Source organism: Euphorbia lathyris, chromosome 4 (genome assembly GCF_963576675.1).
Source record: "Euphorbia lathyris chromosome 4, ddEupLath1.1, whole genome shotgun sequence".
NCBI classification, from domain to species: Eukaryota; Viridiplantae; Streptophyta; class Magnoliopsida; order Malpighiales; family Euphorbiaceae; genus Euphorbia; species Euphorbia lathyris.
This window is the reverse complement of record NC_088913.1, coordinates 93344732-93416820: the sequence shown is the minus strand read 5'-3', so window position 1 is coordinate 93416820 and position 72089 is coordinate 93344732. Positions and strand designations below refer to the sequence as shown.

Here is a 72089-nt window from a genome sequence, read left to right as displayed (position 1 = left end):
TAGTCACAAACAGAGTGGACTTTTTTTAGTGATGAGGGGCTCTTTGTATTTGTTTCGATTATCCGATTAGCCTCCTGAATTTTGGAGTTATCTAAACATGTTTGAAATGTCTCATTAGGTTCTTAAGTTCAGGTGGCAGAAACATGAGGTTTGCATAAGTTAAAATGTATATCATTTTAAGCAACTGAAAAGCCTAATAAAAGTCTTTTGAACAAATTCTTAAGGTTTTTTAGCACACATAACAATAACAAACTCAATCATGTAACCAATGCACATATATTGTAAGAAGCAAAAAAATTAGAATAAATTAAGAACAACTAATACAAAAAGAAGATGCTTCAAGCAAAGAAAGCAAAGGGAGGTAGCAGAGACACCAGCAGTTTGTTGGAACTCTCTTAAACCCCCAGCAAGTAGATCACACACTCTTTACCGTCTTAGTTTTGAATGAATTTAGTTTGTTGGAACTCTGTTTGACGATGTAGAGGAATAGAGGCAGAGTCGAACAGAGGGCTGTTAGAAATATGGGATCACAAACATAAAATAGGGACGTGATTAATCACTGTCCTTAAGGAAATATTAGCCCCCACTATCAATTGCTATTGGGTTTCTGACTAAGTTTCCTCTAGGATTTCCCTAACATAAAATTAATGATAGCAATTTCACTAATTTCCCTATGAACGTATTTGAATAATTAAAACAGTTAGTGAAAAGGTATGAAGGATTGAAGATATTTATAGCCAAAAAACTGGTTGTCAAAATACAGATGTCTCCAGACAATACAGATGTCTCCAGACATACAGATGTCTCTAGACATACAGATGTCTCTAGACAATACAGATGTCTCTTAGACAAAATAAAATACAGATTTCCTTCTTATTCTTTCCATGTGGAATTTCCACAACACCAATATTAAAGACTAATATCTAACAATCCCCCGCTTAGGCTTTATGTATTGGTGTTTAAATAAATCTCATTAGAGTTATGCATAAATGTCGGTATCTTGCGATTTGGACCTCCACTTAGTGTAACACTTCAAGGAAAAACGAAATTAATGGCGGCTTGCCGCTTTTGAGCCATAATCCCTTTTGTTATACCGAAAGTATCACACACATAACTTCTATATAAACGTACGTTCATAGAAATGGTAGCACTATTATGGCCATGCGCTCATTCTAGACTTCATGGACAATTATAAAAGTAGACCACACTTTCATTAGGAGCGGCACCACTCCTTCTGTCCATATAGGTGAAGTTCAAATACAACATATGAAGCTTCATTAAGAGTCTAAGACTCACCCTAATAATCATATACTATATAATTTATTATTATAGTTAGTATATCAATCAGTTATCAACAACTTGTTTTTACCACATTGAACCTTTACATAGTGATAATACTATACATAGGTTGGGTTTCTGTTGTTGCTGATGTAATCATATAGGTCTTAAACCAATCTCTTTGGACATTTTATATACTATGTCCCTTGGAAGTCCTTTTGTGAAAGGATCTGCCAAATTATTACAAGACTTAACATATACAACAGTTATAATCCCGTCTGATATTAACTGTCGTACATATGAATGTCTTAAGCTAATATGTCTATACTTTCCATTATATATCTTGTTATAAGCTTTAGAGAAAGTAGCTTCACTATCGCAGTTCAAAGAAATGGCTGACATCGGTTGTGGCCACAACTTAATATCTAATAACATATTCCTCAGCCATTCAGCTTCTTTTCCTGCTGCTGCTAAGGCCAAAAATTCAGCCTCCATTGTGGAATGAGTAATACAAGTTTGTTTCTTTGAAGCCCAAGAAACAGCTCCTCCACCAAGCATAAAAATCCAACCACTTGTGGACTTACTATCACCGATAGTATTTATCCAACTAGAATCTGAATAACCCTTAAGAACTGCTGGAAATTTATTATAATATAATCCAAGGTTTTTGGTTCTTTTTAAGTAACCTAAAACCCTACCAATCGCTTTCCAATGTTCACGACTCAGATTACTCGTAAATCTAGAAAGTTTACAGACTGCAAATGCAATATCTGGTCTAGTACTATGTGATGCATACATCATACTTCCTATTGCACTAGCATACTCAAGTTGAGCAACACCTCTTCCCTCATTTTTACTAAGTTTACAAGATGAATCATAAGGGGAATTAGCCTCTTTAAACTTTAAGTGCTCAAATTTATTAAGCACTTTTTCAATATAATGAGATTGACTCAACGCAAAACCCCCACTATGTTTTATAGCCTTGATACCTAAGATAGTATCAACTTCATTTAAATCTTTTATTTTAAAACATGAACTCAAATAGTTCTTTGTCTCATCAATTCCTTTCATATTGGTTCCAAAGATTAACATGTCATCAACATATAAACATATGATGACACCATAATCTTTTGTAAACTTAGAGTAAATGCACCTATCTGCTGAGTTATAAGTAAAACCATTTGATAAAATAACAGAATCAAATTTTTCGTGCCATTGTTTAGGCGCTTGTTTTAATCCATACAAGGATTTAACCAATTTGCAAACTTTATTTTCATTTCCAGGGAGAACAAAACCCTCAGGTTGTTTCATGTACACTTCTTCTTCTAAATCCCCATTTAGAAAAGTCGTCTTCACATCCATTTGATGTACACATAGTCCAAAAATAGAAGCTAAAGCCATAAGTACTCTAATGGATGAAATTCTAGCCACAGGTGCATAAGTGTCAAAATAATCTACCCCTTCTTTTTGAGTAAAGCCTTGTGCAACCAATCTAGCTTTGAAAGAATTTATAGATCCATCTGTATTATACTTAATCCTGAATACCCATTTGCATCCAACTGTTTTGGACCCTGAAGGCAAGTCCGTAATATACCAAGTATTGTTTGATATCAATGAATCCATTTCATCATTGATTGCCTCTTTCCAAAAAGCTGAATTTCTAGAAGCCATTGCTTCTTGAAAAGTTTTGGGATCATCTTCTACAGTAAGTATAATTGGTATTTTATTAGTAACCCCATTTCTATTTCCTTCCACCAGAAAGAGAATAGCTTGAGAATTAATAAAATCTGGACCTAAATTCTTCTCTTTTCTAGTTCTTTCACTTCTTCTTGGTTCATTAGAAGAATCAGGCACAACTCTTTTCCCATTTGAGTTTGAAGAAATTTGTGGTGCTATTGAGGTTTCTGTTCCTGTGGAATCGCCGCGAAATTTATTTTTAAAGAATTCAGCATCTCGTGATTCCACTATAACATTAGAATCCAAATCCAAAAACCTATATGCTTTTGAATTTTCAGCATAGCCCACAAAAACACTTTTCAAAGCCCTTGGTCCTAATTTAGTTTTCTTAGGATCTGGGACCTTGTAATATGCAACACAACCCCACACCTTAAAGTAACTTATATTAGGTTTCCTTCCTTTCCAAATTTCATAAGGTGAGACCTTAAATTTCTTAGAAGGTACTCTGTTGTGTATATGACATGCGGTTAGCAAAGCTTCTCCCCATAAATTAAGTGGCAAATTTGCATTAACAAGCATTGCATTTAGCATATCCCCTAAAACATCATTTTTTCTTTCAGCAACTCCATTTTGTTGAGGTCTATAAGGAGCGCTAACCTGATGTATAATTCCACTAGATTCACAAAAAGAAGAAAATTCTGTAGGAAAATACTCCCCACCTCTATCACTGCGTAGAATTTTAATTTTCTTAATTCTTTTGTGTCTCTACCATGGCTTTATAACATTTAAACATTTCAAATGCTTGGTCTTTTGTTTTTAACAAATAAACATAGGTAAAACGAGAACTATCATCAATGAAAGTTATGAAATACCTATTACCTCCTCTAGTTAAATTTCCATTAAATTCACAAATATCAGAATGAATAAGTTCTAACATTTCTGTACTTCTTTCAATTTTAGGAAATGGTTTCCTTTTCATTTTTGCTTGAACACATACCTCGCATTTATCTTCATGATCATTACCATAAGATATCATTCCATTTTTAGACATATATTTCATGGTTCTATAATTGGTATGTGCTAAACGATTATGCCACAAATGAAAAGAAGTACATTCAATTGCATGCACAAGAAAATAAGCAGAATTCTCAACTTTATTAATAGACAATTTGAACATTCCATCACAGACATAACATTTCCCAACAAATGCTCCAGCCTTAGACAAAATTATTTTATCAGATTCTATTACAGCCTTTAACCCTTTTTTACATAACATAAAACCAGAAACTAAATTCTTCCTAATTTGAAGAACATGAAGAACATTTGTGAGAATAACTTTCTTTCCAGAAGTAAACTGAATTTCAACAGTCCCGGTTCCTTGAACCTTGGAAGAGTGATGATCACCCAACAAAACTTCATGGTCTGGAGAAGAATCAATATAAGTCTTGAAGAGTCCTTTGTTCTTGCAAACATGAGTAGTTGCACCAGAATCATACCACCAATCATTGCTTATGGTAAGAGATGCCATATGCAATTCTTGGATCATACCAATTTGCAACTCAGAAACCATGGCAATAATTTCATTATTGTCAACATGTTCAACAACATTTGCTTTGTCCCCACTCTCCTTCTTATTCTGATTTTTGCTATCCTTCTTTTTGGGGTTCTTACAGAATCTTTTGATGTGTCCTTTTTCACCACAATTATAGCAAACAACATCAGACAAATTCTTCTTAAACTTTTTGTTGTTGTTGGGATTATTCTGATAATTTCCTTTCCTCTTTTTGCCCCCCTTCTGATTATTACTGACATAATTAACTTTAGAACTAGAAGCAACATCATGTTTCTTATCACGAATTCGATTTTCCTCTTCAATTCGTAAATGCTTCTGAATTTGTTCCAAATTAAAATCCTCAGAAGTGTGCAACAGTTTCTTTCTATAGTTATTCCAACTTGGAGGTAATTTGGCTATGATTGCCCCCACAAGTAATTTCTCTGGAATGTAGATCCTTAAATTTAGAGGCCAAGATAAGAAATTCATGGACTTGGTCAAGTACAGATGCAGAATCATTCATAGTAAATTTAAAAAATTTCATAGTGATAAACTTATCTGCCCCTTGCTTTTCTGAATTATACTTTGTCTCCAGTGATATCCATATATCCTTTGCCTTTTGTACAGGAATGTACAAATCATAAAGACGATCAGAGAGATGGTTCAGAATATATCCTCTACATAGCGCCTCGTCTTCTTCTCGCTTCTTACATTCAGCCACAATTCCATCAGTATCTTTGTCACTCGGTTCTGGAATAGATTGCAAATCAATGTCCAGAATGTAAAAAAATTTCAGAGTGATCAGAAAAAATTTCATAGTCTCCTTCCAACGAGTGAAATTCGTCCCATCAAACCGATCAAGTTTACCAGCATCACCAACATTCTTCAGCACGTTCTCCAAAATATTTCCTTAAGATTGTTAGAAATATGGGATCACAAACATAAAATAGGGACGTGATTAATCACTGTCCTTAAGGAAATATTAGCCCCCACTATCAATTGCTATTGGGTTTCTGACTAAGTTTCCTCTAGGATTTCCCTAACATAAAATTAATGATAGCAATTTCACTAATTTCTCTATGAACGTATTTGAATAATTAAAACAGTTAGTGAAAAGGTATGAAGGATTGAAGATATTTATAGCCAAAAAACTGGTTGTCAAAATACAGATGTCTCCAGACAATACAGATGTCTCCACACATACAGATGTCTCTAGACATACAGATGTCTCTAGACAATACAGATGTCTCTTAGACAAAATAAAATACAGATTTCCTTCTTATTCTTTCCATGTGGAATTTCCACAACACCAATATTAAAGGCTAATATCTAACAGGGGCTAGCCAGACTAGGTCACCATTCTAAGAAGGGAGGTAGCAGAGACACCAACAGTGACTAATTGAGATTTTTAACAGTTTTATGAAGCTAACACTGGCCAGTGGTTTTAGCATCTTGCTTTTCTCTTGAAAACCCAAACATCACCAACTTTCAAATGATTATCTTCTACAAATTTCTTCAAACCACGACATAGCCTAACTACTTTAATTCCACTTATTTTCATCTCCACATAAGCAACCGACCACGTTTTTTCGTCCACAGACTTCAGAGTTATATTTGCACGCTCTTTGTTGATATATTTCTTGGCAAAGCTAGCTGGTATAACGTGCACAAAACATAAAGGAAAGCAATGATAATTTTTTCATTTTTGTTTGTTGTCTAAAAATCCAACATGTTTTTCATTTTGTATTTCAATTTAAAATAATTTTACAGTTAGTGTATTTTTTGTTTCTTGTAAAAGTCTTATTTCCCCTTTCTATCTCTCGGTCAGCAAACATCGAAAATCACTAATTGAATAAGTAGCTAGAAACATGATGTACTCTTCTTATTATAAGAATGAAAATAGCATACCTTCAACTTGATCCTTCTGCAGGTTTTGGAATTTCTCATCAAGATCAGCTTTTGAGGGCAAGATTTCAGCAGAAACATCACTATCTGATTCAACAATTACAATATTCTATCTCTGTGGCGGTGTTGTCTAAAATGGTGATGTTGAATTCAGAAGCAATCTTATCATATTCAAATACTACAAGATATCCATGACCAAGTGAGTATAATTCAGCGAATTCTCTCCATCCATTTTGCAGCCAAACCTCGCCGTCATTTTTCACAATATCAACTTTCCATTTTTTACCCCAAGGTGCCTTCAAGATTACTGCACTTGAAAGAAGGCCTCCATAATGTTTCACAAATTTTCTTGGAATTTCCTATTTATTTTATATGATTAATATACGAGTAAAGTGAAAAGAAGAAGAATAAGATAATTAAATACTAACCAGCTTGTGTCGAGGTAGGGAATCAACAACAATGAACTTGAAAAATTAAGGTCTCTGATCTGCTTTAAACAGTAAAAATCTCACTAATAGAATTAAATGAATTTAATGTGAATTGACTAATTAATTGTCTCTAAATTTTCCACCTATATCACAATACTACTCAACGCTTTTTGAAGAAACAATTTTTTTTATTTCTTTAACTAAAATCAGATGAATTAGGCCGTCAAAATCAATGGGATAACTCTATTAATTAATTCTTAAATATATGTGTTGGATCAAATAAATAACTTTATATAAATACAGATGACTGTTTGTTCATGGAACCGTTTTAGCTAAAAGCTCGAGCTGATAGTTAAAGGTCCACTTCATATTAATAGCTGACACACCTCCACACGCGAAAGCACACTTGGACTTGAAGCGTGACAACACAGGCTCATATTACCATGTCCTGCAAATAACTCAACAAATGGGGCTCATATTAGACAATATTTAAAAATAGTCACATATAATTTTTTAGTAAAGTACAAACTAAGAATGCACTGATGGAGATCTCTCAGTTTACACGGGTTATATATAATACTTGTTCACACAAAAATGTATAAATAATAAGTTTGCTTAGTTTCTAAAACATTGGTTTAGACGTGACTAACTAGGTGAAAATTACATTAGATGATTTTAATCTCCACTGTAAGATTTTAGTGAGCCTAAATTGACCAAATTCACTTCGTTAGTAATTGACCATATAAAAATTACTATAGACCAGTGGTTAGACATAATTGATATTTGAAATTTCTGATGTGAGAGTTCAAATAGCAGTCAAACTAAGATTTTCAAATTTTCAGTAATGTATGACTAAAATTTATCTTGCTTGGAAATATTAAGATTACATTTATACCATTTTATATGTTAAGGTCAAATTTGGCCCTTATATATTTTTTTATGAAACAACATGGTCGAATATGGATCATGGATCCTTTGAATTTAGAGCTGAAAAACTTATTGACTAGTTTAAGAAAGTTTAGGAACCAATAGATCATTTTAAAAATATTCAAATGGCTTATTTGTGTCTTTCAAAAATTTAATTTAACACTTTAAACAATTTTTAGAGTTAATAAAACCTTTTCAAAATACATGAAGCAGTTGAATTTTTTAAACAAATACATGAGAATAAAAATGTATTAAGCAAAAAAAAAAAAAATGCAATGAACTAACTATAATTTGAAAAGTGCAGGTATTTATTATTGAATGTTTTTCCTTATCGTATACCTTAAATAGTCTTTTTTGTGTTTTTTCCAAAAAATCAAGATTAATTTTTTATTGGGGATAAAACATTCTAAAACATATCAAAACTAATGCAATATTAATTAGGTTATTAAAATGACAAATATAGTCTTATTATTTCTTTTCTAAATTTCTACTTTCATTGCAAAGCTCTCACTTCTTAAGTTTTTTTTTGGCTTAATTAGAATTATTTGTATTAAAAAAAATTAATAGCAGTAATTCTAAAAAGTGTAAAGTTTAGTAAATTATATCATACATTTTGAAGTTCAATGACCAAATTGTGAAAACTGGTAAAGTTTAAGGGTCATGGATTTAATTTACCTAATAATAATATGCAAAAAGTATCTTCCGACCCCGATTTTTCATGTTTGTTTGTTGGCTTAAACCCTTTATCTTTTATATTTCATTTTTTTTTGTTGGCTTAAACCTTTATCTTTAACTATGTCATTGCTTGTCAAATTGATTTGTTGTCAATATATAATTGAATTAAAAAATCATTGTTTATTTAATTTGTGTTGGGAAGTATGTTTTTTTACAGCTAGAAATAAGATTTTTAGTCTCCATATAGCCACATCACACATTAAAAACTATCTGGGACTGTTAAACATAAACATTACTAATACAAGTCAAATGAATAATATTATATTGAAAGCTAACTTCTATGGTCATTAGGGGTTGTGGCAAATATAGGATTGTATCGTGGGGCCAATTTCACACTTTATTGGTAAGGGCTGGAATCATCCATGGTAGGGGCAATTTCAACGGACGAGATGTCAGAACCATCCATGGTAGGGGCGGTTTCAACGGACGAGATGTCAGAACCATCCATGGTAGGGGTGGTTTGAGCAGACAAGAGATCCCAAACCATCTATGATAGGGGTGGTCACGACCTACCCATACTATGGCTTTGGCCCCCCAATCGGTCGAAAACTACATTTCAGTTTGGTGGCTGAAGGATTTCGGCCCTTGTCAAAATTATCATGTGGATCCCTAGCCAACAACCTCCTTTAAAATTTTGGCCTCATATCATTATCATGAGTACTTTCCTAGCGGTTGTTCAAGCAGTTGAGGGAGCGTGGCTCCCTCTAGGCACACCTTGTCTATGCCCCTGATCAGGGGCTTTACATGACATAAAATTAAAAATAAGAGGCTTAATGTATCTGTTGGCTCTCAAGATAAAATTTTATTTTTTTGAAGTTTATGTAAATAAAAATATTATAATCAATTTAGTCTAAAGTTTAAAAAATAGAACTCACACGCTGGGTGACTAAGTACCACGGCATGTTAGTTCAATTTAAGATCTCTGCTCCCAAATGGATCGAACTACATGACGTGTGAGGTATGCCAAACGTCGGGCGGGTTTGAGAATTATCCTTTATTTAGCCATGAATCAACCCATATGTTATGTGAGATTCAAAATCAGCAATAATTCATACCCAATGTCAAATGTTCGGGACGATTGGGACACCATAATGAGCCAGCAACCGGACCAAAGTGTGACCAAATGGCACAAACATGAAGCAAAATTAGGCATTGAAGGATGAATGCAAATGATAGGAACAAGATGAGAGAAATTTAAAGGAAGTGGGCCACATATTCAGCCGACACATACTCCTAAGAGCTATAAATAGACCAATCAAGAATCCAAAAACACCTATGCCAAATTATTATAGACTTTGTTGTTCATTTTCATAATTTCATGCTTTAATCTCACTTTTCAAGTTGATTTTTAGCCTCAATTTAATCTTTTCACAACCTTTTGAATTCCTTTTCATTCAAATTACCAATTCCTTGTCCAAAAATTACTAATCACTTAATTAGAAGTTCACTAAAATCATTGACTCTCAAGTTTTATATTTTCTGTCTAACATTTTTCCATTCCCGTTTCAAACTATTTACAGTCTATTTTTGTTCTCAATTTATGATAAACAATTGTTCTTGATATCCTATATTTAAATTTAGTCTTTTCTTTTGCCTGATTCTGTATCCGCAAAACACATTTTACAAGCCAATCTTTGCAACTCAAATTATGTTACACATTCTTTCCATGTTTTACACATTTTTCCCACTCATTTTGTTTTCATGTTTCCGAGCCTTTAAAATCCATTGTTGTCCCCGATTTTTATATAACCTCATTTTATCCTTTTTGATTTACTCAATTCCGTGTCCAAAAGCTCTCATACCATATTAGTCATCCAAAGTTCAGTCTAAATATTCCCCTAACTTTAATTACGACCATTTTCAATCCGTTCAAATATTGCTCGAATAAAAAATCCACAAACTAATTCAGCCTCATCCTTCGCTAACAGCTAGTAGTATTTGTGAATCCAAAGCCGACATAGTCAACTGTGGCTCTGAGTTTGTGGTTTGAATTTTAATTTTAATTTTTATTATTGTATTTAATGCAATTTTATTCCTGCACATGTTATTGAATTGGTTAGGTTTTATTTTGCAATTATTCAGTTATATGTTGATATATATTTTTTAATTGTAATTATTTTGCATGCCATGGCTGAACTTCACACTTGTACAAGCGATGGCTGAACTTCAGACTTCCCAAAAGAAATCCCTGAATCATTCCCCAAAATTTCTAAAAACCATTTTGCCAATCATCATCCATGTCCGCCCTTCCAAAGGTCGACCCAAGTTTTGTTTTCTTTCTTTGTTAATTGTTAATGTTTGTGATTGTTGATTTTTTATTCTTTTCAGTTGTGTAAGTGTTAACCGAAATTCTTGATTGTTGTTGTGCTATTTGAAATCTCTAATTCTGGATGGTTGATTCTTAATTATTAAGAGAGATGAGGAGAGAGTTTAATTGGGGGAGATGATGATGCGGACATCCTAACTAGGATCACTGATCACGCGCGCTTTGGCGGATCCTCAAAAATCAGACCCACGGAGGTTGTACCTAGGAGGGCGGATCCCCAAGACATACAAGCGGGACGGATCTAGGAGTACGCCAGAAGGCGTATCAACATCTACCCTGGGCGGATCTCTAAGGTTTACTTCCTCCCGAAGTAATTCACCAACAACCCTGACAATCCGTACCTGTACCATTGTACTGATTGTCGGGGCGTATCACCCATTTTACCATTTTATGGATAGCCTTATCGGAACACTAGTAGGGGTAGTCCTTGTCTTTTATTATCATTAGTATGAGGTATTTAAACCCTTATTTTGTAAGGATGTAATAACTTTTATCAATCAAACATTATTCTCTTTGAGAACCGAAGGTTTATACCTTCTATTGGGATTCACTCCTTCTAGTTTAGCTAGAGAAGAAACTCTTTGTTGGTTTACGATTAAAACCTTCATTTATCGCTTTCAATCTGTATCAGTTGGTATCAGAGCCGATCGTTTCCTGACCCGAAACTTCTTTTGGCAATGGTTCAACCCCGACAACCGTAAGATTCCATGGAAACCAGTGACCGGAGGTATGAGGAGCTGAGGGAGCACCTCGCGGAGCAGATCCAGGCCAGCCATGAGCGGCAGAGGCAAACCGACCAACGGTTCCTGGAGCTGGCCACCTCCCTAGAAAACTTCAAACTGGAGGTTCGGGCACTAATCCGACCAAACGCGGGAGGATCAACCCAGAGGAAGGAAGGAATCCCTGAACAACAGCTTCCACAAATGGATCATAGGGATCCTGAGGTAAGAAGACCCAACTTTGTCCTTGTGCATAACGCTGATAGTGATAGTGATGACTTTGAGGGTATCGGAAATGATGATACCGTTAGAACTATGAGGGATGTTGGGCCTGTTGACAACCGACGTGCGGAGGTTGCTAGAGTATACCCAGGTCTAGGAAACTTTGATATAGATGATGCCTTTAAGCTAAAAATAGACTTACCATCTTTTGGAGGCGAACTGGACATAGAGGGATTCTTAGACTGGTTATCGGAAGTGGAACATTTCTTTGAGTATGCTGGGATTCCTGATGAGAGGAAGGTGAGGCTGGTGGCGTATCGCCTGAAGGGTGGCGCATCAGTTTGGTGGGATCAGATGAGGGAAGAAAGAAGAAGAGGGGGCAGAGATCCGATTAGATCTTGGCTACGGATGAAGGCGATGTTGAGGGAGCGGTTCCTACCGCCGGATTATGAGCAGTATATCTACAGCTCCTACAGGGGATGCTCTCAAGGGATCCGAAGTGTTCATGAGTATACCTCCGAGTTCTTGAGGCTTTCGGCAAGGGCCAACTTGTCAGAAACTGAAAGCCAAAAGACCTCTAGGTATCTAGAAGGGTTGAGATACAACATCCAGGATCGTATTGGCACACAGATGGTGGTTCGGGTACAAGATGCCAGAAATTTAGCCCTCAATGCTGAATCTCAACTAACCAGGAGATCCAGGAGATCCGCCACTACTGAGTATACGCTTGGAGAAGAGATCACGTGAGGTCTTATGAAAAAGGTAAGCAGGTGGCGAGTGCCAGTGGGGCCAAGGTTAACAGTGTGGGAAGGGGATCTGTCGGAGATACTAGGCCATACAAAGAAGCACCTATACCACCTAAGAGCAACAATCCGTATGCGAGGCCAGCGCCTTTCAAATGTTTTCGGTGCAATGAGCCCGGCCATAAATCCAACGAATGTTCTAGGAGGAAGAGCGCCAATATGGTGGAGAGGTATGAAGATGACTATGACGAAGGGGATGATAGATAGTGGGAGCCAAGAGAACATTGTGAGCAGCAGCGCCGTTCAGAAATTCGGGTTGTTGGCGGAGGCGCATCCCGACCCCTATAGGGTGGGATGGATCAAGAACGTGGGTGAGCTTAGGGTGACCCAGAGATGCAGGGTACCTATGGTGATTGGTGATTACAGTGATGAAGTCTGTTGTGATATGGTTGATATGGATGCCTGCCACTTATTGTTGGGCCGACCTTGGCAGTTTGATAACGACGCCATCCACGCAGGAAGAGAGAACACTTAAAGATTTGTGAAGAATGGGGTGAAGTTCGTCCTTACGCCAATGATGAGAGAGCCAAAGGCCGACGAGAAGTCTACCTTGGTAGTCTGCCCTACACACAAATCATTTGTCAGTGAATGTGAAGAGAGCCAAATAGTGTATGTGGTAATGGTTAAGGCGAATCACGAATCCGCCCAAAGGGACGAAAGCGAGATGCCGACTGAGGTGACCCGCCTACTTGGCGAATATCAAGAACTGTTCCCTGAAGGGCTGCCGAGTGGGTTACCACCTTTGAGGGACATCCAGCATCATATCGATCTTGTGCCCGGGGCTAGTTTACCAAGCCTTCCCCACTATCGGATGAGTCCAAAGGAAAATGACATCATGAGACAGAAAGTGGAAGAGCTCATTGAGATGGGATACGTTAGAGAAAGTATGAGTCCATGCGCCGTCCCAGTCCTACTTACGCCCAAGAAGGATGGATCTTGGCGGATGTGTGTGGACAGCAGGGCTATCAACAAGATCACTATCAAGTATAAGTTCCCTATTCCAAGGCTGGATGATATGCTAGACTAGCTTGGCGGATCCTGAGTTTTCTCCAAGATTGATCTCAGGAGCGGTTATCATCAGATACGAATTCGATCTGGGGATGAGTGGAAAACCGCCTTCAAAACTAGGGATGGATTGTATGAGTGGTTATTTATGCCATTTGGGATGACTAACGCCCCTAGTACTTTCATGAGGCTGATGAATCAGGTACTTCGCCCGGTGATTGGAAAATTCATAGTTGTGTACTTTGATGACATCCTGATTCATAGCGAGACATTGGTGGATCATGTGGAGCACTTACGGATAGTGTTTGACCTATAAAGGAAACACCAGTTATACGCCAACACTAAGAAGTGTGACTTCATCATGGAAAGTCTGGTTTTTCTTGGGTTCGTGGTTAGTGGCGATGGGGTCCAAGTTGATGGGGAGAAGGTAAGAACCATCCGAGAATGGTCTGCTCCGAGGAATGTGGGGGATATCAGGAGTTTTCATGGGTTAGCAACATTTTATCGCCGATTCATCAAAAACTTCAGTTCCATAGTGGCCCCGTTGACGGAATGTTTGGAGAAGGGAAGGGGGTTCGAATGGGCGGATGCCCAAGAGAAGAGCTTCGCCATGATCAAGGAAAAGTTGAGTACAACGCCTGTGCTGGCGTTTCCCAATTTTGATAAACTGTTCGAAGTTGAGTGTGATGCCAGTGGAGTTGGGATTGGTGGAGTCTTGATGCAAGAAAAGAGGCCCATTGCATATTTTAGTGAGAAGCTCTGTGAGGCACGGCAAAAGTGGGTCACGTATGATCAAGAGTTCTATGCCGTATTGAGGGCATTGAAAGTGTGGGAACATTATTTGGTAGGGAAAGAATTCATCATCTACACTGACCACCAAGCTCTCAAGTAACTGGGAAGTCAGAAGCAGCTTCAAAGCTCCATGCATGCCCGGTGGTCCGCCTTCATAGATAAGTTCCCCTATAAGCTTATCCATAAGGATGGAAAACATAACAAAGTGGCGGACGCCTTGAGCCGAAGGGTATCACTAATAAAAACAGTCAGTCTGGAGACCGATTGTTTTGAACACATCAGAGGAGAATACTTGGCGGATCCTGACTTTGGCAGTATCTGGGAGAAGTGTCAACACCAGCATGGGGATGGGGCGTATCACCTGATGGATGAGTATCTCATGAAGGGCAACCAACTTTGCTTACCCTGCACTTCCATCTGCGAGAAGGTTATCCGTGATCTACATGGCGGATCCCTTGGAGGACATTTTGGGCGAGACAAGACATATGAAGCAGTGAGTTCCCGTTATTTCTAGCCTAAGATGAGGAGAGATGTTGCCTACTTAGTCGAACGATGCTATATTTGCCAGACCGCTAAGGGACGCACTACAAATACTGGATTGCAGTTACCTTTGCCTGTGCCAGAGACCATATGGGAGGATCTATCCATGGACTTCGTCCTAGGGTTACCCAAAGCTCAGAGGGGCATGGATTCCATCTTTGTCGTAGTTGATCGGTTTTCAAAGTTGGCTCACTTCATACTATATCGCAAGACTAATGATGCCTCAGCGACTGCTAAGCTATTTTTCAAAGAGATTGTCAGGCTACATGGAGTGCCTAAGAGCATTGTCTCAGATCGTGATACGAAGTTCCTCAGTCACTTCTGGCGGATGTTGTGGGCTCTGTTTGATACGTCTCTGAAGTTTAGTACCACCGTCCACCCTCAAACAGACGGACAGACAGAAGTGGTCAATAGAACTTTGGGAAACTTACTGCGCAGCAAATTTAAGGATAAGCCCAGGATGTGGGATATGGTTTTAGCCCAAGCTGAGTTCGCCTACAACGGCTCTGTACATTTGGGAACCGAGAGATCCCCATTTGAGGTGGTATACACAAAGACCCCGAATCACGTCCTTGATATAGCCCATCTTCCTAAAGGAAACGTGACTGCCAACCAACTGGCCAAGGATTACGTACAGATGCACCAAGAGGTAAGAGAGACTCTTGAGGAGAGAAACCAGAAATTAAAGGCTAAGGCGGATGAGCACCGCAGGGACCTACAGTTTGAAGTTGGGGATGAGGTTATGGTATACTTGGGCAAAGAGAGACTCGCCAACGCCCCAAGTAGCAAGCTTCGGCCTAGGAAATACGGGCCATATAAGATCACTAAGAAGGTTAGTGCCAATGCCTATCATATAGCACTGCCGAATTGGCTTGGTAAAATCTCACCAGCATTCAACATCTGTGACCTTAGCCCATGGAAGCCGGATGGTGCTTTGGAGTTCAACCAGGGCGGATCAGTGCCGAGGTCTTTTAAAGAAGGAGAGAATGATGCGGACATCCTAACTGGGATCACTGATCACGTGCGCTTTGGCGGATCCTCAAACATCAGACCCACGGAGGTTGTACCTAGGAGGGCGGATCCCCAGGACATACAAGTGGGGCGGATCTAGGAGTACGCCAGAAGGCGTATCAACATCTACCCTGGGCGGATCTCTAAGGTTTACTTCCTCCCGAAGTAATTCACCAACAACCCTGACAATCCGTACCTGTACCATTGTACTGATTGTCGGGGCGTATCACCCATTTTACCCTTTTATGGATAGCCTTATCGGAACCCTAGTAGGGGTAGTCCTTGTCTTTTATTATCATTAGTAGGAGATATTTAAACCCTCATTTTGTAAGGATGTAAGAACTTTTATCAATCAAACATTATTCTCTTCGAGAACCGAAGGTTTATACCTTGTTATTGGGATTCACTCCTTCTAGTTTAGCTAGAGAAGAAACTCTTTGTTGGTTTACAATTAAAACCTTCATTTATCGCTTTCAATCTGTATCAGATAAGTTTTAATTTTTAATTGAAGTCCCCAATTTTTTGATTGCATTTTAATGGGAGAGGAGAGGGTTTAATTGGAAGAGGTGAGTTTTAGTGTGGATTCCTAACACCTTGTGTTCTATCTAGTTCTTATTTTATTTTTTTTCGTAAATCAATAGAAATTATGTGGTTTATCCATCATTTTTCTATGTAGAGAATGTACTGTGAGATTGAAATATTAATGTAACTCTTATTTTAAAAATTTGCCATGAGGGCATATTTGGATGTTTTTCGTAAAAAAAAAAGCTTTGCAAATGAAAGAACTTTTAAAATCTGTATATATGAAATTTTATACAAATATCTTTACAGATAAATATCTTTAATAACTTTGCGGTTACTCTCTGCTTTGTGACTACTTTTGAGGCTTTATTTAGCGTTATAAGAGCGGTTGGCTTCCGATCGAAGAAACGCCGCTTGTGGAACTTGGCGACGGTTACTACGGTTTGGTATATTTGGCATATCAGGAACCTGGCTGTGTTTGAAAACGAACTCCCTTCAATCCAAGTTCTTCTGAACCGTCTGGTCTTCCTCTTCCATGAGCCTAAATGGACCTCCTCTTCAACGTCTCGGGTCAGGCAACCTCCGGAACCGGACTTCATTACGGTGCTCTGGTGTCCGCCCCCGACAGGCTGGATTAAGGTTAACACCGACGGGGCTGCTGAGGGTGCTCCTGGCATCGCTGGCGCTGGGGGGATTTTCAGAAACGGAAGAGGTTTTGTAATGGCCTGTTTCGCCTTTCCCATTGCCGATTCTTATGCTCATACGGCTGAGTTGATGGCGATCGTCTTTGCTATTGAAGCTGCCTGGGAAAGAGGCTGGCACAATTTGTGGATTGAATCTGACTCGGCATATGCGGTTAAGTTGCTCAGTGAAAAATCTACTACGGTTCCATGGAGGGTTAAGCAAGAATGGTTAAGCTGCTTATCACGTTGTTCGTCTATGAACTGCAAAATCACTCATATCTTCAGGGAAGGTAATCAAGCTGCGGATCGTCTTGCCTGTTTTGGCAAATCTGCATCAGCGCTCCACTGGTGGCACTCTGCGCCTTATTTTTGCCAATTTCATGTTTTTGATGACCTTTGTAATGTTGCTCATATTCGTTTCCTTTAATTTTCTCCCCCTTTTGTAATTTTAATTTTTTTTATTAATAATATTCAGGGTTGGTTAAGTGCGTTAAGGGTGCCAACCTAGTTGGGATGTCTAACCTCTTAATCGCGTCCCAATCTTTCATTAAAAAAAGTAAATGGTCAATATTTATTTATTTTTGTACTTTATCAATCTAATTAAGATTTATTTTTTATACTCTTAACTCATTTGTATTTTTTTTATATGGATAAGGAAGGTTTAGTGAGTAAGAGAGAAATTTAGGAAATTAGAAAAAAATTAAACTACCTTTTACTAAACTACTTTTACTAATTTGCTAAATTTAATTTATTCTCTCTTCTTGAGTAAGCTAATTAAATATATTAGGAAAAAATATTTAATGTTGAAGTATACCAGTTGCATTGTGTTGCTATGTTTCAACAAGGTTTCAAGTGAGTCTCATGACTAAATGATATAAATTAACAATTTAAAAATAGTCTCAAAATGAGACAAAAAAAGCTTAAATAATTAAATGAATTAAAATAATAAAACACTAAGAGTTAGTTTGTTTTCACTTTTCAGAAGTGTCTTTTGCCTTTTAAGTCTAAACTACCTTAGAATCGAAATTAAGAAACGCAGAAAATCACCGAATAGAATAATGTGCAGAGTCACGGATTTGGTTGCTTTCTTTTAAGACGTTGGTCGAACTGTCGAATAAATTCAAGCAGACCAAAAGTCCACTCATAAATACGGGTTCGTATTGCACAGTACCAACTCATTTCTATCTACACTCTATTGGAGAGAAAAGAAGAATATAAGAAGTGAAAGAAAGATAGGAGGAAACTTTTCTTAATTTTATTTCTTTTTTAATTTATACTTCTTCACTTTTAGCTTATACAAACTATTTATAGTACATGAAAATATAACTATTACAAACCTAATAAAAATTAATGACTCTTAATGACTAATTAAGATTTTAACTTAACTTCACATAAGTTCTTCTAAAGTAAATTAAGTAACTCTAATAGTTACAAGTGAACTTAAAGACTCTATTAATTATAAATTTATTATTTCAACACTCTTTTAGTTCTCAGTTTCGAAAATATAAAGTATTTGGTGTTTTGAAAGAGGGAGAGAAATCAGAGGTAGTGGAGAAGTGGAATGATTGGAGAAAGACCAAATCCGGATCGGACGGACGGTGGCAATATGAACTTAGAAAAGATTAATAATGTGACTAGCATCAATGGCCCATATGTATCAATACATTTAGGAATTAAAAGCTCTTACTACTAGCATTTAGAAGTGAGTATGTATATTTAGGATTTAGCTTAATACATCATGATCTTTTTAAATTTGGTTTGAAAAATCGATTGATCATTTGAGCTTACAAAATGCGTTACTAGTTGTTTGAACTTGCTTAAAATGACATGTCACCTGTATTTTGTGAAAATTGATCTATTGTCTCATTGAACTTGTTTACAATAATTTATTTACATCATCAACTTGTTTACAGTAATATATATTTCAATTTGCCTAAATCTTTTTTTTTCTCTGTCACACGCACTTAGGGCTGGTGGGTTTATCATGTCACTTTCAAGATGTTCACACGTTAATTAGACACTTTGTCAGTTCTAAGTCCCAATCAGTTTTTTTATATTATATCCAGGAGCCTCCTTGTGTATTAATCCTTAGCATTTTGGATAATTTATGTTTTAAAAACTTTTTGCATAGAACTTTTCATTTTAAATGTATGTCGATAAAATACCTAAAAAAATTTATCCCCCTCGAAAAGTAAAGGAGACAATTGAAGACACGTTAACAAGATTTATACAAACAATTTGGCATGATTGACACATTATATATATATATATATATATATATATATATATATATATATAATGATACAAAACGTATAGGTTATATAATACGATTTCAAGACCCAACCCAAGTAGTATACTAAAGCATTTCCCTGGTTAAATTAATTTCCCACTAATTGCAATTGTGCTTACACATTAAACATCCGTCAAGCTACCAATTACTTCAAACTAAAAGAGACATTTCTCTTTTACTACGAGACATTAAAGTTCAATTAATACTTTCATCTCTTTCACTCTAATATTTTGTAGTACCTAAAATCATTAAGTAAGACCTAATATTTTTTTAGTTTATATCCTCTGTTGATTCTATCATTACCACTCGAAATCATTACCTTAAAAACCTCAATAATTATCCCATAAGATCTCAAAACCAATCATCCCAACCTCTAACAATTCTCATATTTTTAACAATAATCTTCATCAATCACAACCACCGGTCTATCATGTTAACAAGAATGATTTTAGGGATGTTGTCCAGAAGCTGACCGGTTCTCCTGGGCATCAAAGCTTCTCTACTCCTCCACTTATTCACCCGCATAAGCCTCCCCGCTCTGGCCTCGAACATATCCGACCTCCTCCCTTGGGGGACATTACCAACATCCCCCTTCCTTCATCCAACACTTCCTCACACCCACTACAGCCTCCTCTATCACCCTTACCGCCCTTTCCACCAGTCCATGCCGCTGCGGAATCTCCAGTTTCTGCTTATTTTGCATGATCTTCACAACTCCATCCCCACCGCCCATTGGGGATTTTCGCATATGGTCCCAGTGGATTCTCCAGGCTGGAATAATCTAACTCTGCAGCAGGTCTCTGCCATGATGACGTCACAGCCACAGTCTCCCCTAAGTTTAAAAGTTGATACTAATTTTATTTACTCACATATGCCTCCTCATTCTTCTGTTACCTCCATTATTTCACCTGAAGATGATGAAACTCAACAAATCAATAATCTCTTATCAGCTCCTCCTTCTGATCTGATCTTCACTAATTATCAGAACTCTAATTTTGATTCATCTAATTTCTCTAATTTTGGTGGAGAAGAATCGAATCAAAATGTTCAGATGATGATGCCTTGTGATGATGTTGAGCTTCCTCCTTTGCCTCCTGATATCACTACTTCAAATTGTTATTCCGATAATAATTGGTTTTGTAATGAGACTGAGTTTTTGGGGAGTCAATTTAGGCAGAAAATGGATAGGATTTCATCTCTTTCTGATACTTTTTCTGATACTTTCTCTGATGAATAGCATCCTGAATTTTGTCAGAAAAACATTGCTCATGAACTTTAAAGATATTTCATTAGTTTTTTTGAACTTTGTGTAAAGTGAAATGATTAATCTCCTATTTGGGTAAGTAAGTTGTTGCATGAAACTTTCCCGTACTAGTGTTTCCGCTTTTCCTATGGGTCTCAATTGCCATTTCCTAGATATATTTTAATAAAAATAATGTTTTTGGATATTTGTTTCGGTTGCAATATCGGTTCCTATTTATGTTTCCCTTTTTGGTTTCCTAGCTATATTGTTATAGAAATAAGGTTTCCCTTATCCATTTCCATTTGTGTCAGTTTCTATTTCAGTTTCCGTGGAACATAGGTTGAAACCAGTGACACTTAGGAGGCGTTTGTACTGGTCTCTTATGATTTATGGGCGTTTTTTTAGCATATAAAAATTTAAGGACCATATATAGTGTCGATAAAACTTTCTGTGTTTTCCGGCAATGAGTGGATGGTCAAGTCCCTTAGCTTCCCTCTAGATCTGTCCCTCGCAAAATGTGTATCACTTGAAGTAAATTGGAGAACCAATAAGTTATTAAGTAAATTTAGAGAATCAGTGGATCACTTGAAGCAAAATGTGTATCAATAAACTAATAAATATTGAAACAAGATAATATTGGGAGGCTTGATTTATTATTTTATTTTTTTTTAAAAAGCTTTGTTAGTTATCTCTATAATATTAATTTTCTTTCTATTTTTTCTATTTTGGGAAGTTGAGTTTTTCTAATTTTTGGTGGACTAAGAGTTACAGATTGAAACAAGACAATATAGGGGATGCAAATGTTTGTCTCTAATCTGTTATTGCTTTTTGTTTTTTGTTTTTTTTTTAGGATCAAAGTGTATCTTTCTCAGAAATTTCCAAAGTTAATTCAGAAAGGAAAAAATGAAAGCTTATACTGATTAAGTTGTTCTTTGGAGAGAAAAAATTTGTTTGGATTTCTAGTGGCCATTATAGCATTTTGAAGTCAATTTGAAATTATAAATTAGAAATTAATGGATGAGTATGATGATCAGGAAATTAAGATTAAGAAATTAATGGATGGGTCATTGATGTTGTGTTTGATCCTTGCTGTGCAGAATGTTTCTTCATTACCTATGCGTTTTGGTGATGATCCGCGTCTTCCCTAGCATGGGTCTTTGGTCTTTGGAACATGAATTAACTCACATCTATAATTGACTTAATGGTTTTAGAGAGAGTTTCTTGCATTTCATCTTCTTGGAATTCCATCTCCCCTTTCCGGATTGTATTTCTGGCGTAGCATTAAGGGACCAGAGTGAGGATGAAACAAAGAGTTAGAGAGAGAAAGGAGAGTTCTGGTTTTAGAGAAATGGAGATGGAGATGGGTAAGATGGGTATTTTAGGATTTAGAAGTAGGGAAGGGGAGAGAGAACAGGTAAAAACAGAGAGTCAAAGGTAAAAAACGTTGGTCAACGGTCACAGTGGCTACCCGTGTAACAAAGTGTAAAGTTCAATGGCCATACGGAAAACAATTTAAGTTCAGTGGCCACAATGTGAAAATGGGAATAGTTCAGTAGCCATGGGTGTAATTTACCCGATGGATAACTATGAATGGGGCTGAAAAGCTTGAATTCAATGGAATCCCTGCTAGAGAGATTCATATTAATTTTGGGTTTTTTTTTCTTTCACTCATGATCATCTTCATATCATGAGAACTAGCATATATGTCTGGCTCCATAGAAACTAGTAAAAGAAAAGAAAAGAAAATTTTAAGAGATAAATGATGTAACATGAGTAATTTTATAGATAATGTTTTGTAAAATAAAATTATAATATATAATATAATTATAGTATAATAAAATAAAATTTTTAAAACTATTATTAAGTGAACCTATTTTTTTTAATTAAGAGCGAGGAGGGGGAACTAGGCAGCACGACATTCCAACTAGGTCGGCACCCACTATTAAGTGAACCTATTTAGTTATTTTGTTATTATTATTTTATATTAATTTTTTATATTTATATATTAATATATTATTAATAATTATGAATTACGGTGGAAGGAAAAAAGATTCTTTTACAAAAAGAAACCTCCACTTCATCTTGTTTTTTTTCTTATTTCCTTTGATTCTATTTTTCTTTATTATGACTTCTTATTCCGGTTACTCCTTGAAACAAATACTAGACCATTAAATTTCTTGTTTAGTGAGGAACATTTTAAAACCACTATATTCATATTAAAGTTTTCTATATTCATACTAAACAATTACATATAGTTTGTTCTATAAAGAGTCAATTAAAACAAACCAGAAATATGTAGGCATGGGGTACCTAATTTGTCACAGAATTAATTGCAAAAGATGTCAAAATCAATCATGTCTTATGCTGTTAAAAAGGAAATCAGATAGTCATGAAATATGCAAATCAAAATGCATTGAGCTTCAGAATGAAAATTTTGAACACAGAAATACCAGGAAAATATCTGCAGAAAGGGAGATATACTATCTTTATATTAATCAGAAGCGACAAATGATTATTGAATCAGAAAAGATAAAGAAAGTTATTGAAAACCAGATTTAGATATAGAAAGCCACCTATTTTCAAAAGCAAAGTGAATATGATTTTATCAAACTTCCTTTTAAGATTTTAGATATAGAAAGCCCCAAAATTTCATCAAACTTCCTTTTAAGATTTTATTGCTTAAACTTCAATAACAAGGTGCTTGGGAGAATTATCTTCATATGAATGTTAAAAACCAAGCCAAATTCAGTATCTAAGAGGTGCATCCTCTGTTTTTGGTTTTCGCTTCAGGTTACCAAGAAAGCTAATAACCCTGCTTAAATTAGTCTAGACAAGCAAAGAATTGATCTTCTGAGTCGGATGTCTAGTTTTGGATTTTGGGGTGGAATGGTTCGTGTGAATCTTTTATATCCATAAGAACTCTTTGATGATTCTCTATCTCAAGTGAGTTGTAGCAATTTGCTAAAATTATAGGTCTTAATTATCTTCAAAAAGGTTAAATTAAATAGATCATGGTGATTGACTAGCTCTTGGAATTAAATAGATTGTAAAATATTCAAGTAGAGCAAGTGAATTAAAAGAGTAAAGAAGAATGTAACTAATCTAACATTTATTTCCTAAGTTTTCCATAGTCAATCCATAGTTAGACCTACTAAAGGGGGCCTAAACTCGTAACGAAAAAAATATACACGTTCTATCTAGGCATTACATCTGAACCAAGCAAAAATCATCAATTGAGTTCCTATCTTTTCCTAACATAAGAAGATGCGACTATTTGATATAGACTGTAATCATCTCTGTGTTGGTTCAAAATGAGTTTGAGGAAAAAAGTCTCAAACTGTTCAAGAAAATGATTTTCGATGAGGTCTCAATTGATGATTTTTGTTTAGAATGGGAACTCAAGTGATGATTTTTGCGTAGTTTACAGACCTGATTGATGATTTGGATATTTTAGAAGTCAGAAAAATTGAACATTAAGAAGAAGCACCAAACAAGTCCTAATCTCGCAGAACAAGCAAATTGATGATCTGTTTTCATAAATAATGGCTTCCAAACACCCTATCTTACTTCAGATAAAGAAGATCCTTGATACTATCAATGTAATCAATTTAAAAATAACTATAGAATAAATATCCCAAATCTTAAAAACCCTAATCGAGAAAAAGCATAGTAAAGACAAATCCAACCAAATAATCAGAACTAAGAGAGCGATAGAGAATGAATCAAATAGGAAAACCGCAAGACAAGTATAAATTAAAGAAGACGTATCTTACAATAGAAAGCTATTGTAAAATTGAAGATTTGAAAAAAATTTGAAAAAACTTGATTTGGATCGTTGCTATGTATTTTGATATTAAATAATAAATTTTGATGATTTTATAAAACTGTCTCTAATACTAAAATTATAACAATTTGGGAGAATAAATAAATTAGTCTTTAATAATAATTTTAAAATAAAAATTGAAGACAATATCTCAACTGTCTCCAAATTTTGTATCCAATGCTCGGTTTTTTTATGGGGGAGCAAGGCTACCGAAAGACTACTTCAGATCACTGTGTTTTTGTTTAGAGGTTTGGCCCTGATGACTTTGTTATTTTGTTGCTTTATGTTGATGACATGTTAATTGTTGGCAAGAATGCTGGAAGAATTGCCCAGTTGAAGAAAGAGTTAAGCAAGTCTTTTGCTATGAAAGACTTGGGGCCAGCAAAACAGATTCTTGGCATTAAAATTAACAGGGATAAAGTTGCCAAGAAATTACATATGTCACAGTACGTTGAAAAGGTGTTTTGCAGATTCAACATGGATAAAGCTAAAGTAGTTAGTTCTCTTCTTACTACAAATTTTAAGCTCAGTGGAAAGGATTGCCCTTCTATGGATAAAGAGAAGGAAGAGATTGATAGAGTTCCATATGCCTTAGCAGTAGGAAGTTTGATGTATGTTATGGTGTGTACACAACTTGATATAGCTTATGCAGTAGGTGTTGTTATCCGTTATATGTCAAATCCGGGTAGGAAGCATTGGGAGGCAGTTAAGTGGATATTCAGATATCTACCGGGTACTTCCAAATTGGGTCTTACATTTGGAAATGGGAAGCCATTGCTTGTTGGGTACACGGATTCTGATATGGCAGGAGATAAGGATAACCCGGGGTCTACTTCTGATTATTTGATGACTTTTGTAGGGGGAGCTGTGTCATAGCAATTAAGATTGCAGAAATGTGTTGCACTTTCTACTACAGAGGCAGAGTATATAGCAGCAACGGAAGCAGGTAAGGAGATTTTGTGGTTGAAAAGGTTTGTGCAAGAGCTTAGCTTTAAACAGCAGCGGTATGTGATTCTTTGTGATAGTCAAAACGGGATTCATCTTGCGAAACTCTACTTACCATGCTCAAACAAAACATATTGATGTGAGGTATCATTGGATTAAAGATGCTCTTGAAGAAAGGATGTTTAAACTCGACAAAGTTCATACCGATGATAATGGTTCCGATATGTTGACAAAGGCTTTAGCAAGGGAAAAGCTAAAGGTGTGTTGCTCTATCGCCGGGATGACACGGATTCCTCCTCATAGTTAGAAAGGGGGAGATTTGTTGGACTTTTCTGATCCATGAGGAACCCAATTAGGGTTAGGCCCATGCTTTAACCCTAGGAGTATATAAGAGTAAGTTTAAGAGAGTTTTGTAACCTAATTTTCGGCCACCACAAAAGAAAGGAAAAAGTGAAAATCCATTCTTCTTATCCATCCATACGAAATTGCTCGTAGCCGGAGATTGAACCGTTGGATTGTCGTGAAAGTTGGATAGGAGCTTCTTAACACCTGTTCGCTTATTTTCACCGGAGAGATCGTTGTTCGGAGGCTTGGAAGACCAGTTTGTACGAGGGGCAGATCGTAGATAGATTTGTGACTTCTTTGAGGTTCTTCTTTTCTTTTATGTTGTGATTGGTTCCATACTTCTTGAGGGAAAATTCCAAGATTGTATGTTGATTGTGTATGCCTCTAGTGTTATCTAGGGATGAACTTGTGTATTGCCCTTTATTATTTGATATAGTGGAAGGTTTAAGCGGACTACGATCCTGTGGTTTTTACTCCTTGAATTGAGGGGGTTTTCCACGTAAAAATCGTGCTTGTTCTTTGTGTTTGTGTGGCTGCCATTTTACTATCGTTGTTGCTTCATTTGTGTTTGGTTGTTGCTCTACTAATTAGTTTCCTCATAGATTCATTCAAGTCGGGAAATGATTAATAACAAAGGTTAATTCCGCATTATTGTTGTTACCATTGTTAGTCCGTTTTTCCCATCAGAAACATTATAATTTATGTTTTTTATCAAAAAAAATCATGAAAATAATGCATGACAATTGAATGATTTTACATTTTTCGTCACAAAAAATTGAACAATTTTGCATTTTTTTCATAAAAAATTGAACAATTTTACATTTTTGTCTAAAAATTTTTTAAATAGAATTTTTCCCTCCCCCCTCTCTCAAATCCTGGATTCGCCACTGTATATCTGCATTTTTAATTTGTTGTCAAAATTTGTTGAGAACTTCAACTCAAGCTGAAGAGGAACTTGAAGATATCAAAGATATCGAAGATGGTAATATTTACTTAGAAAATATTTCATATTTGTTATCTTATTTGAATATTTATGAATATGAATTTGTTTTATAACATGTTAACTAAATGATTGTTATTTGATTTTGTAGAAATTAGTTCAGATTCTCAAATTGCACCATCTCTGTATCCATATTTCAATTAGATTGTTGAGTTATTTTTACTGTAAAACAATATTTGGAGGAAGCAAATAGTTTTAGAACTCAAATAGATGTACTTGATTGGATCTGAATCGATTTCCTGAATCTCCTAATTAGACCAGACCGAAATTTTCACTCTAATCCTAGAGATTCATTTTTAGGAATCCCTAAAGTTCAATCCAATCTCGAAGATTCTTGAATCCCCGAACTGGACCGAACTATGCACAGTCATATCCACAAGAAGTAAACAACTCACCACTTCCTAATAATTTGAAATTATTGTTCGATATTCATATGTTAATTTTAGGAATTAATTATTCTACTTTTGAAGTTGCAAATTTTATCATTTGACTGTAAAAACTTTTCATCCTTTAAATTTACAGGTGTTAAAATAACTGATCAAACTTTTATCCGAACAGAAAATCGAAAATCCGAATTGAAAGTAGTCTAAATTGCCCCTTTAAATTTAGTATTTGTCCATCTTATCTTTATAGTTACTATGGGATGTAGTGAATAATCTAATACTTTTGATTAAATCTTAGCAATTTGTTCAAATTCATCTATGCCGTATGTTTTAATCTTTAGTTTGATTTGCATAACTTGGGATTATTGAATGTCAAATCAAATAAGTCATGTAATCCATTTAAGCTACTTGTATTGTTTGATTTTTGATTTTGTTTTGACTCTGATCCTTGCTAGAGGACAAACAAGGTGTGTGAGGAAGTTGTTACCACCATTTTATATAATTACTTAAGTAATTTTTTATGTACATTTTTTTGTGTGTGTTTTGTGACTGGTTTGTCCATTATTTTTAGTATATTTTACCTTATTCTTATCTTGATTATAGTTTTGAGTAATTTTAGGTGTTTTGGGACTTAAACAAAGTAATCTGAGAAATCTTTCCAAAGAGATTCCAAAATTAGAAAAAAAACTAAAACCTGCCTAAAAACTCCATAACCTTCCTTAGTAAATTCTAAATTAATTATGGCAAGCAAAAGAAGCCTCCTTGAAGGTTAAGGAGATTCAAATCTACCTAAAAATACTCTAAAACCTTCATTACTCAATTCCAAATCAATTATGGCAAGATACTGCATCAGTATTAAAGACTTTGGAGACATCGTAGGTGGTTTTTATAGAAATATGAGTCCCAAAACTCCTATAAGTAGGGACCTTTGCTAGTAGCTCCAAACACCATTTTTACATTGTTTACATCTCATTTCCATTATATGTTTCAGTTTCATTGGTGCTTAGAAATTATTTTATTTATCTTAGTTCTAGTTCTTTTTTAGTGTAGCAAAGGTTAAACTAATCCATAGTTTAGATCTTGCAAAGCTAGATTTAGACCCGGCAAAGCGACACACAACCCGATGACACGACACGAACACAACATGCTTTTTTAGTGTTAGTGTTTAGGTTTTTATGACATGACATGAAAGTTGACACGACACGAAATGACACGTCAATTTTCGTGTCATTTTCGTGTCAACCCGAAAACACGAAACTGACACGGATATTGAAAATTATTGTTATATTCTCTCGTGTTTTTATGTCACTTTATTAATAAAGATAATAAAATTATAATTATTAATTGCAAATATTGATTTGAATTTGCTAAATTGTTATAAACACATTACATGACCCTCTAACATGATATTATCGAACTTTTCGATAATTATTGTTAACATACTAATCTAAAAATGATATAAAACGTTTAAAAACAGTACCATATCTTTTTATATTTTTAAGAGTTATTATTAATATATAGGCTTAATAGGCATCCAACCCCCTAAACTTGTAACTTTTTTTCACCTGGCCCCCTCAACTTAGGGGACAATCTCTCAACCCCCTTAACTCTCCAAACACATCATATATAACCCCTTAAACTTGCAACTTTTTTTCACCTGACCCCCTCAACTTAAGGGACAACCTCTCAACCCATTCAACTCTCTAAAAACATCACATACAGCCCATTAACGCCTACGTGGCTCTGATATGGAATAAGTTGGGATTGCACTCATTAGAAAGCGCGTGAAGGTTGGCTTTAGAAACTTAAACAGTAAAAAAATCTCTTTTCTTCTTAAATCTCTAACGTTCTTCTCCTCAGAAATCCTTCCTTCATCTTTTCCGATTCCTTCGATCCACCTCTTTTCGGTCTCCGATTCAAGTTCAACCGTAAGTATTCATCTCCTTCATCTCCTTTATTCCTCCTCTACCTTCTTCTTCTTCTTCTTCTTCTTCTTCTTCTAGTTTGCCTCTTTCTTCTTCTGAGATAATTCTTTTTTTTTATCAATTAGGTTAGGGCTTGTGTTATTCTTGAAACCGATCGATTTCATGGTGGGTACTCATGAATCATGTTTTTGTGGTGAATATGTTGTACTTAAGGTTTCGTGGAAACCTGCAAATCAAGGAAGAAGACTCTACGGATGCCCAAATTATGGGGTAATTTACTGGATTTATATGGAAAAATTTAAGAAAAAAATGACACGTGACATATTGGTGTGGTCAACAGTCAAGCGCGTTTTCTACACGGGTCAATATTTTGACCGGATATAGGGGTGTAAGGGGTTGTATGTGATGTTTTTGGAGAGTTAAGGGGGTTGAGAGGTTGTCCCCTAAGTTGAGGGGGCCAGGTGAAAAAAAGTTACAAGTTTAATGGGTTGTATGTGATGTTTTTGGAGAGTTAAGGGGGTTGAGAGGTTGTCCCCTAAGTTGAGGGGGCCAGGTGAAAAAAAGTTACAAGTTTAACGGGTTGGATACCTATTAAGCCTAATATATATGCATAACAAAATTACATGTAACCCGAAAACACGACACGAAATCGACACTAACCCGAACAGGTTAACACGACTTTGACACGAAAGTTTTTGGGTTGGGTTTGGGTTTACTCTTTTGTGACACGAACCCGAAATGACACGATACGAACACGACTCGAACACGATAATTGTCAGGTCTAGCTAGATTTGAGTTTGTATTCACCTTGTATTCTGACATACTATTATATTAACCTTCTTATTTTCTTTCACCTCCCTCTTCTTAAATTTCTATAATTTCAATTTTAATATATTTGAGCATGAGTTCCCCTAATTCCATTCCTATGATATTTATATATTTTAGGTCATTCATGAGCTAAATCCACATGGGATAGGATGGAGGTAAACTTAGCGTAAGCAAATATGAATATTTAATGAGTTTTAATATTATGTTGTAAGAAGTTAGCTCATATTCGCTAACCGAATAGTGTAGCTTTGTGGTTTAGGCTACCGCTTGACCTTTGTTTTCAAACCAAGCATCGACCTAATAGTTAAAGTAGATTTAGTGATTTTCGGCCAAAGTTACTACTTTGTTGAGGAAAATCATCGCCTTATGTTAATTTTCATTACACAAAATTTTGGCTCAATGGTAAGGGTTTGCTTCTCTTGAATGGAAGTAAATTTGGAATTGCTCTATTGAATCCATCAACCAACCAATGTCTTCGTAATTTTCCTAAACGTAGGCTTGTTCTCTAGAATCCATCCATCAGTTAGTCTAGTGACGACTTCATGGAATACAACATGGGTAGTATCCCATGTTTTCCTAAAATTGGTTACTTTAGCACACCTGGTAGAAAGTTTTTAGCAACAACAAATGAGAGTCCGAGATTTTGGCATTTGATGTTAGAAAAGAAAGTTTCTGGGTAGTGCCTCAATCTATTTTCTCAGTGAAATCAGTGGAATTGCAAGTTTTAAAGGAGTGTCTTTGCATCAGTTATTTCTCGATTTGAGAAAATATCTATTTGGTGGATTGTTTTTATGATCATGATATATAAAAGGTACTCCAGACATGAAGTATTTATGTTAGTCTGAATACTAGTGAAAAATCTAGTTGCAATGGACAACCTTCTCAATGAAGGTACATAAATATTTATATTCTGCACACACTTAGTTAACTCTTCAAGGTATGTCCAACTAGTTAAGATTATTTCTATGGAAGCATCATCAACAAATACATAAAATTCAATATGAATGACTCTTAAGCGGTGGAAAATATACATACCTAGGCAAGTCTATGGGGAATGTTCTAAAAATTCTTAAAACCACTAAAGTCTTAATGGAATAAAGAACCCAACCAAGTTGATAATATGTGGGGCCATATAATTCTAGACAATTAAAGGATAATTCATGGACTTTGCATGTCATCACACCAAAAATCCAGGAATACACATTGGATTGGATGAAACTTATTTAGTAAGAAATGACATATGACACTTTCTTATGTTGAATCTTAGATGGCAAAAAATAACTCCATCTATATATTTTTCAACGCTATCATCTTAGTCATGTATTCACTTTTATCTTTAATGGTCTCAACCCAATAGTCACAAAAATCAACTTTTGATGTTAATTTTAAAGGATTTGTCCATCTTTTGGACAAAATAGATATGACAACAACTTGTTCTGTCATGAGATATTACTTTATATTTCCAATAACATCATCTGGCATCATGCTCATCCAATCAACTTGGTCAACTTTAGGAATCATATCCATGATTTTTGCAAATGAACAGAACAAGTAGCAATGTTAGTATGAAAACTAAAATTGAGGATAAAACAGATTTCAATGCCATTAGTATTATGAAAACACATTGTAAGCAATAAATGTAGAAAATTATTCTATATAATTAAAGTTGAAATGAAGGCCAAAAGTAGGAGTAAAGATAAAATGTTTGTTTTCTTATTTTCCTTCTTGTTCTTTCTATTTTAGTAATGGGTTTTAAATTTTTATGTTTTAGATCTAAATATTTTTTAATTCGGTAGACGTATGGAGTTCATCTTTCGTGATATCATCCAAATCTAAGCAGGCCATTTCTTTTTTTAAATGTTCCATTTTTTCAATTTCTTTTAAATATTTTTTGTTCAATAAAGATGAACTCTCTACATCTAATGAATTAGAAAAAACAATGTTTAGATTTAAAACAGAAAAATTAAAACTCATTACTAAAACAGAAAGAGCAATAGGAAAATAAGGAAACAAACCTTTCCTCTTTACTGTGATTTTTAGCCTTGAACTTAAATTCAATTCTATGGAATAATAATCTACATTCAATCCTTACCATTTGTTCTCATAATACTTATGGCATTGAAGTCTGTCTTATTCTTTTTTTAGTCTTCGTGCTAACATTGGTGTTTGCTCTATTCTTTGAATAAATTATTAATATGAATCCTATAAAGATGACAAAAGTTGTTAGAATGAGCATGTTGTTGGAAAGATATTATACAGAACCAGGATCACCACATCAATTTTGTCCAAAAAATTAACAAAATTTTGGACACTAATATGAAACTTGATTTTTGTGACGATTGGGTTGAGGCCATTAAAGGTGAAAGTGAACGCATAACTAATATCAAACTTGATTTTTGTGACGATTGATTTTTGTCATTGACTTGTCTAGGTATGTATGTTTCCCACCACTTAAAGTCTTTCACATTCAATTTTCTATATTTATGGGTAATGCTTCCACATAAACATTTTTTTTCTAGTTGCTCAGTCCATGAAGAGTAAATTGTAAGTGGAGTGAAAAGGTGTGTGGAAAATATAAATATTCACTTAGCTTTGCTAAAAAGGTTGTACATTTCAACCATATTTTTTACTAGTATTCAGACTAAAATAAATCCATGTCAAGGTCGCGATCTGAGTTCTTCAGCAGACTTCTATCATTTGTACCAAATCAGTGGTTTTTTTAAAACTGTTTTTTTTCCTACAACTGATTAACTGAAAATTTGACAAAAACAAAAATAAAATTATGATATTCTTATATTTTAAAATTTAAATCATATAATGATAAAATACATAAAAACATTTTTATAATTGAAAATATAAATTAAAATCTGATTTTTGATGTAATTTACACAATAGTCAGAATTCACAAATCACTTATAATTTTGTCAAACTCTTAATCAAATTTATTTAAATGTCAAATTTGGTGGTCTTTTTGAAACTGGTTTTTTTCTACAACTGATTAACTAAACATTTGACAAAAACAAAATAAAAGTATGATATTCTTTTTTGATGTAATTTCCTCATTTTTTTAACCCAATCCGAACCAGATGTCAATGAGCCTATACTAAAGAATTTCTTGGTGCAGGTGACACCAGCTGCGAATCCAGGATTTCTCGAGCCAAACAATACAACTAAAATAATTTTTATTCAAAAAATAATAATTATAGAAAACCAGAAATCAAAGCTCAAGTTCAAGTAAAATAGTAGTAGAAATATAAAATCAAAATTTAAGTAGGAGCAAAAAAAATACCAAAAGATCGGAGATGTAGGGTCAGACCAACGATCCAACTACGGAGAAATTCGCTGCCAATTGAGGAATTGAGGAAGAAGAACTAAAGATATTAAAGAGAGTAAGAGAGACTGATGATTTGTTTTAGAACCTATTTAGTTTTACATTTAAATATTTACTTTTTTTTTTTGTAAACAAAACGACGTAGTTCTAATTAAATAAAACCACGTCGATTTGTATTAAAACAGAATTAAAAAAATAAAAACAAAATATTAAATTTAAAACTATTCTTCATCCCCTCAGTTATGGAACCAGTAAACCCTAAATTTTCATTGATGAAGGGGGCAAAGCGTTAAAACTTTAAAATTAATACCTAGGTTTTTTAAAAAATAGGAATGTCAACTGCCCCACTGCCCCCATACTGGATTCGCCCTGGGTGACACACATTGACGAAAGTATGTGTTCCAACCAAAACCTTAAGATTATACTTGAGGGCCAAAAATAATTTTTGTTATTTTCTCTCACATATTAAAGAGGAACTATTATTATTTATAAAATAAATTTGAAGAGATTGATAAAAAAATAAAAAAATATTTTATTGCTATTTTTTAACCGTGAACAAAATTGATATCTTTGTATTCTTATTTATACATTTGGCAAGTTGGATTGTATACAGAATCATAAACTTAAAAAAAAAATCTAAGCTTTTAAAATGCAAGATTGCAATTGGATTTTATTGTAAACATTTGGCAAGTTTGGCTGTACATAGACTGAAGATATTAAAAAAATAGTTAACCTACCAGTGCAGTAACTCTATATATGAAAAGGAAGAGCTCTCTCTACCATGAGAAGCCTAACTGAATGGAGAGATAGAGATGTAAGGATTGTTGGTAACTCTATATATGAAAGAAGGTAAGCTACTGTAAAGTTGCTCTTATTTCATTATGTGAATTCTGAATTTATCATATTTATTTAGCTTCTAAAGTGTAAGAAATTAGAAGAATGTGATTACATGTAGCTTGGAATTTTCAAGATGCTCATTTACCATTTCATCCGTAAGAAATTAAAAGAAAATCTGAATAGATATAATTTGGAATGCTTCGGAAATTAAAAGAAATGTGAACATCTTGAGTTAATTTTGATGCATATGATAATTTTAATTTTGTGCAGGAAAAACAATTACAATGTCTAGATGTGAGTACTTCATCATATTTCTAGCAATGGTTGCAGAATGTGGCCGGCGAATAAACTCCCTTCTGAGACTTATATGAAATATTCTACTTTCAGGTACGTTGTTTTTTATTATGTGAAAGTTTTATTTTTACTGGTAGTATTGTGGTAGGATTACATATATTTTCATTTAGTTGCATAAAGTTTTCTATGTAAGAACCTGAGGGGAATTTTAAACACAAAGTTCACAGGCATGAAACATTGAAACATCACTTGTTATGTTTAATCAACTAATATCTTAATTCTTACAGGAAATAATGCATTAATTTATATTTTCCTGAGTTAGTAATTATGTATCTAAGATAATAGTTATGTTGTTTCTTATAACTATTTGCAGAATACAAACAATAGAGAGTCTGAAGATCCTCGAACAAAAGCTAACATTCATGGACGAGGAAATAAGGGTAGATGAGTGAATTTTTCATCACGTTACACCTCACATGATAAATACAACACTGGCACAGTTTGTTGAAGATTGAAATTGATGGGGGAATGGATGCAAGTGCTTGTGAACCCATCACTATAACTGGTGTAACAGAAATTCGAGTTGGAAACTTTTCATTACAACTTCTTAGGAAATTTTCCCTTAAAAGAAATGTTTATGAAACTTTTCATTTTACTAACTTTTTTATATTTTCCTGGTGTTTGGTTCACTTAGAATTTTCTAGACTAAACCTTAGAGGATGTTGAATATTGATTCAAAGTCTTTTGGATTTGCTCTAGTACGTTGTTAAAATCTGCTTTGATTTTCCTGATTTTTCTCCTTATTAGTTAATTGATTTAGTTTCACAGTATCTGATTTTAGTTCAGCTTTTTTAGCAATTCAGTTTTGATTGTAAGCCTATATAATGACATTGCTTCTTATGGAATAAACACATCAGATTAATTGCAATATTTCTACTGTCAATATCTATCGGTTACTTCATATTGTGTTACTTCATATTTCCAACATTTTTGGTATCAGAGCCTGGTTCTTTAGTGTGAAAGAGAGAATAGAATCATGGTTGCTAATGTAGCACAACCTTCAATTCGAGTCTTCAAAGGAGAGTGTTAGAGCGGCTCCCTACAAGCGTTGATGAGATTTAACGGCTCCCCGCAAGCATTGATGAGATTTAACGGCTCCCCGCGAGCTTTTAGAGCGGCTCCCTGCAAGTGTTGATGAGATTTAACGGCTCCCTGCGAGCTTTTAGAGCGGCTCCCCGCAAGCATTGATGAGATTTAACGGCTCCTTGTGAGCTTCCAGAATTGCAACCGATTTAACAAGTATGAGTACACTACATTCCAGGGGCTCCAGATGAAATCCTTTAGCTAATACTCACAATTAAATGCTTGGGACTGTTTAAACTTTAAAGTAACATGGGAATTTAGTTCATAATGGCACCCTAAAATTCAAAATCGCAACGGAAGCCAAACTAGATTGCAACTACTTAAGACCTCTACTCAAATAAAATTAAGATCATATTGCACAAATAGGCATGATACATAGCACCAGCAAATTGGTTAAAAATTGAATTCGATTAAGCACAATCGGTTAAATTAAGCAGAATAAATGTGGTAGTTTGCTTAATTGTAAATCTCATTCTAGTCTTTCAGAAAAGAAATTACTGTTTTGATGCCTTCCAGAATTTAAATGTGGTCTGCAAAATTCAAAAGGATTAAATCTAATAGTAAATAAGTCCTCAACACTTTTTTCCATTATGGGTCGCCCATGTCGTGCGGGTGCGCTCCTAACCTGATGGTGGAACGACTGCACCCCCTGCGCGTGAGAGAGCCTTTCCCTTAGTAATTACTTAAAGGCTTTTGAAGACTATTTACTTATAAACTAGTTAACATTCTCATTTCTTTCCTATGTGGGATAAGAATGCTTAGTTTATTTTTATCTTCTTCTAAAGCATTTCAAGTGGTTCACTTTAAGCATCAATTTCTCATTCATCACTTGTCCGTTTTGAGTTTATAATATACCGTTAAAAAGATCGCATGTCATAGAATACGTTTACATACTTCAAGTTATTCTAAATTCTATTTATCCGTTATTTATTTAAGTCTCAAGTTGACAAAAAATAACAAACCAAAAGTGTTGGATATATATATGATTTATAAAAATAATTTTAAATTAATTATATATATTTAATATATATAAATATTATTTATTTATTTATTACGTCATCCGGTTCGACCGATCCGAACCATCCGATCCGACCAAGTGACCCGTGACCCAGTCACCAATCCGGTTTGATGTTAGGTCCGGTTCTGATAACATTGCTGATAACTCAATCACACAATTTACTCACCACTATAATGACAACATCAGTGATGCTAATTCCCACACACGTGATTCAATATGAACAACAACATCGTTCCACCACTCTGTGCATAAACAATAAATTATAATAATTAGATGTTACGCCTATTGAATTACAAAATTGAAGATAAATTTGATATCCAAGTTAAAGAGAATTAATCACACAAAATTTGATAAGTATATACCATAAAACGTGTAAATCCATGTCTATCCATTTACTCCAAATTAGATACTCAAAGAAGGTAATCAAAGAGAACATTAAAATATTTACCTAACACAAATGAATTGAAGAGCGCAGGAATCAACTAAGTGAAGGAATCGATGCGTGAGCAGCGAAGGTCAGCAGAAATGGACGAGAGGCAGTGACTGAGTGACCTCTCAACACAGAGAGAATGATAATAAAACGATTTGAGAGAGAGCAGATGAGCCGAGAGGGAGCAGCTGCGTCTTGAGGAAGAAGAAAGAAAGCCAGGGATAAGTTGAACGTGAAAGAGAATAGGGTTCACTAGTAAATAAAATAAGTCTTTATTTTATGGATAAGTGTTTTTTAATCTTTAATTATTTTTTACTTTCGGGTTGGAGGGAAATAAAATAGGTTTTCCCTCCAATCCCAAAATTTTCCAATAAAAAAATTGCAACATTTGTATATTTTTACCAACACTTTAAAAATAGTGTTGTTATAAAGAGGAATAAGAAAATCTAATATATCTATTCTAACACTTTATATAAAGTGTTGGAACAAATGAAATTCAATCCTATCACTAGCAACACTTCAAAAGCAACACATGTATTTTGTATTGTAATAGACCATATATGGTGTAGTACCGTGATCTTTTAGAGCGGCTCCCCACAAGTATTGATGAGATTTAACGGCTCCCCGCGAGCTTGTAGAGCGGCTCCCCGCAAGTTAAGATGAGTGTCTTTATAAGAGAACCATTTATTTCAAAGGAGAGATGAATATGAGATTTCAACACAACAAAAAAATCTTCGAAAGAATTGGTTATTAAATGAGAGTGATCCTAAAGACCTGATATCATGGAATTTCAAATTGGTAAACTCTATCGTGAGTTATAGTGAATTTTGAGACTTGATCTGGAAGGATTGGAAAACCAAACATTGATGTTGAATAGAAACTAATCGCGAGATCAGATCTCAAAGGATTAACACAAACAATAATGATTTCTATCTTGAACAGAATTTGATCTCAAAATACACATGATTTCAATGGATTTTTAAAAGAAGAAACAAATTCCTATATTGAATAGGCTCCGACCCAAAAGATGCATGATCTTATCATATTGAACTTTTGAAAATAGTTTTCTACTTTAAATAGGAGCGAATCTTGAGATTCAGTCTCGAGGAATTCACCAAGGATAAATTATACCTTGAATAAAAGTGAATAATGATCTTTGATCTCAATGAATTCAAACGAGAATATTTTAATAGAAATGAATCCTGAGACTTGATCTCGATGAACTCAAAAAAGCAACTAAAATCTATAACTTGAATAGAGAAAGCTCGAAGAGCAACAAAAATTTATATATTGGATAAAAATGAATCGTGAGACTTGACCTTATCAGATCCAAAAGAGGGTTTCTTTTTTATAATTATTGTCATTTTGAATAAAATGAATTGTGAGACTTGGTCTCAATGGACTCAAAAAGCAACAAAAATCTATATCTTCAGTAGAAATGAATCGTAAACTTGGTCTTAATGGACTCAAAAAGCGACGAAAATCTATATCTTGAATAGAAATGACTCAAAGAGCAATAAAAATTTATTTCATGAGTAGAAATGACTCAAAGAGCAACAAAAATTTATTTCATGAATAGAAATGAATCTTGAGACTTAGTTCCAATGGACTAAAAAAGCAACAGAACCTAAACCTTGAATAGAAATAACTCAAAGAGCAACAAAAATTTACATCATGAATAGAAATGACTCAAAGAGGAATACAAATATATATCATGAATAGAAACGACATGTGAGGCCCGACCTCATCGGATCCAAAAGGAACACAAATTTCTATTTTAAATACAAAAAATGAAAATTTTATGAAAATGTCACTAGAGGAGCCTTCAAGAAAAATGTACTTTTATGCAATTTGATGTTTTTTTTTTCCAAAATATTCATAATGAGATAAAAAAAAAATGGTTAATATTAAATTTATATTTACGTAGTTATTCATTTGAATCATTCATATCTATAAAACCCAAGCAATATCTAGACTGTTTTTTCGGGATCTCGTCATAATTTGGCCCAAAATCCACGTGCTCATGCCCCCACTTGTAGTAGACAATTGTTTCTTCGAATTGGATAAACATGCTTTCAATATGCAAAATTTCTTCTTGAAGAGGTTTAAGAAGATGTTTTTCCCAAAATTTCGTATGCGATCAATGACCTTGTCTCATAGTCATGTTGAATCAGTAAAACTCATTTCCATAAAGAATAATCAGCTCTTCTAAAGAATAATCAGCTCTTCTAATCTTGAAATCCCTGAATTGATGTGCTATTGAAGATTATGGCCCTTTATAATGTGTATTTTTTCAAACCATTCATGTCACACCCGACCCTAAACAGCATCGAGTATGAAGGGGAAAACAAGATAACGGGCATTCGTAAGACAAAAAGGCGAATCGATTTTCTATTAGATAAAAATTCATTTGGACTACCTAAAATTTTATTAATTATTTGGCTTGGACTCTATAATTTTATCGAGCTTCCTACGTATCCCGAATATCTGTTAATATTTAAACTGGGAATCAAAGCCACGTAGTTCTACCCATTTTAGGTAGTTCTCTTAATTAGGTAGTTTCTTAACTTATTAGATGTTAATTGACATGTTAATAATTTAACGGTATACTTCACTTTATTACTTTATTACTTTATATATGTATATAACTCATTATTTTATGAAAACGAATCAAATCCAAATGAACGTGTTATCAAAAAGAATCAAAAGAAATAAACGTTTTATCAAAACTAATCAAACGAAATAAACTTTTTATCAAAATAACTCGTAATCAAATAAATTGCTTTAACAAACCAACTCGTAATCAATCAAACGTAAAACATTATAATTCAAATCATCAAGCATTTCCAAAACGTAATTTGTGTGTCCATCCTAGAATTCCACCCGTGTAGCTTATCATAACATCAATCATATCAATAATCGAGATATCTCATTCATATCTCGCCTTGCCTAACGTTAGGACTACCAGCCGTCCACTCTGGCCATACCGCCCTTAGGTATGGTCTTACAATTACAAACCCCTACCCCGGGCAATCCTAGATGGACAAAACCATTTTATCTTTCTTTCAAAATATCACAACATAAAAATCATATTTTTTTTGAATGAAGGTGGGGACGATACCTAGTTATGACTGATATCCCAACTAGGTTGGCACCCCAGCCGCTAACTAGGCAAACCCGAATGAATAAATAAATAAAAAATTCAAAGAGTTTACAAGAAGAATATCAAAATGAAAGTAAAAGCTGATCTATGAACCACGAAACTGACAAACACTGTGAATGTCGTCAGAAATAAATGAATTACAGAAAACCGGTGCCGCGGGCCACCAGCAGACGTCCGAGGTGGGGATTGTAAGCCCGTATTTTGATAAGACATCGGCAACCCTGTTCCCTTCATGGTAGATGTGGGACACGGCAATCATCATTCCCGAGCATTGAGACAGGCATTGCAGCCAATCTTGCTGGATGGTCCAGGGAACCGAGGTTGAACGAGACCGTAATAAACTGACAGCATAAGATGAGTCCGACTCAATCTAGAGGCAGTGCCACCCCTTTTCCCACGCCACGTCCACGGCAAAGATAATTGCCCTTAGTTCTACTATATAAGCATAAGATTCTGGGATGGAGAAGGCAAAACAACCTCTAGTGAAACCCCTGTGAGTGCGAAAGATCCTGCCTGCAGCGGCAATGTCACACCCGACCCTAAACGGCATCGGGTATGAAGGAGAAAACAAGATAACGGGCGTTCGTAAGACAAAGAGGCGAATCGATTTTCTATTAGATAAAAGTTCATTTGGACTACCAAATTTTTTTATTAATTATTTGGCTCGGACTCGATAATTCTATTGAGCTTCCTACGTATCCCGAACATCTTTTAATATTTAAACCGGGAATCGAAGCCACGTAGTTCTACCCATTTTAGGTAGTTCTCTTTAACTTATTTACACACTACTGAAATTAATAGACTTCATTTTATCACTACTACTATTCATAATATATTTAGCATTCCGATCTACGAATGCGACTCATCAATTTTTAACCCATTAAAAACTTAATTTAATTTCCTAACTTAACTTAATTTCGAAATAGACAAAAAATGCTTATTCAGACCGTCTAAAATTTATTTATTATTTATTTAATATACGCGAATACTTTATCGATTCGACAATATAAAACTTAACCTTAAAAACCCTACAAATCACGTTATCAAATCAAATCAAATCACAGATAAATATCGATATCGTTATATCGGCATTTTATCAACACAACTCGTAACCAATAAAATTTTTATCAAACCAATTCGTAATCAATCAACGTTTTATCAAACCAAATCCGTAATCAAATAAACGCTTTATCAAACCAAATTCGTAATCAATCAAACTCGTAATTAATCACACTCATAATTAATCAAACGTAAAACCTTATCTCAAAATTAATTCATTACCGAAAACATAAAACCTTATATCCTTATATCCATCCTAGAGCTTCTCCCTTTATGTATCAATCCATAACCACACATATCAATCCAATAACCACATAGTCGAGACGTCTCTTTAACCTTGCCTAATCCCGTATTGGTCTTACCCAACACTTCGCTGCCAATACCCGACTAGGTCTTTAGACTGTGTACACAGGCCACGTTCCTCACTGAACATGGTCTTCAAATATCAAAACCACCAATCCGGATCACTCTAGATGGATATAAAAATCATAAAATCACAATATGCTCAAATCTCTTTTCACAATCAAATTTTCAATTTATTCCATAATCATAAAACCATTTGACTTCAATTAACTATTGTCGTAAAAATAATCACAATTGTTAAAATCAAATAATCTTTTAATATAACTAAAATCGTATAAAATCATCGATTCATAATTTAATCGAACTCCAAGAATTAAATAACTCAAAATATTGTATCGATAAAATTTAATATCGTTAAAAGTAAATATTCTTATCGGACTACTTTCGATCACCGAAACAAAAATTCTAACCCGAATTATTATTAGACTCGTTAAACCACGTTAAACTACCAAGAGTATATTCGTCTTAATTTTATATTCAAATTATTGTACCAACTTTTATATTCAAATTTAACCAATATCGATATTAATCAATCTAATTTATAACGCATTTTAACTCGACAATTTAAAGTCACTTAAATATTAATCAATAACTTAAAACTAAATTTTAAACCAACCACTTTTATCGAATTATTCTCGTTTGTCATCGAAATTATAACGTTTACACTAAACTGATATCGTTAACTCCGACCGAAGGTTCAGTTAGACTCGTGACACTGCTACGAGTCAATCCGTACAAATTTTCTTTTCAGTTTCTTCATATTATTATTATTTTTTTCAATATATAAAAATTCAAATTTGTGACAATTTAATAATTAACTAACGCTAATTCTTTCTATGACCGAAATCTCTAAATGCTCGTCTATTTTAACATGTAACTAGTTATCAAACTAAAACTCAAATAAAGATAAAATAGTATTACCTTTTATAACGTAGACATTATAAATTCTAATCTGTCCACACGAGACCCGATCTTCCTTATACTTATTTAATAAAAAATTGAAATTTAAAACTAATGAAAAAACAAAATCTGTGTATTCCATAAGTTATATGTATGGATTCTAATATGCCTTCTTTTATCTTCCCTTATATATATGTGGTTGATTCATATATAAAAAAAAAATAAAAAAAAAATTTAGCTTTGACATGTGGACTTATATGATATAAAAGTTTGACACATGGACTTTTGATTACCTAAAATCGAGACATGTAATATGATGTGTCCTACTACATGTTCCAACTTTTATATTATATTATATTGTATAATTATAATTATATTATATTATATTAGTATATGAAAAGTATATAAAAACAATTGGATGTACTTTATTTATATTATTCATATTAAGATTTTCGACTAAATATATATATATATATATATATATTTTAACTTTTAGCTTATATATTAATATTAATAATGCAATTATAACATCTAATTGATTAATTAATAAATGAAATGATATAATACATCTAATATTGGATAAAAATTAAAAAATTTAGATCCAGACGTGACATGCAAGACCTGGACTTCCAAGTGTCCAGTCATCTGTATTCACCTTTAGCCAACCGCAGGGAGGGAAATTCCAACGGACAGCCACTATGTTTGGAGCTGGCAGTGGTCGCGGGGTGAATTGAAGATCCTCAAGAACCCGTCGATCAGAACTAGTGCTGCAGAATCCAGATAACCCGCTGTTCGCCTCACGAATAACTAAACGAAGCATAATGAAAGAGCTTTGGATTGAAGGGGGCTCGGAGTCGAAGATGGCTTTGTTTCTCGTACGCCAAATTAGCCAAATGCAACCAACCACATCGGCTTGCCAAATGCTTCTCACCTGCGAGCCAAAATTAGTATCACAAATGTTAGTGAAAAAGGCGATTATATCCGCGCTATTGGGTATGTTTATCCTGAACACACAGCATAGCTTTCGCCAAAGCTCAGCTGAGAAAGTGCAGCTCATAAATAGGTGATCTATCGTTTCCGAGCTCGAACAACACAACACGCATCGCGGTGCTAGCTGAATCATATTTGGACTTTAATCCAAATCACACAAATAATAACAACAATAATCGCAACAGCTTTCTCAATCCAAAAATAATTCGCATCAAACCATCAAAATTCATTTCCTCGGCCAAATTTCCAAAATACCACGATAATAAATAATTATTCTTCAAATAATCAAAATCAAAAGTATATAAATATTTTAACACAATATATCTTAAACAATTTACTAAAACGTATTCAAAGTCACTTAAATAATTTAAAACTGAAACTTATTTTGATTTGTCACCGGAACAACTATTTTAGACCGAATATACGTACCGTTAGACTCGTTATATTATCATAAGTCTATTTGAACTAATTTTATTTTCAAATTCTCATACTAATCTTATATTTAACTTTATACCGACTCTAATTGGTAAATATCGATATTAGTCCTTCTAATTTAATAACTTATTTTAATTCGATAAATTAAAATCACTTCATTATGATATAAAATTAAATTTTAAACCAAACGTTTCTATTAGACCATTTATGTGCGTCACCGAAATTGTAATCTGTAACACTAAGCTTGTATCGTTAATTCTCACTGAAGGTTTGGTTAGACTCGTGACACTGTTAAAAGAGTGTTAATACCAAATTAAATTTCACTTTAATAAATCTACAAAACAACTGTCTAAATTTTATATTTTTTATTAGTTATTTAGAGTCTTAATAAATTACTATCATAACCCTATTAAAATTTAAGGAGTACTAGAACCGGACTTACTCAAAATCATATGTAAAACATAATAGAATTAATTTTAGTCTAAAATATGATTACCGAAATATCGTCGTCGGTCACTGAAAATTTACCGGTACGATCCATTGACAGCTAATCCGAAATATGGTCGGAATACTGCATCGATCAGATTGATCAAAAAGATTGATAAAAAATGACGCACAACATTAAAGATTGTTTTATTTTATTCCCTCATGACCTTTCTCTCCAAAATTCATAAGATTCATGAAATTAACATCAAACTCTTGAAAACATTATTTTTTTTAACACCCCTTGTCATCTATTTCTCCTTTTATTTATAAGATTGATATATTAAATATATATAAATTTAAATATGACACATGGCAATTAATATTGCCATATATCAACCTTACGCTTTAAATTAACATGATGAAGGACATGTAGTGTAAAAGGTGTCATATATTTATTTTCTATTATTATAAATTTATTATTTTATTATTATTATTATAACTCTTATCATCATATCATATGAAATCAACAATTATCAATTCAATTGATTGCATCTAACAAAATATTATTATATCTTTTTTTTAGTAAAAATAAATATTTATTTATAACTTAATAGTAATTTACTTTATTATCTTTTAACCGTAAATCAAACCATTAGAAAAATTAATAAATATCAATTAAGGTCTTTTGAGTTTATAATTTTGTAGAACTTATTTAAAACTTGTTTATTTACACCTAAAAACATTAATTAAACCCAATAGTATATTTAAAATCGTAATTAATTAACACTATAAAATTATAGTATAATCTATATCGAAGATTAGAATTTTAGACACGGACGTGACAATTCTACCCACCTTAAAGAATTTCGTCCTCGAAATTCATATCGATTTTTACTTAGTATAATTAATCGTTACAAAAACTTAATTACGATTTTTTTTTCACTATCGAACTATATAACCCTCAGAATTTCTATCCCCAAATATTCATATTCCTAAGTCACAATCCACACTAGGTCTGAAGGAAATAACCTAGAGCTCTGATACCAAAATGTCACACCTTACCCTAAACAGCATCGGGTATGAAGGGGAAAACAAGATAACGGGCATTCGTAAGACAAAAAGGCGAATCAATTTTCTATTACATAAAAATTCATTTGGACTACCTAAAATTTTATTAATTATTTGGCTTGGACTAGATAATTCTATCGAGCTTCCTACGTATCCCGAACATCTTTTAATATTTAAACCGGGAATCAAAGCCACGTAGTTCTACCCATTTTAGGTAGTTCTCTTAATTAGGTAGTTTCTTAACTTATTAGATGTTAATTGACACATTAATAATTTAACTGTATACTTCACTTTATTACTTTATTACTTTATATATATATAACTCATTATTTTATGAAAACGAATCAAATCCAAATGAACGTGTTATCAAAACGAATCAAACGAAATAAACTTTTTATCAAAAGAACTCGTAATCAAATAAATTTCTTTAACAAACCAACTCGTAATCAATCAAACGTAAAACATTATAATTCAAATTATCAAGCATTTCCAAAACGTAATTTGTGTGTCCATCCCCGTAATTTGCCTAACGTGAGGACTACCAGTCGTGCACTTTGGCCATACCACCCTTAGATATGGTCTTACAATTACAACCCCTACCCCGGGCAATCCTAGATGGATAAAACCATTTTATCTTTCTTTCAAAATATCACAACATAAAAATCATATTTGGACTTTAATCCAAATCATACAAATAATAACAACAATAATCGCAACAGCTTTCTCAATCCAAAAATAATTCGCATCAAACCATCAAAATTCATTTCCTCGGCCAAATTTCTAAAATACCACGATAATAAATAATTATTCTTCAAATAATCAAAATAAAAAAGTATATAAATATTTTAACACAATATATCTTAAACAATTTACTAAAACGTATTCAAAGTCACTTAAATAATTTAAAACTGAAACTTATTTTGATTTTTCACCGGAACAACTATTTTAGACCGAATATACGTACCGTTAGACTCGTTATATTATCATAAGTCTATTTGAACTAATTTTATTTTCAAATTCTCGTACTAATCTTATATTTAACTCTATACCGACTCTAATTGGTAAATATCAGTATTAGTCCTTGTAATTTAATAACTTATTTTCGTTCGATAAATTAAATCACTTCATTATGATATAAAATTAAATTTTAAACCAAACGTTTCTATTAGACCATTTATGTTCGTCACCGAAATTATAATCTGTAACACTAAGCTTGTATCGTTAATTCTGACCGAAGGTTCGGTTAGACTCGTGACACTGTTAAAAGAGTGTTAATACCAAATTAAATTTCACTTCAGTAAATCTACAAAACAACTGTCTAAATTTTATATTTTTTATTAGTAATTTAGAGGCTTAATAAATTACTATCATTACCCTATTAAAATTTAAGGAGTACTAGAACCGGACTTACTCAAAATCATATGTAAAACATAATAGAATTAATTTTAGTCTAAAATACGACTACCGAAATATCGTCGTCTGTCACCGAAAATTTACCGGTACGTTCCATTGACAGCTGATCCGAAATATGGTCGGAATACCGCATCGATCAGATTGATCAAAAAGATTGATAAAAAATGACAGACAACATTAAAGATTGTTTTTTTTTTTTACATCAAACTCATATGGTCGGAATACCTCATGACCCTTCCTCTCAACAATTCATAAGATTCATGAAATTAACATCAAACTCTTGAAAACATTGTCTTTTTTAACACCCCTTGTCATCTATTCACTACAAGGAATTGCTCTTTTTATGGGGAAAATCCAGTGGGGATATATTATTCGACACTAAAATTAATAGCTTTGTGGAAATACTAATTTCGCCACTAATCATGATCTTTCAATGAAGAACTTATTTGTTCCCCACATAAAATGATATATCGGTGGAGAAACGATATATTCGACACAAAAACATAACATATAGTGGCGAAAATTTAATTCGCCATAAAATAGGATATATTTTTGTGTGGAAATAAGATGTTTCCAATAAAATAATGATATATCTTAGTGGCGAATATATTAATTCGCCACATAAAGTTCTTATAGTGGCGAATTATAAATTCTCATAAAAGTGCATATATTTTTATGGCGAATTTCATGATTTTCCTCACTACAAGAAAATTGAAAAAAATTAGCACTATTATTTATCTTCATATAACATTATATAATAGTGGAGATTCAACAAATTCGCCATAGTTAACATAATATATTGTGGGGAGCCGCATATTCGTCACAGAAAAAATATATATATTGTGGGGATTCTGCTCTCCCCACTAATGTATATACACTATAGTGGCGATATGATGTAATTCCCCCACAATAAAGCTAAATAATAGCACCAATTTTAGGCGGTAATAAAAAAATTCGAATTCTTTTCATTTCTCTCCTTAAAGTATCCTAAATATATTGTGGCGAGTTCGTTTTTCCTCACTAAAATATATGCTCAATAGTGGGGAAATATAGGATTTCCCCACAAAAACACTAAAATGATAGCGCCAAGATTTAGGCGGTAATCTCAAGCTGCTAAATTTCTTTTTTTTTTTTGTCCCAAATCCCCGAAAAACCCTGTATAACTCACAGCCTTACCTCGAAGAATAATCTGGCTCGGGCGAGGGTCGAAGCGAGCGAGTTGGTTTGTGAGGGTACGTGTGCGAGCATGCCATTCATGAAAGTCTTACCTATAGAGTAGGGCCGGACTGGGACTGCTTTAAAGGACAGATTCCTCTTAGCCATCGGTCGACTTACTCTCAATCCTGCGCGAAACAGAAGTCCTATACCACGTCTGAAGACACAAATGCTCTCGTAGAATCTTTTACTTCAATAGTAGATATCAGGCCTTTCAGCAGCTTAGTTCACGAAAGAAGTCTCCTATTTCAATAAGAGACGTGTTTGGGCCCGCCTTGAAGACACCCAGGAACTACTAGCACAAGATCCAGTATTTGAAAACGTTCCATACCCATAAGGGTTCCAAGCTTCAACCCACTGCTCGAGCAACTTTTAAGTTTGAGACAAATATATCTTTCTTCTCTCTTTTTTTTTTTTTTGTTTTAGTAAACTCTCTTTTCTCTTTCCCAAATGAAAAAAATTGGAAATAACCCTTTATCTCTGCAATGGAAAAACCCTAAACCCTAACTTTGATCTGAACCCATTTTCTTCTTCACTAAACTAAAGCCACAAACTCGAGTTTCTCTTTCACATCCAACCATTCCCATAGATTAAATGAAAATCTAGTGTCCTCAATGTCGAATATCAACGTCTGGTTCCTCAACGCATCTCAAAAGCGAAAGAACCAAACACTCTTAACCCAATTTATTTTCTTCAAATCAAGTTATTTTGGTTAGTTATCATAAAATTAGTTTCAGGTTCTTGTTTAATTTCACTACAAGCTTTCTGAATATGCTTTGGGTTAATATCAGAATCAGGTTTAGTTTCATTCAATGCATTCTATCGTGGTTTTGGTTTAATTTCATATTTTTGTTTTGGTTTAATATATGATTCTGGTCTGATATAACATTATTAATGATTTGGGTAGAAGTAATTTTGTTTGATAATTTTGCTTTTAAATTTTGTTTGTGGCTGAATAATTTTGGTCCTGCTCTTATTGTGATAATTTCATATTCTTATTTTGGTCCTGCTCTTGTTGGTTGGAGATGGAATAATCACTGGATTCTTTAGTCTTTGTTTTTCATTGTTTGTATGGATCAATATGTTTATTCTATGTTGGTTTGTTTTCATCGTTTGTAACTAGTGGGTTATGTATATATAGCTTAATATGACTTTTAATTTTTGGTAGCTTAATTTTATTTTATCTACTTTTATGTGTGAACAATGCTAGATTTAGCTAAATAAATAATAGAAAAGTCTAGTTATATACTTTTGAGCTTTTTAGAATTCTCAGTTAGATCTCACAATAGTTATTATTAACGGTGGTTATTATTACAGATAAACAATCTGTATAAAGGTAATTGATGGTTCCTATTTTGTTTGACTGTCGTATGCAGCAACTAATTGGTACTTTCTGTTTCGGTCCTTCAAAAGGTGGATTTGGATCTTGGCAACTATGAGCGGTTTCTAGACATAAAGCTAACCCGTGACAATAATATTACAACTGGAAAAATATATCAGGTAGTTTGATATCTTCCCTGTTTCAAGGCAATTTGTGAACTAGATGTCTCAAAATTTTAGGCTTTGTCTAATATCTTGTTGCATCTGATTATTTACTTGAATACTACCAGTCCGTGCTTGACAAGGTGAGAAGATTAGATTATCTTGGAAAGACTGTGCCAGTCTGTTTTCTTTTCAACATTTTGTTGTTTTTATTCTGTGCTTGCCATGAGACATCATGAATAAAGCTCATAGTTTTACCTTGTGTTATGGTAGGTAGTTCTACACATTACTGATGCCATCCAAGAATGGATAGAGTCGTGTAGCAATTATACCAGTGGATGGAAAAGAAGGTCCAGCTGATGTTTGTGTAATTGAATTAGGAGGAATTATAGGTACTTTATGATGATGCAGTGGAATAAACAGACTTTCGTCCTAAACGACTGTTCGCGCACGAACAAGGTTTAAAACCGTCAACGATCGTTGAATCGCACACGACTAACGAAAATTGGAAAAAGAGAATAAACTCTGAAATTTTATTAATCGAAAACTGATTACATAAGGGGGGCATCCAGCCTTTATATAGGCTGACAAATAAAACCTAATTCGAAACCTAAAAGGAAAAGTAACAAAAATAATTGAAAGTGCGACAAAAACACAAAACTGCCGTTTTGAGGCCCAAAACGACCTCAGATGGCTAAATTCCAACAACCCCGTTTTAACTTCAAAATCTCAACTTTGCCACCAGATCAGCTTTCTCCAAATAGTTCAAGGCTTGCTCTACTTCATCATTTTACTGCCTTTAATGTGATTTTCGAAACCGCACCTTCCATTGGCTTAAACTTGACCTCATGTGGTGCAGGGGTATTGAATCAATGCCTTTTATTGAAGCACTTGGAAAGTTTTCCTACCATGTAGGTAAGCTGATATTTTCTGGACTTGTATTCTACTACTTGATGTAGAATTTTTCTAATGCTTTTTTTTTCTTTCTTTCTAGAACACTCATATTTGCTGTCCGTTTTCAGGAACTTTCAATTTCTGCTTGATCCATGTTAGCCTTATGCCTGTTATCAATGTCGTTGGCGAGAAGCTATATTTATAATTCATTCCATAACATGGCATTGCATGTGAAATTACGAGTTATATAGCATTTGTTGCTGATGCACTTAACAAGTGCAAATGCTTTGAATACAGACAACAAAGCCAACCCAGTATAGTATTCAGGGGGAGGACTTGGTTTGACACCAGATATCTTAGCTTGTCATAGTTCAAAGATAGCACTCCATATATTAATGAAATGCGTGATCTTTCGCTAATGTCTTTACTTTGTCTTTAACAGGAACTTGAGGAGAATATGATTGACATTGGTCCGCTTCTGAAATCACATTACATCCTAGAAAAATAGTTTCCAAATTCTAAGGACAAGTTCCCATTTTTTCTTTATTTGCTAAGTTGTGTGTGCTATGTAGGTAAGAATTGCTATGGTTGGAAAGCACACAGGACTTTCAGATTCCTACCTCTCCGTCTTGAAGGTAATACTTTTAATTATTCCTCCATTATTTATTTTTTTTTTATTATACTTCATAGATAATAGATGTTTGTGGTATTCACAATCTTATTTTTCCAAGCTTATCTGCCATTAGCAGTTATAAATTACATACTGCCAAGATGGCTATTTGTTAGGCTATCTTATCTATTAAATTGTTGCTAATGTGACATATAAGTTTAATTGATACTTAACTGTTCTTTATTCGAGATTTGGTACTTGAGTAAAAAAGTTGTTAACGTGAGAAGTTGATATTTGGGAGACTGTGCAGGCTCTTTTGCATGCTTCGGTTGCTTGCCGTCCGAAGCTTATCGAATAATGGGTTGCAGCAGGTCATCTAGAAGATGCTACTCCAGCAGAATTCAGTACTGAATATCAATTTCGCCTACATAATTGTTTGATACTGTCCTCTTTTCTTATATAATGTATATTCCAATCATGTCGAATTTGAATATTGATTACTCTTGCTCTATGCATGCTCCTGATGTTTATAAAGCTGTATGGGATCTTTTCAAGGTGACATTCTAATGTCTAATTGTCACATTGATGTTCTCGTGGTTGGTTTTGAGTACCTTGCAGCTAAATTGTTCATTGAGCGCTAAACTTTTGTTTTTTTACAGGGAGTTGATGGTGTTTTAGTTCCGAGAGGGTTTGGTGATAGATGGGTGCAAAGGAAAATTGTTGTTGTAGAATTTGCCCCATCTGTCCTCGGTTTGCATGATGCAATCAGTACAAAATTTGATCTGGAAACCTCGAGTCCTTGTGTCATATTTATGTCTGAGGCCAGGGAAACCTTTTGCTCTGTTCTTATGCATTGTTTTTTTAATAGGTATTGTTTCTCTATCCTATATTGTATTAAGATAATTTGTTTTTATTCAATACAATTTATAATTCATTCAATCAAATTTGTTATATGAAGCTATGAATACGAACAGATTGAGTGGCGTGCCTTGGTTTATTATTCTTAATTTTGGTAAGACATTTTATTAGAAATATATCTTAATTAAAAACGTATTAATGAATTCGAGATTAAATTATACCATTAATATATATATATATATATTTGTGACGCTTTTTTCACATAGTTACATATTTTTATTTGCGAAATTTATATTTTTTCACATAACATAGCTTATTTGTGGAGATTTTTTGGTCATAAAATGCATATAATCAATGGCAATTCAAAATATTTCCCATAAAATATAAATCATTTGTGGCGAATTTTTCGTCACATAATGTAATTCATCAAGTGGCAAAAACTATATTCCCCATAAAATATATATAAATTGTGACGAATTTTTCGTCACACAATATCATTTATTAGTGGCGATATATTGTGTTCCTCACAAACTATATTTTTTTGTGGCGAATTTGTTTTCCACAAAACTAAATATTAAACAAAATGAAATATTTATTTTTGGGGAAATAAATGAGATGAGTGGGGATATATATTTCGCCACAATATAATACCTAACTGTGGCGAAAATGAAATTTGCCATAAATACCTTCTGTGGCGCCTATAGGATGGCGAAATGAGGACGAACTCTGGTTTCGCCACTGAGCACTTTTGTGGCGAAATAGTAGCATTTAGTGGCGAAATATTTCCCCACAAAATGCATGATTTCTTGTAGTGACATCAAGCTAGGGGTAAAATTGTAAGTTTACAAGGTGCAAGTATGGAGGAACATGATTTTCTGCAGATTTCCCATGACACGCCTCGCGTATGGTGGAGGACGCCCCGCGTATTTGCCCATTCCGTCAGAAATCTCCTGCATGTGGACCAAATCCAGATCTTGTTGTCTCAACCATGCCCCGCGTAGACTGGGGTACGCCTCGTGTGGTTGAGCTTCTGAGATTTTATTGCTTGAATTGGGTCTTTTACGCCACACGTGGTCTGAAGCACGCCTTGCGTATGTAAGTCTCTGGTTTTTTGGACTGAAGAACTTCCTATACACGCCCCGCGTGTATGGTTGTAGGCCCCGCGTATTGTCAGTTGACTTAGAAGATCTTGCAGTCTGACATTCATGATTGAGACATTATTGCTTATCATTGCTCATACGCCCCGCGTGGAAGGTAGGACGCCCCGCGTGGCAGTGGGTAAGTTCCACGTGGTGCCTGCGGATTGAGCAATTATTTCTGACAATGTGTTCCACGCCCTGCGTGGAGGGTGATACGCCCCGCGTATATCGGAGGATTTTTGCTCCTTGCTCGTACCTGAAATACAATTCTCGAGAGCCGAGTTAGCTTGACGTTTTATTTTCTAAATTAATCAAAAATAAGGAAAATTAACCGAAAGTACGGAATTTATTTTTATTTCGTTATTTTATTAAAACATTCTATTTTTGCAATTAAACTTATTTATTTAATCCAAAATTAAACCGTAAATCACGTTAAAAGATAGGGACGAAACGCCCCTATCAAACCTCCTCGGACTTTAAAGTTTTACTTGTCCTCAAGTAAAAGAAATCGAAAGACAAGAGATTGAGATCATTAAGAAACAAACCGTCGGTTGGTTTTACTAAGTGCGTGATTCCGAAGCTAAAGTTTTATGCAAAGTTTTCGGCAAGTACCTACGCAAACAAATGAGTGACCAAAACTTGTTTGAAACCTCCATGATCAAATTTAATAGGCAATATTAACGGGGGTCGATTATCTTTTGAGAACCCGAAAGTACCTCACCAAGGGATTTCACTCTTACGCTCAAATTTTGGTGGGTCGGTGTTTTTGCACTCTCCTTTTGCACTTACTCGAAGTCACTTTGAGTTTGCATTTTCATCCAGGTTTTTCCTCCTATGTTATAGTATAGGCAATATTAAAAATGAACCCGGAGGGGGGTTGTAATGTGGGTGGCTTTTTAGTGGTTAATTTTTAGAAACTCGAGTTCAAACACCATTTTGATGATCGCACTGTGTTTTTATTTTGGCCTTAGTAAGTTCGTAAAATATAACTCGAAATTGCTCGGGTGGAGCTTGAGAATGCCTTTTGCTCTTTATTGTGTTTTTCTTTTTTTCTTTTTTTGTTTTGAGAGCGGCACAAAAACGATTTTGAAAGCTTATGGTGCTTACTTATCAAGGCCTTGGCTTATTTCGGGTAATTTTGGTGCGAATTGATTTTATTGGTATTTAAACAAGAGGAAAAAGGGTTAAATGTTAAACGGGTATTAACAAAAAAGTCGGTTAATAGGCTCGAGGGGGTTTCCTAGAGGTTAATGAAAACGAGAAAAATAAGTTAAGAAAATAATTAGCCTAAGTGGGTTCGTTTTATCGTCTATTGCCATTTTTACCAAAATAAGTGTACTTAACCCGGTATTAGGTGCAAACTCTATGAATCGAGTGAAGTCAAAGCTCTCGAAAGATTGTGAAAAAAATAGAGTTCTCGTACGAACTCTTTTAGGCTCAAAAATACCTCACAAAATTTCGGGTTAAATTGTGTACGTTCAAGTTCTCGTCAAATTTTCAACTATCCCGTCTTTATTGCCTTTTTAAATTTCATTATGGAGATGACCTGTGGGTTAGGACTCAATGCTTTTTTTAGTACGAACCTAGGCTTTGCATAAATTCTATAACTTCAGAATCAAGACTAAAATTTCTTAATCAAACCGATCCTTTGTATTAACGTCTTTTCATTTAAGAACAAATAACAGAACTTTTAATTAATTTCCGAGGGAGGTAGTGTGTCGGAAAAATTTAAGAATCAATAAATCAGTTTAATTATTTTGTTGTTTATTTGATTTTTGTTTTTGTTTTTGTTAGTGCAAAACAAACGGTAAGTGCGGGGTTGCACGGCCCTCCGCGTTATTAAAATGACGTCTATTCCAAGGACGTCGCAAAAGAAAAGAAAAACAAAAACAAAAATAAAGATAGAATTTAAAAAGGACCCTTAAGGTCAGGTCCTACGCGTGGCGCACCCAGGGGGGCGTCCCGCGTAGGAGATGCGTTTTAAGTGTTGTATGACCAGAGGATCAAATACGCGAGGCGCACGTAGAGGGGCGCCCCGCGTGGCCATTCGTCTGAACTTATGAAAAAGACCAGAAACTTGGCTACGCGGGGCGCACTGGTGCGTACGCTTCGCGTGAATTGTCGACACAGTGTCAGAGACTCAGCTGCGCGAGGCGTGATGGTGTGTACGCCCCGCGTAAGCAATTTGGATTAGCAAGGGATTTGTTTTTTCGTTGATTTGAATTTAAGATAGAAAGAAAAAAGAGACAATGCCTACGAAGAAAAGAACAAACGGATATGATACATATATACAAAGGGTTTGAGGAATGCAAACCGAGACTACGTTTAGAGTCGGAGTAGATCGACTTTCTCATGCGGTGGCTTACTGCAGGCTGTCCGAGTTGGAACTCGACGGGTCCGAACTTCTACTATTTAGGAGAGTTATCGCCTGTCCGGACTCTCTATTTTTGCCCCGCGGGTTTTGCTCGGTGTTTGCCGGGAGGGTTCCTAATGGCCTCTCCTGTTGCTGACGATTCAAGTGGGCTACCTGGCGGCTAAGGTCCCTGCAAAACACCTCACTATCGGCAAGACGGGTTAAGATATCCTTTAACAAGGACGTTACCGACTGGCCATGCACGTTGTCGGGAGGCTGAGTGTTCCGACCACCGGGCATGGTTTGTGATTGTCCTAGCCCGTTTTCCCGATATTCTTAAACAAAGTCGGGTGGGGGCCTCAATACATTATTATTATTACCATACGACAAGTTAGGGTGTTGGTACCGAGGCCTCCATCCGCTGTTATTATTATTGTGGTGGTGTGAGTAGGAGTTCGGGTTAGGGTTGTACCTTTGATTGCCTCCTATGTAACTTACATTTTCGGTGTCGCCGGCGAAAGGGCTACCCGGCTTGGCAATTAAGTCCGTCATGATCTCCACCACAATGATTGCACATCAGGACCTGTGCAACTTTGTTAAGGCTCAACTGGGCTATCAAAGCGTCAAGTTTTTTATTCATTTCCGCCATGGAACTTTTCGGAGCCTCTTTCTCCACGGCGAACGTTTGATGTCGCGAAGGTCCGGCAAGCCGATCTTCTTGCCACTGTACGCTTTTCCTTGCGAGCTCGTGGATGAGCTCATATGCTTCACTGGCCGACTTCCTAAACAGGTCCCCACCTGCTGCGGAATCTACGGTGGCACGATTAGTAGGTGTTAATCCGTGATAAAAAGTACTTACCAGATCGTGCTTGGGGATATCGTAGTGCGGGAAGCTTCGAAGCAACTTTTGGAATCTTGCCCAAGCCGCATGAAGAGCTTCGTGTTCGAGCTGCCGAAAGGTAGTGATGTCGTTCCTCAACTTAACCATTTTGGAAGGCGGAAAGTAGTAAGAAAGGAACTCCTTCTCAAGCTCCTCCCATGATGTAATCGATCCTGCCTCCAACGAGTGCAACCACTCCAATGCTTGTCCTATCAAAGAGAAAGGAAACAACTTTAGTCGAATGGCCTCAACCGGAACACCGTTTTGCCGAGAAGTTTCGGCACACATAAGAAATTTATCGAGATGTTCGTTAGGGTTTTCAAGGGGTTCCCCTCCGAACTGGCAAGTTGTTGGATGAGTTGGATCATGCTAGTCTTGATTTCATATGTGTTGGCCGGAATGGTGGGGGCAACGATTCCGTTGCGGTTTTAAGGGCGATGCGGAGCAAGAATCTCCATCATCGAGCGCATGTCATTGCCTCCACCATTGCGGTTGTTATTCACGGGTTGCGCCGGCGGCCTTTGGTTGACCTCGGGTTGGTTAGCTTCATTATTGAGGTTTGCCATTTTCTCTCTCCAAATCCTACAAAGAGTATGTTTAATTTCAAGATCAATAGGAACGAGAGTATCACTTCGAGATCGGGTGTGCATAAAATAAATAAATGGAACAAATTATAAACAAGAAAGAATGTTGTTAGTAAAAAGTATATATAAACAATTTACACCAAGATAATGCTTAGACTAACAATAAAACGTTTTTGTCTAATATTGCAAGAAATTATAAATCCCCGGCAACGGCGCCAAAAACTTGATAGCGCGTGTATGGCTAGGTAGAGCTTATGAAATATATATTATGATAAGTTCGTTATGACTATGGATGTGATCTTCTTAAATGCTCTTTCTCTACTAGACGCTACGACTTAGGGGAAAGTGTACCCCGTCGTATCAAGTAATAATCCGGTTAAGACCGGGTATCGAATCCACGGGATTTATAACTACAAGTATTAAACGACTCAGTTTTATACGTTATCTAAGCGGTGAATACTTTGAATTGATTCGGGGAACAACTACAAACTACTCCTAACTACGGGTGAGACAAATTCACATAACAAAAACTCTACGAAGTGGTATGGATGGTGATAAGTTATAAATACGATAAACAATGACTCCCAATATATACGGTCAATGATTTACTCTTGCAATGACGACTACGTGTAGTGCGACCGACCCGTGAGGTACTTAGACTACGTGGTTCCTAGTCAAGGCGTGTCTAATACTTGGGATCAAAAATTAGGGCCCGTAAGTTCCGTGGCTTGTCAATTCCTACGGTTTTCGGAGCGTCACTTCTGGTAAGGCAACACCTATATGAATCCCTAAAGATAGCCCGAATGGCGTCGGAAATCGCGTTCCCCTACACAATAATCAATTACGAATATCAAAACAAGTAGCAAACATTAACATATATATAAAAAAAGAGATTATGAATCATAAATTATAAATATGGAGAATGTAAATATGGAATACAACCAAGCCTAGTACATAGGAAGAGTACAAGCTAATTAGCAAGTGAAAAGGAAAGAATCTGTTGAAACACCTTTCCACAAGATTTTGATTTGACAAAATCATTTAAGTTTAATCCATGATTAAGAGAAAATTAAATTTAAGTGCTTTGATTTAATTGTACTAATCCGTTTGTTCAATATTGAGTATAAACATAAATGCAAAAGGAAATAAAAATTAAGACAGGGTAAAGTCAGCATGAGAACACAACACAAGCTGAGTGAAGAGCAACTCAGCACAAGAGAAGATAAGTCATCTTCAAAACAACAGCTTAAGAATGGAGCTGATCAAAGAAGCTGAGTGGAACGAAGCTTAGCATAAAAGAAGTCTGCTTCAGAACTAGATCGTGCAGAACGAAGCTGACCATGGAAGCTGAGTGAAAAAGAACTCAGTATGAGATTTGGTGACAATCAAAGACAATGACTATCGAAGTGAAGCTGAGAGTATAACAGTATAACAGTATATACTCTTGGATCCTCAAAGTTCAAATCAAATTCAAATCATTTGATCCTCAAAGTTCAACTATAAAAGGACAAGCAATCCTCTTGGATCATCGCCGAATAACAGTATATACAAGAGAGAAAAATACAAGCTCAAAGCACTCAAAAACAAGAAAGAAATCTTACACCAACTTTCTATTCCTGTGTAAATGCTAGATTGATTGTTTTGTAATCATCTAAAGTGTTCTTTAGCTGAAAAAGAGCAAATTATATCAATTGTGAATTGAGAGTGTTGTGCTGAGTATTTGGTTGTAAATACTCAGTGGTAGAGAAATCTAGGTGCTGGGTTGTAGCACTTAGTAGGAGTTGAGTAGACGAATAGAGGAAGGTACTCTTGCATATTCAACTACCTTGTAACCGGTTTGTGCTCTACCTTTAAAGAGCTCAGTATTGGATTCTAAAAGCCCGGAGGAGTCTGGGGACTGGACGTAGGCGGAGAGGCCGAACCAGGATAAGTGATACTGAGTAATTTCTAACTCTCTTAAAATATATATATGTGCATTTGTTGCTTGTTATATTTACTCAGCATCTAAACTGTCTAAAGCTGACACTGAGTAAATTAGAGTGCTGAGTTGGAAGCTGACCACAAAAGTGTCAATTCCCAACTCACAAGTGAAACAGTCTTAGTCAACATCTGACTAAAGCTGTCTTACACTAAGATTGGCCAAGCTGACCAAAGCTGAGTTAATAAACTCACCAAAATTATCAAGTCAGTAAGATTAATTAGCAAAAAAGTTACATTAGTTCCTAACCCCCCCCCCCCCCTTGGAACTAATCACACGGGACCAACAAGTGGTATCAGAGCCTAAGCTCACTACTCAAAGATATAACTATCTTGAGCTGATCCTGATAAATGGATGAGAACAGCACTCGTTTCCTTCCTGGGAACCAAACAACACAGATACTCCCTGAGGGACTATCAATTAGTCGGCCTCCCCTATTCTTTGGTTCAAATTATACATTCTGGAAGAATAGGATGAAAAACTTTATTCAAGCCACAAACATGAGTGTTTGGCTTGCAATTGTACAAGGCCCTTACGTGCCATATAAAACTGTTAACAATGAGAAAGTAGTTAAGAGTGAAACTGAGTGGTCAGAAGATGACCTTAGAAAACTTCAAAACAATGCTTCGACTATCAATATGCTTCACTGTGCTTTAGATGCTGCAGAATACAATAAGATTTCAGGTTGCGAGTCAGCACAGGAGATTTGGAAAAAGCTTGAAGTAACCTACGAAGGCACAAGCAAGGTCAAGGAATCAAAGGTGAATCAACACATGAGACTGTATGAGCTATTCGAGATGAATGACAATGAGGACATCTCCGGAATGAACGCTAGGTTCACCAACATCATAAATGAGCTAAAAAGACTCGGCAAGAACTTCACTGAAGAAGAACAAGTGAAGAAAATCTTGAGAAGCTTACCAAAAAGCTGGCAAGCTAAGAAAACGGCTGTGGAGGAAGCTCAGGACCTGACTACATATAAGTACGATGAGCTGATCGGATCATTGCTGACTCATGAGATATTAATGAAAAACTTTGAAGAAAAAGAGAAGTCAGAAGACAAGAAACAAAAATCACTTGTCATGAAAGCTGACTCCACCGAAGCTGACTCATCTGATGATGAGGAAATGGCAATGTTCACCAGGAAGATGAAGAAGTTGTTCAGGAAGAATGATAGGAACAGCAAAAGGCCATTCAGAAGAAATGACAAATACAAAGCTGAGCCCAGCGACAACAAATATAAGAAGGACAGCTCAAAGCCTGTCACATGTTTCGAGTGCCACCAAACTAGGCACATCAAGTCAAGCTGTTACATGCTGAAGAAAGACAAGAATGGCAGCAGAAAGGCTATGGTAGCCACATGGAGTGATAGTGATGATTCAACCTCATCAGAAGCTGATGCAAATGAAACAGCAAATATATGCTTCATGGCCGATGATGCTGACCGCACTTATTTTGAGCAAGCTAACCTTTCTGATGAAACTGATCAGAAGGAACACAATAATGAGGTAACGTCCTTACTTTTGCTTAGAAATGAGATGATAAACGCCCTGAGTGATTTATATGCGCTAACTAAAAAGTGCAATAAGAAATTAAAGGCACTCAGCAGGCGGTGTGATGAGATTGAAGAGGTCAAGCTCAGTGACCTCCGATATCTTCTTCAAGACAATTCAACTTTGCACAGTAACATAGAACTTATGCATAAGTTTGTTTCGGAGGTCCAATCAGATTCAAAGAAACTGAAAAAGGATGTCACTACCCTACAGAGCCAAATAAGAGGCTCAAATAAAAATAAATCCCATGCTGAGTACTCAAGTACTAGTTAGCATAAACAGTTCACGCAGTGTGACTGTTGCGGGAAAAAGGGGCACACAAGAGAAGTGTGTTGGTACAATAAGCGGATTGTCCAATGTGACTTCTGCGGAAAGAAAGGACATACCACTAAGGTATGTTGGCATGCTCAGCACAATAATGCTGACCACACTCAACATCACCCTCAAAAGGAAATTCACTGTGACTTCTGTGGCAAAAGTGGCCACACTATAAAAGTATGTCGTCACAAATTAAAATATAACTTTACACCTGTTTATGCTAACAAACGAGGACCTAAAAAGAATTGGGTACCTAAAGATGAATAGTCTAAAATGCAGGTGAGCCTGAGATGCATGGAGAAATCAAAACTGTGGTATATAGACAGCGCATGCTCGAGGCACATGACTGGTGATGAAACTCAGTTCATCACACTAGAGCTTAAATGAGGTGGAAGTGTAAGCTTTGGAGACAATAAGAAGGGTAAGATAGTCGGCTCAGGTACTATCGGAGGTAACCCAACTATTGAGTCAGTCTCCTTAGTTAAAGGTCTCAAATACAATCTACTAAGTGTAGCTCAGCTTTGCAAGAGCGACAGAAAGGTTGTATTTGATGATACTCAGTGTCAAATACTCGAGGGAAAAACAAACGAATTGATTTTAACTGCCCCTCGTGTAGACAATGTATACATGCTGAGTTTAGAAAAACAGTTTTCTAAAAATATATGCTTAGTGTCTAAAGAGGATAACTCTTGGCTATGACATAGAAGGCTTGATCATGTAAGCATGGACCTTCTTGCCAAATTAGCTAGAAAGCAACTAGTTGAGGGATTGCCCAAACTTAAGTTCGAAAAAGATCAATTGTGTAATGCTTGTCAGCAAAGTAAACAAACTAAGAAGTCATTTCAAAGTAAAAATATTGTCTCAACCAAGAGACTATTGGAATTACTACACTTGGATCTTTTCGGACCTTTCCAGCCACTCAGCTTGGGAGGTAAGAAATTTTCCTTAGTCATTGTAGACGATTTCTCTCGGTACACATGGATCATCTTGCTGAGTAGCAAGGATGAAACATTTGAGATGTTCACAACATTGATTAAGAAACTTGAAAATGACAAAGACCTAAAAGTAGCTCATATTAGAAGTGGCAATGGTGGAGAATTCAAAAACCAACAGTTTGATGAATTCTGTGAAGCCGGTGGTATTGAACACAATTTCTCTACTCCTAGAACACCTCAACAGAATGGGGTTGTTGAAAGGAAGACATAACAATTGTCGAAATAGCTAGGACAATGCTGAGTGAAAATAGGCTTCCAAAGTATTTATGGGGTGAAGCTGTCCACACAGCATGCTACATTCTCAATAGGGCTTTAGTTAGACCTATTCTTAAGAAAACCCCATATGAACTTTGGAAAGGACGAAAGCCCAACATTGGCTACTTTCGTGCCTTTGGGTGTAAATGTTTTATACTCAACACAAAAGATAATCTTGCAAAATTTGATGCCAAAGCTGACGAAGCGATCTTTTTAGGGTACTCAACTAACAGCAAAGCATATAGGGTGTATAACAAACGAACTAAGGTTGTAGAAGAGTCTGTCCATATTGAGTTCGATGAAGCTGACCCTGCAGGAAAGACAACTCAGCTCAATGAAGATGAACCAAGCTCAGCTTCCGCTGATCAAATTGGAGCCTCTGAATCATCAATACAAAGGATGACCAAAGGTAAGCAAGAAATTGAAATAACCTTTGCTGACCAATCTATTCCTGCAGAGATTGTAGAAACACCTATTCCAAACAACTCAACATTGCCCAAAGAAATAAAAATTCCAAGAGGACATTCGGAGAAGTCCATTCTTGATGCTGCTGACAACAAGCTGATGACAAGAGATCAGCTTAGGAAGTATCTCAGCAATGTTGCCTTCGTCTCAATGCATGAGCCAAAGAATTTCGCTGATGCTGAGCACGATGAATATTGGATCAACGCTATGCAAGAAGAGCTTGATCAATTCACAAGAAATGAGGTATGGGATTTAGTACCTAAACCTAGGAATCAAAAGACCATAGGAACTAAGTGGGTTTTTAGAAATAAATTAGATGAGCAAGGCAACGTAGTCAGAAATAAAGCCCAACTTGTAGCCCAAGGCTATAGTCAGCAAGAGAGCATTGACTACGGTGAAACCTTTGCACCCGTTGCTAGGTTAGAAGCTATACGTATACTATGTGCCTATGCTAGTTTTATGAACTTTAAATTATATCAAATGGATGTTAAGAGTGCATTTCTTAATGGCTTTATAAACGAAGAGGTATATGTTAGTCAGCCTCCAGGCTTTGAAGATCCAAAATTTCCAAACCACGTTTATAAACTCAAAAAGGCCTTATATGGCCTAAAGCAAGCTCCAAGAGCTTGGTATGAGAGGTTGACCAACTTCCTGCTGACCAGAAATTATATTAGAGGCAAAGCTGACACAACCTTGTTCATTAAGAAAAAGGGTAAAAATACCCTACTTGCACAAATTTACGTAGATGACATAATTTTTGGTGCTACTGACGATTCTATGTGCAAAGAGTTTAGTAAACATATGCAAACTGAGTTTGAAATGTCTATGATGGGCGAACTCAACTTCTTCCTTGGACTTCAAATCAAGCAAGGTAAGAATGGCATCTTCATTAGTCAGTCTAAGTACGCCAAAGAAATGCTAAAGAAGTTTGATATGGAAGAATGTAAACCCATATCAACCCCAATGGGTACTGACACTGTTCTTTGTGCTGACGAGAAAGGTAAGTCTGTAGACAGCAGGTTATATCGAGGTATGATAGGCTCTCTACTTTATCTTACTGCCAGGAGACCTGACATTCAGTACTCAGTATGTTATTGCACAAGATATCAAGCTGACCCCAGGGAATCTCACTTAATAGTTGTAAAAAGAATTTTCAGATATTTGCAGACTCAGTCAATGCAGGTTTATGGTATCCAAATACAAGTGACTTCACACTGGTTGGATATACTGATGCTGACTATGGACGAGATAAGCTAGAACGAAAAAGCACTTCAGGAGGATGTCAATTCCTAGGAAGCTGTCTGGTTTCGTGGTTTAGTAAGCAGTCATCAGTAGCCTTGTCTACAACTGAAGCTGAGTACGTTGCTGCTGGAAGCTGTGTGGCCCAAGTCCTATGGATTAAGCAACAGCTTGAGGATTATGGTGTCAAAACCGAAACAATAGAGGTCAAATGTGACAACAAGAGTGCCATAGACTTATCTAAGAATCCAATCCAACACAGCAGGATGAAGCATGTCAGCATAAGGCATCACTTCATCAGAGATCATGTACTCAAGGGTGAGATCAAGCTGACCTACGTATCAACAAATGAACAACTTGCGGATATCTTTACGAACCCTTGGCTCGTGAGCAATTTAACATATTAAGGGAAGCTATCGGTATGTCTAATCCTCTTCAATAATTCTATGTGCTTAATTGAATGTTGAGTGATGACCATGTTGAGTGATTTGTGATAAATTAGTAACTGTCGCATGCTGAGTTAAAATGACATGAAATCACCCTATGCTGAGTAAACATACAGGCTGAGTGATTATCCTAAGCTAAGTTACTAGTCCCACAAACAACTATCCTACGTAAAACTGACTACTCAGAATCTCAAACGTTTGATATTCTTATTGCTGAGTAAAACCCATTTGAAACATTAAATGCTAGCACACGTATTAATAGCCACCTAGGATAACGTTAGCAATAATTAGAAAACCCATGCACCGAACGTGTCATAAATGCCAGAATCTGATGTGATATCAAAAGCACAAGAGCATGGAACAAAGGAGCTTGGAGTTAAGGAGTCCAGTAGAAGCATGAGGGATCCATTGGAGCTGTCAATTGGACCTATGACGAAGAATCGTACAAAGAAAGACCAACAAATGCTTAATGGACTCATCTTGAGCTTCTTTAAGCAAGGAATGGATTCTAGAGAAGTCATTAAAGATGGTGTGTTTTTGTGTTGTATCCAAACCCAAGCCCATAATAGTGATATGTAAAAAGGTTGATCATGTTTTAAGAGAAGCTTTGGACTTGCATGTGTTTGGCATGTGCAAAACCCATTGGGACTCATTAAAATTAATGTTATAACCTTATAGGTTTGATTGGGCTTATTTCTAGCAAATTAAAAGGCCCAAATAATGTTAATTAGTGGGCTGAAATTGGGCTCTAAAGGACAAAAACCAATTTAATGTTTTTCCTTGTCTAATTAGGATTTCTTTTACCTTGGTGCACTAGGATTCAACTTCCTTTTTAGTTTAGGTTTAGGTTTATTTTGTAGCCTATATAAAGACTTGTATTCTTCATTATTTTTATCAATCAGACATCAATATTTTTATGAACAAAAGTTCTTCTTTTCCTTTGGGAATTATTTTCAATCCGGGATTGAATTCTTTATTGTGAGCTTGAGAGACCGGGTCATCATTCTTGCAATATTATCTTGATCGTGAACAAGTATTTTGGTAAGGTACTTGTGAATCGCCAAACACTCAAATTCCAATTTAATTATTCGAATGTGTAAGGTTAGATCTCCTTTCATTGTCTTTAATTCTTTGGGATTGGTTTGTTATCACCAATTTATGTTTGTTATTTGATTCTATTAATTCCTTAAGATAGATCGGGAAAACTTGTTGATTTGGTTATTATCTCTCTTTCATAACCAATATCACATCAATTGGTATCAGAGCTTTGGCTCTTAAGGAATTTGTTGTTTTTATTTTGTTTGTCGAAATAAAAAAAATAAAAAAAATTACCCCAATCTAGAGTCTTTAATTATTGATCGAGTTCCTCATACTTTTGCATCTAGTTATTTAGGTTCTTAGTTGTAGCGAATTGATTTTTTGGATTCTATTCTTACTAGCCAAACTTATTTATGTGTGTGAATTTATTCAAATTTTTGCATGCTAAATCATTAGCGCAAGTTTAATTTGTTAATCAATTTCAGCCTAGTTAAAAAAAAAGCAAAAAAAAAGGAAAGAATCGGCTCATTGTTTGTACTAAAGTTACAAGTTTTCTAGAATTTGCATGCTAAACACACATTCTTAAGATTTTCAAACCTTTGTCTCTTCTTCGAAAATCGTCTTTTATTCTTTTCTTAGTGTGCTAAACGTTGGTTATCATTACACTATTAGTCTTCTTTGCTTCTAGTTTCTGCCCTACTTTATTTTGTCATTCTTTTGCTTCATTGGCATTTATATTACCCGAGATAATCCTTGTGATCTATCAAGATAATATAAAAGAGTGATTGAACCGGTTGTGAGGTACTTCTTTTACTTTCTTTTTCTTCTTTTCTTGCTTTAGACTAGATTTCACTTCTCTTTCATTCTTTATATATTTTGTCATGTCTAACGGCCCTAAAGAGGACAATGCTAACAACGTTGATTCTAAAGAATGGCAAAAAGCTATTGTAGGTGAGATGAAGAGGTTAGGGGCTATCGTGGCTGATTTGGTTTCAAACCAAAAGAAATCAAGCCAAAAGAAAAGAGGACGGGGGAGATTGAATTTTGATGATGAATTATCCGAGTCTGAAGAGGAGGAGCAGTTTGGATACCAAAAAAGGGGTAACGATCGAAAAGATAGTAATCTTAATGCTATCAAACTTAAAATGCCTACTTTTCGAGGAGCTAGTGACCTAGAGGCGTATCTTGATTGGGTACGAAAGGTTGAAACAATCTTTGACATACATGAGTATTCCGAGGAGAAGAAGGTGAAACTTGTAGTATCCAAACTAACTGAATATGCGGCTATTTGGTGGGACCAATTAAAGCGCACAAGAAAAAGAGATGGTGATGAACCCATAAGAACATGAGGTGAATTGAAGAAGGTCATGAAAAAGAGATTTGTGCCGGCTCACTATTATAAGGAGCTGTTGAAAGAACTCCAATCCATGTCTCAAGGTAACCAATATGTTGAAGATTATCACAAACAATTGGAGATGGCACTAATCCGAGCTGATATACAAGAAGATGAGGAAGCTACCATGGTTAGATTTCTCATGGGAATGAAGAGGGAGGTTCGCAACCCTCTTGAGCTACAAACTTATTTCCACATGGACGAGATGCTCCATAAAGCGATAAAAATTGAGAGACAACTTCAAGAGGTTGAGAAAGGGAGATCAAAGTTCAAAGGCACTACTTCCACTCCATGGAAGTCAGATCCAAGAGGTAATTTCAAAACTAAATCTGAATTTAGCTCTAAAAGTGACCAAAAGCCTCAGGTTGATTCAAAAGCATTTGGGAAGTTGCAAATTGGTGGAACTACTCCAAAATACAAAACTACTGAAAACCCCACAAGAACTCATGAAATTGTGTGTTTTAAGTGCCAAGGGAGAGGGCACTATGCAAAAGAGTGTTCGAATCAAAAGGCGATGGTTATGAAGCATGTTGAGTTAATATCCGAAAGTGAGTCCGAACATGAATCAGATGATATGCCCACCTTAGAAGATTGTAGTGATATAGAAGAGGTGGATAGTAAAGGAGGACATGGAGTTAACTTAGTCACTCATAGAACATTGAACATGGGAGTGAGTGGTGACATTGAGCAACGAGAGCACATCTTTTATGCTCATTGCAACGTACTTGGAAAAACATGTTTACTAATTATTGATGGAGGAAGTTGTTGCAACGTGGTGAGCAATGTGTTAGCAAGCCGATTAGGGATATCAACAATTCCACATCCCAATCCTTATCGGTTACAATGGTTGAATGATAGTAATGAACTCAAAGTTATTAAACAGGTGCTTCTGAACTTTTCTATTGGTTCTTTTTCTGATGAGGTATTATGTGATGTAGTACCTATGCAAGCATGTCATGTGTTATTGGGGAGGCCTTGGCAATTCGATCGATCAGCACTACATCATGGTCGAACAAATAAATTTACTATTGCTAAGGATGGGAAGAAGTATATTTTGCCACCTTTTTCACCTGCTGAAGTGTTTGAAGATCAGCTCTACATGCAAAGAATGTTACAAGAACAATCTGTGAGAAGGGAAAAGGTTAAGGCGAGAGAAAATAAGAGTGATAAAATCAGTGAGGGTGTGAAGAGAGAAGAGGTGAGTGAACAGGCATTAGTGAGGTCGAGAAATGAGGGTGAGAAGAGAGAAAAAGAGAGGAGCATTAACAAAAGCCAAAATCTATCTTTATATGCTAAATTGAGGGATGTAAAGCAAGCTGATTTTGAAAACAAAAATTTATTATTATTTTATTGTAAAAGTTTTTGTTTATCTTCTGTAAGCCAGTCTAACCTTCCTTCTAGTATTTCCCCTCTTTTGCAGGAGTTCAAGGATTTATTCCCCGAAGAGATGCCTAATAAGTTACCCCCGATTCGAGGAATTGAGCATCAAATTGACTTTGTTCCCGGAGCACAAATTCCAAATCGACCAGCCTATAGAAGTAACCCTGAGGAGACAAAAGAACTTCAAAGGCAAGTGGAGGAGCTAATGGCAAAAGGGTTGATTCGTGAATCTATGAGTCCATGTGTTGTACCAGTCATCCTAGTACCAAAGAAAGATGGAACTTGGCGGATGTGCATCGATTGTAGAGCCGTCAATAAAATCACGGTAAAGTATCGTCATCCTATCCCTAGGTTAGATGATATGTTGGATGAACTAAATGGGGCTGCTATTTTCACTAAAATAGATCTTAAGAGTGGTTACCATCAGATTCGCATGTCATTAGGAGATGAATGGAAAACGGCTTTTAAGACTAAGCATGGTTTATATGAGTGGTTAGTTATGCCTTTTGGTTTAACAAATGCACCTAGTACTTTCATGGGATTAATGAATCATGTTTTGAGAGAGTTTATAGGTAAATTTGTTGTTGTTTATTTCGATGACATTCTTATCTATTCTAAATCTGAGGCAGAACACATAGAACATGTTAAGGCTGTATTAAATGTTTTGAGAGAACAAAAATTATACGCTAACCTTTCTAAGTGCTCATTTTGCATGGAGAAAGTTGTGTTTTTGGGTTTTATTGTTTCAGCACAAGGAGTTTCTGTTGATGTTGAAAAGGTGAAAGCCATTCAAGAGTGGCCAACGCCAAATTCAGTTACCGAGGTGAGGAGCTTTCATGGCTTGGCGAGTTTCTATAGGAGGTTTGTGAAGAACTTCAGTACCATTGCCGCACCACTAACCGAGGTAATAAAAAAGAATGTTGGGTTTAAATGGGGCAAAGCACAAGAGGATGCTTTTGAGATACTTAAAGCAAGACTAACTTCTGCCCCCGTTTTAGCACTTCCAAACTTTGATAAATCGTTTGAAATTGAGTGTGATGCGTCAGGAGTAGGGATTGGTGCTGTTTTAATGCAAGAGGGTCGACCTATACCATTCTTTAGTGAAAAACTTAGTGGTGCAACCTTAAACTATCCCACTTATGATAAAGAACTCTATGCATTAGTTAGGGCTTTGCAAATGTGGCAACATTATTTATGGCCTAAAGAGTTTGTGATCCACACCGATCATGAATCCTTGAAACATCTTAAGGGTCAACAAAAATTGAACCGAAGACATGCCAAGTGGGTGGAATTTATAGAGACGTTTCCTTATGTGATTAAGTATAAGCAAGGGAAGGAAAACGTAGTTGTTGATGCATTAAGTAGGAGAGTTAGCTTATTGAATGTGATGCATGCTAAGTGTTTAGGATTTGAGTATATCAAAGAATTATATGTTGATGATCTAGACTTTGCATCTATTTATAAAGCTTGTGAACTTACTGCTTTTGGAAAATTTTATAGACATGAGGGCTACTTATTTAGAGATAATCGATTATGCATGCCTAAATGTTCACATAGAGATTTTCTTGTGAGGGAAGCCCATGGTGGAGGCTTGATGGAGCATTTTGGAGTTGCTAAGACTTTGGAGATGATTTCTGAACATTTCTTTTGGCCTCATATGAAACGTGATGTGGAAAGAATATGTGCTAGCTGTATTAATTGTAAGAAAGCTAAGTCTAGAGTTATGCCTCATGGTTTATACACTCCATTACCTATGCCGAATGAACCTTGGACTGATATATCCATGGATTTTGTGATGGCTTTACCTAGATCTAAGAGAGGTAATGATTCCATATTTGTGGTTGTAGATCGCTTTTCTAAGATGGCACATTTCATACCATGCCATAAAACTGACGATGCTATTAATATTGCTAACTTGTTCTTTAGAGAGGTTGTTCGTCTGCATGGGATGCCAAGGAGTATAGTTAGTGATAGAGATCCTAAGTTTTTAAGCTATTTTTGGAAGACTTTGTGGAATAAATTGGGGACTAAACTGTTGTTTTCTACTTCTTGTCACCCCCAAACTGATGGTCAAACCGAAGTAGTAAATAGAACTTTAGGACAACTTCTTAGGGCAGTCATTCAAAAGAATCTTAAGTCTTGGGAAGAATGCTTACCATTTATTGAGTTCGCTTATAATAGGGCTATGCATTTGATAACATCGGGATATTATCAGAGGGATCAAAGAAGATATTTACCCAAAAGGACCACGTATTAAACCGATCAAAGAAGGCAATGGCGTATCAAGCAAGACATCCGATGGGCGGATCACCGAGACTCCGCCACACGAGATCCGTAGTCAAAACCTACGTGAGATCCGCCATCACCCTTCGATCCGCCAACTGAACAGCTGAGCCGATTCCTCAATAAAGGCAATTAATGAACTATTAATGAGCTAACGGACATACTTAAAGGAAACCTGTAACCACCATTAATGAAGCATTAATGGAGACTTTCTAGTTACCGAGGGTTACAACTACATGACTATATATAGCTTGCATCTCAAGCTATCAAGGTACACATTCATACAATCCTAGAAACCCTACTTTATCAATTCGGTTTATTCCTCCATACTCTATACTGACTTTAGCATCGGAGCTTCCCCCTGTCGAACCCAACGACGCCCCCATAGGGACGGAAGTTAATCGAAAATTCTCCACTGGTCATCAATTGGTGCGGTGATCGTGGAACCCTAACCAAATAAGGGTTTCGTTCACATTGTAAGGCATGACGAGTGGAGGGTCTAATCCCTCAACAGGGATTGAAACACCATTAGTGACACCATCAGCCAATCCTGTTGCGAACGCTGGTCGCGTTGATCCTGATGCTCCTACGGTGCATGGTAAGGGAAGTATGTCACCTGACTCATTTCTTGAAATATGTGCGGGATCCATAGGAAGTGAGTTTGGCCCTGAGATGGAAAGCCGCTTACGGTCGTACATGTTAATTCCCCCGCTTCGACGTACGGAACCAACTCCTACGGCATCCCAATGGAAAAATGTAACCATAGGACCAAATGCTCGAGATTCTTCGTTTTTTCACTCCCAACTTGCAGATTCCATGGTGATTACTTCCATGATAGCCAGTGACCCGCCACTAAATCGGCGACTGTTTTCTGACGGAGCAGAGGGGAGTCAGAGGAATGATCAAACTTTTCTTGAGGGACCAACAAACCCAAGGATTAACATTGGCGGGTCTCGAGCTCTTAATAACGCCAGGTCCAATCCTCCAGCGGGCGGACCAGAGGGTCGGAGACACAAAAACCGTAGGAAGACGAATGGCAGGGGACGATCTAAATCTCCATCTCGTTTAAAACATTGCTCCTCCCACCGAGGTAGATCTCCTCCACCTCCAGGACGTAGGAGAAGTAAACGGCCAGTTGAGGAACCTCATCAAGATAGGCAACACCCGCCTCCGAATCAAGGGGCTCATAGGCAGGCTCCACCAGGGGGACGTGGAAGAAGTGGTTTGCCATCTGATCCTTCATCTAATTCCAGTTCTTCATCTTTTCCGAGTAGATCTCCACGTAGGGGACATCCCGGGGAAAATCCCGAGAATATAGCGGATCTAATTAGAGACGAGGTGCGCCGCCAGAATGAAGAGAATGCGAGATATAATCCCTTTGCCAATCGGGATTCGCCCTTCACAGCGTGGATCGAAGCTGAGGAAACGGATAGGCACTTTAAAATTCCTAATATCCCAGTCTATACGGGCGTGGACAACCCTGAAGCCCATGCTAGGAAATACCGCATGTTGCTCAGCCTCAACCGAGCCAGTGAAGCGGTATTATGTCGGATGTTTATCACCATGCTTGGCGGGCCTGCTTATGATTGGTTCCAATCTTTACCTCCAGGATCCATTGACAGCTGGGATCAATTAAGTAGGGAATTTTGTGCAAAATTCGCCGGTTGCATCCCTCCAGTGGTCAAATCGCGGAAGCTCTTTGAATTGAAGCAAAAAGCGAATGAACCCCTCCGGGAATATGTGGATAATTTCAACAAATTGTGTATACGAATTGTTGATGTGGATGTCTCCATGGCGGTGGAAGCTCTAGTGAAAAACACCACCTGTAAAAACTTACAGGAAGATTTGATCAGAAAGAAGCCCAGAGATATGGCAGAGTTGATAGAAAGATGCAAGGACTTCATGGAAGTGGATGACATCCGCAGGGAGTCAGTATCTCCGCCTAAAAGGGAGA

At 35.6% G+C, this 72089-nt stretch overlaps 1 pseudogene; it reads left to right on the top strand.

Moving 5' to 3' along the window:
• Nucleotides 1–25374: 25374 nt before the first annotated feature.
• Nucleotides 25375–66428, top strand: LOC136227295 (uncharacterized; annotated as a pseudogene).
• The last annotated feature ends 5661 nt before the right edge of the window (nt 66429–72089 follow it).